Below are 72,089 nucleotides of genomic sequence, written 5' to 3' on the forward strand. Positions count from 1 at the left end.
AGAAACAGCCTTCTGGAAACGCTGTTCCATTCCAGTCTCTTTGTTAGAGTGATGGATTCATCGCCTTCAGACTTTCCCCTAATGTTTAGATCATTCACAGTTTCAAATGCTAACTGCCAGCATGAGATTATAGGAAAGTGATCACTATCACCTCGAGGAAGGATATTAAAAGATTTACAGACAGCCGTTAACGGTTCTGCTGTGAAGATGTCATCTATAGCTGAGATGCCCCTGAAGGCGCGAGGAAGTGTTTGTGGATAGCCCCTAGCTTTGGGGGCAGCTTGTAGTGACTACAAGTTAAAGGTTAATGATGAATTGCTCCGCCATCTTGCTTGGGAGTCAAGAGCGGCCAAGTGTGTGTAGACTAAGCCATCTGCCTGGGTGCCCAGGTTTTTTAGATTAAATTGTGTCTAAAGTCTTAGTGAAGTCATATATTATTAGCATCCTGTATCCCCTGTGTTCAGGTTTACATTGATGATTAGAATCGATCATAGATGTCCCGCTAGCATTAGATGCTGAATTGTAATGGCTTGCAATGAGAAGTTTGGAGTATCAAGAACCAATATTTTGATATTTAACCCAACAGAGACATAAATTGATAGCACCTCCCGCAGGCCTATCATGATTGTTAATTTTAGTAGCAGGTTTATGTGAACCATAATAGCCTTCAATGGGGAGGTGGCTTATTGGCCATGTCTCTTGCAGACAGATAATATCTCCTGTTTTAATTAAATTAAAGAGGGCAGTTGTTTATATGGGTGCTAGACTGGTACTAACAAGATGAAATCAATGCCAAGGCAGTGTTAACAAGTGTAAACTTGACAAAATAATCAAGTAAATCTGTCACAAAATATGCTGCATTACACAGCATGATTTGCCTTTTCTTGCTGCATAATTTCTTCAACCTAACTCATAATTTGTCCGTCCCCTGTCGCATAATTCCAGTGGCCCTAGTCAATATAGTGGCAATAGGAGGCAAGATGGCCGCCGGGTAGGAGCTCCTCCTTGGAGCTCCCGGGACAGGGGTTACCAAATCTGTAAAAATCCCTTTATTTACCCGCCCATCCGCCTCCAATCTACTCACATCGAAATTCCTTTAGCATTGGCATCTAGCCATTATAACGTGGCTCTCCTCCTGGGACGAACAGACGAACAACAAAGACCCAACGTTCCTCTCACCCTGCCCGCCTCACCAGGATCAAGCTTTCCGAGCCTGATGTGTGACGACTCCAACATCCACTCTGTCCTTCGGTCCGAGACGCTACCTGTGCCAGATCTGTGCCCCTCCACCGCCTGGCGGCGTGGTGCATGGCAGCATAGCTATGCTGCTCCCACTCTCGAGGATCTAACCTTCCTAGCCGGACGTATACACACCCACTGTGTCTTTCGGTCCGAGCCACTACCGGAGATAGGGGGCCGGACTTGTGCCCCTCCACCGTGGACAGCACGGTGCATGGAAGCATAGCTACGTTGCTCCCACTGCTCCTGTCGACGTCAATCAACAAACTTACCCATCACAAAGGTGACCCAGAACTGAAAGAGCAGCAGATGCTTGAATATCGGAATATTGTGGGCACCCAACAAGCATGGTGTTGGGCTGATTGTCGAGCTTGTTACACCATTTTTTGTCCCGTTAGCGCTGAACACTGTGCGCACTCTACTCTACGAGGGACATAATGGCCGATGTCTCGAAGCGCCCCTGACACGACGTGGTTCAAGTTGAAGCTGTGACCCACAAGTAAGACTATCTGCTTGCCTCCTCGAATCTTCGAGTGCTGGGCTTCCCCCAAAAAATGCCCTAGCCATCTTGCTGCCATCTTACGCTTTTAGCGTAAAGGCTGCAATAAATTTGTTTTGACACTACAACTACTGCCCTGTCCTTCTGAGACGACCTTAATTAGCGATATTACCAATGCGAGTAAGACTTTAGAGTCGCCCCGTCAGTCCTGCTAATGGTGACTGTTTCTTCCCCTGGCGGTTATCACTCGACATCACGCGCTCCCCTAAAGACATGCGGACCCTGGCTATGTTCATCATGCCCATCCTCTGCTTAGTTCGCACCCCCTTTCATCTGGATTATAGAACATTGTGTGGGATCCTCTGAATTTGTACATCAAGGACTCATCCCCAGCTGCCTGACCTCAAGGTGGTTGCCTCAGTCATTGACTCTGTGAACTCTCCATCGACAGTTGCGACCCAACCATTTTGACTGATGCCCGTGTTGAGCTACCTCTCGAGCTAAAGGGAAGATTGGCTATGGATTCGCTCCTTGGCCATCACCTACCCAGCCGGTCCTTGGGCAAACTCTCCTGCGTCTTTCCTGACCTTGTCCCCTCTTTCCCCTTCACTCTGCCACCTACCGCTCTACTCTTCTCTTATTCCCAGATATTGACCCCTGCCTTCCCCCGTCCTTGCTCATATTTCCCACCCTGTTTATCCACTGGACTTTCTTATGTGAACTTTCCCTCGTCAGTTGTGACCTAGCTATTTGACTGATTACCAACGGACCTACCTTGTTTAGCTAAAGGGGAGACGGGCTGTGGATTCCCTCCTCGGACGTCACCTACCCAGTCGGTCTTTGGGCAGACTTCCCTTCGTCTCTCCTGATCTCTTTTCCCTCATACCCACTTCACACTTCCCCCTTCCTCCCCTCCTTCCTAATTATTTCACCTTTCTTTCCTCTTTCAATGTGTTGCTTATTTTTGACGTAATGTCTAATTGTTATCATTTTCTGTAACATTTTGTAACCGAATGTAAAGTGCTCTGATACCTACAGGTCTAGCCAGCGCTTTATAAAACTCATTAAATAAAATAAAATAAATAAATACATTTGTAGTTGGTAGCAATTATGTCTCTCATAGTATTTAAACTGAAGAAACACTGAGGTTTGTAATGTATGTTCTCATGCGGCACATACTCCACAAAGAGTGGAGACAGCCTACCATGTGCATCAAAATAGGAAAGAAGGAAACACTATGTGGTAGTGCTCACTGTTGTACAGGTTCGGATAAATTCTGCAGATGGTCACAAGAGATGGCCACGTATGCCTAAGGAAATTGTGCAATGGGGTATGTACCACTTTCTCGTTTATTTTATTGGAAATAGAGCCTTAGACATTTCCCCCCATAATGTTACAGGAGCAAAATCCCAATCCAATATTGAGGAAGTGATAAAATGTAGCTAAATTTCCAGTTATGCCTCTTGTTCAGTTGAAACTTGAGACCACTTTATCTACTTTACACACCACATAAAAACATGGATATCATTGACCACCAACCCAACTCACTACCCCCGTTTAAACACTGCGATAGCAACACACCAAGCAACGATCCTTCCAAATGATCCAGATTGCACCTAAGAAGTTTTGCAAGACCTCCGGCAACTTACTAGGCTAAAAAATACACCAACCTATCATTAATTAAAACACACGAAGTGCAATCAATAACAGAACCACAAGTACACTGCTACAACTCCTGAACCAAAGTCAACCCTGGTGTCTGATGGAATCCTCAAAACCAGAGTCCTTTAGTGCTGTGAGGCCATACGAACGGCAGCATATCTGCTATACAAGTAAATTGGCATTGTTGTAAACCATAATATTGTTTTGAAAATAAAGCAGATTGGTTGTTGAAATAGACATAGAAGCGAAGGAACAGTAGTACTTTAGTATTTTCTGTATGAGCAACACAATTCAAAATCTCAGTTATAAATGCAAAGGTGAGCTAGGATCTTTCCAGTTTTATTCAGCAGCTTGATTCAACATGTTTGCTAAATTTTCAAAGATTTTCCCCCTTGCACGAGATTTTAAGAGCGGGAAACGCTGTTGGGGAGCGGTATAAGAATGACATAATTTCCCTCCACTATCAATTTATGACACACCTCATTCAAAGAACAGGGCCCACTCAGTGACAAGGCTTTTCGAATTACCATGCAGGTCCAAACACAGAAACCTTGGTGTAAGTTTCAATTCTCCTTTCATCTTTGCTTCAGATTTGTACGGCTCGAGGGGTTATCATAGGAGCGTTCTCCAGGTTTTAATACATCCTCCAGGGGCTAGGGCACAATGCCAGCGAAGGATCATTAATTTCTGTATTGAGTCATTATACACCAGAAAATGAAAGTGGTAAATGGATCACAGCAACAATCCATCACACATTATCAGATTAATAAGCAATAAAATACACAAGTGACATAATAAAACATAAATGAATTCAAACTCTACTCCACTGAAAAGTTAATTTAATGAAAAAAAGAAGCCAGACAAAATGCATAATCAGTTACATAAATTATTTAGGACAGATGTACAAAGGTATTTTGTGATTCCCAAACCCACAGGGTTTGCAATTGCAAAATACCTTTGTTCACTGTAAAACAAGCATTTACAATGCAATGGTCTCGGCATCATTAAAGGTAGAGCTATTGGCATTGCTCATGACATTTCTTTTTTTTTAAATCATAAATATATGGCATTGTCATTTACATTGCCAATAGCTTAATCGTTAAATAAATGGCATTGTCATTTACAATGCCAATAGCTACTCCACTACACAGAGCCACCCTCACATAGCCAGGGGGCAGGGGAGCAAGCACAGTGAGGGAGCAGGGAAGCAAGCACAGCGGGGGTGCAGGGAAGCAAGCACAGCGAGGGTGCAGGGAAGCAAGCACAGCGAGGGTGCAGGGAAGTAAGCACAGCGAAAGGAGCAAGCATATGAAAGAGGAAACATCTCGAACCTAAAAAAAAGAGCAGTGGCAAGGACGAGATGCAGACTCAGGGAGTAGAAAATATCTTCCGGAGAGGGTAGGCATATGGAGCAGAAAGCTTTCAGGAAAGAATGGTTCACACGATAACTGTTGTCAATACTCGGGCATACAAGGCAAGTGACTGGAAGGCTCAGAAAATAAGTGAAGGAGGGACGACAGCGGTAGCACTTACCTTGGTCCTTCCGTTGATCCTGAAGTTGCCGAGCTTCCTGTTACAGTACCGGGGGAAACATCACTTACAACGCATTTATTACAACGCACTACCATTACAACGCAACCATTACAACGCAAACCATTACAACGCATTGCGCTGGGGGGCGCTCTAGGATAGGGAATATATTTAATTTACTATCCAACACCTTCCCTACTATCCACGGGGACTGGAGTTGGAATAGTAAATTAAATAAATCACTATCCAGCGCTTAAAAGCACTATGCGTTGTAGTGGTATGCGATGTAAAAACCGCGTTGTAACAGCAGGCGTTGTAATAGCCTGCGTTGTAACGACACCAATCCCAGTACCGGATTAGATCGTCCATGCAACTCATCAAGCCCCCGATGCCCTTGCATTCGGGCTTACTGCCTTCCACCCAGGTGATCTGGTCTGCGACGAGTCGCTCTTCTGGCTCACTAACTGCCCGTCCGTAAAGCGACCAGTGCCTCACAGCGCGTGCACTTCCCGCGCAATGCCCTCGCCCGCCACCAGGCCCAGGAAGTTGTCGAGCACGCAGATGCCGTGCTTCTCATTGCATGGCAGCAGGTACTCTCGAGCCAGTCGCTGAGAAGGTGGCGGGACCACAGTGCTTCAACAGATAGACAGCAATGTGTCCTTTCTAAACTTTGCACAGGGAATTTGAAATATTTGCACTGAGAATGCAGCGCACTGCATTCCAAAACAGCACAAATACATGCATAACCTTTAGAAGATGCTTTCTTCATTTTGGATACAGGTTTGGGCCAAAAGTTTTTTATTGATCATTTGGCCACTATAGTAAAAAAAAGAGATAGCACACGCAAAGTGACTTTGTTCGCTCCTGTAGAGCAAGCAGGATATATTTGGCAGAGTACTGAACTGCCCCAGGAGCAGATGGAAGACTGGCCTGCAGTACTGTAGTTGAGCCGGATTCATTACTGCAGTTTTAGTTGTGTTGCGTCCTGTTCAGTGAACACTCATTCAGGACGTCTCAGCATCCTCATCTCTCAGTATCCCTCGAAGTGGACCCCTGAGACTTGAAGACTTGTTCAGAGGCAACAAAACACACAAGCTCTGGAACCCCCGCCTTCTGTCTCCATTTTCACCTTAAGAGCCATACAGCTGTTGTACCACCTCTGGCAGGATGGGCCGGCTCAGCCTCAGCTGCTTTTAAGGGAGAATCCTTTTGTTTTTAAAGTCTCATGGCCTATCGAGCCAAACGAAGGAAGAAGGCGACATGTTGCTGCTTGAAGCAGTCCTGCTGCACTCCTTCCTCAGGTGCCCCTGTCCCTTGGGGCCAAGCTCTGCTGCCACCGAGGGCTGTACAGGGGTGTAACACAAGCCCCTGTAGGGGGAGGGCACGTGTTCAGGGGCTCCCTCAACCCTCCTGCGCCCGCTGTGCCACCTCTTCTCTGTACCCTTCCTCTTGCTTCTTCTCCCACTCCAGCCCCAAATACCCAGCCCTCCCCGTGCCCTCTGCCACATACCGCGCCTGCTAGTTCCCTGCCCCTGGTCCGTCTACAATCATGTGCCTACTCCTGCTTCCATGCCAGCCCGGCTCCTCTATATGGTGGATATACTTCCTGCGCCAGCCTCACCTTCGATACCCATGTTTGGCGTGCTGGCCCCCCTCCTGCAAGCTCTGTCCCCCGTGTCCTGTTTCCGTACACAGTGCTCTCTCTCTCTCCCTGCACCGTATCCCCTTCAGCCTGCTCAGCAATGCCCCCAGTGTCACTCTGTAACCTTTCTGCCTTATGTATTGCTGCGTCGGGTCCATACACCCCTCTACGAATCCAGGGCTGGGCAGGCTACAGTGGCTCCTCTCAGCCGCCGGCGTGAGAAGCTGAGTCTGTCAGTGGTGCGGAGCCCCCGGGAGTCTGTCAGCGGCGCGAGAGCCCGGGCTCCTGACACCGCGAGAGCCCGGGCCGCGGACAACTGACGAGTCTCGCGAAAAAGAAACAGATGACTGAGGAGACTTGCTGCCAAGGCGGCGGGAGAGCCGGGGCCTCCGAGCTACCCAGCGAGTCTGTCTGAGTCCCGCTCTCCGGCACTACCCACCCCGGCTCTCCTTCCTTTCTCCCAGCCTGCGCAGTTCCCCTCCTCAGCCACCCTCCTTCCCTCAGCTCCACTCGTGCTGCCTTTCCCCCGTTAGCCGGTCTCTCTTTGCCGAGGCTCCGGGCGCCCTCCCTCCCACTGCCCCCTCGCCCACTCTACCTGTATTGAAGAACACCATGAGGGCTGACCCCGGCCGCAGTACAGCGCGGGCTCCCTCGCCTCATGAAGCGGCATCCTCCGGCGGAGCTAGCTGCCCTCCTCCGCCGCCCTGCACTCTCCTTCCTCCCGTTTTGAGCTCCAGGCGACGGAGAGGCAGAAACTCGGGCTTCCTCGTCCGGTCAACCTCGGCGAACCATCAAAAAATGGCGGCGTCGCCAAACACGGCCGTGGATCTCCCAAAAAACACCAGAGGACAGCGGGGAAAAGTCACCTTGACTCCAAAAATGTCACAACCAGCACCGGCCCCTCAGTCCTCCCCTCAAAGGTCTTTGGAAAGACTTTGTGGCCGCAAGTCAGAAAATTTCAGATTCGGGCGTGTTTTGGCATTCTGAGTGACGGGTGACGTCACAGTCGAAAGAACGCAAAAAAACACGCCCCCGAATCCGAAAGAGACAGGGCTTTATTGGAGTGACGCATGTCTCCTCCAATGGCTGGCCTCCATTTAGGAAGCTGGCCAATGGATGAGAGAGGAGGAGAGAGGCGGGTTCAAGCCCCCGTACTCCAAATCATTAAATCTCCTCCTGGAGACTGCGCAAGCGCAGCCTTCAGTCCTCGACCTAAAAAACAACATTTGTGGGAGTGGGGAATGAGTTTCCAGTTCACAAAATGGGTTTTACTGCTCTTAATGCGATGCCGATAGGACAGGGCATAAAAGAGGCATCTACTGAAATTCAACTCTTCAGTAATTGCTTTATTAGATGTTTTCACACTTTTCTCTGATAACCGAACAGCTAATGATGTTCCACAATACTGGTTAATGATGTTCCACACCACTTGATAATGATGTTCCACAATACCACCAGCACATAAGAGACACCAAACGGACCTTCATAAGAGACAAAGCCCAGACCAACGCAACCAACGCCAAGGAACTGTTCAACGTCATACAGCAGTTCGCAAAACCCCCCAGCGAAGCCACGGACATCATACCTTTGCAAGAACTCTGCAAAAAGCTTAGCTCCCACTTCTATCTGAAGATCAAGGTCCTCTACGACAACTTCAACGAACAACAAATGCCGGACACCCCCCCTCGCCGCCGTTAAGCCATCCATCATGACTTGGAATCCCACCACCATAGAACACATCACCGCAACCTTAAAGTAAACCCACTGAGGAGCCCCAACGGACCCCTGCTCACCGCACATATTCCATAGGGCTGCCACTTCCATCGCACCCAAACTAGGACATACCATCAACGCCTACTTCAGGTCTGGCATCTTCCCAGATGACTGGAAGCAGGCGGAGATTAAACCCCTCCTCAAGAAACCAACGGCCGACCAAGCGGACCTGAAAAACTACCGACCCATCTCTCTCCTAACCTTCGCTGCCAAAGTCACTGAGAGACTCATAAACGCCCAACTGACCGCCTTCATCGAAGAGAACTCAATCCTGGATGCCTCCTAGTCTGGATTCTGCAGCAACCACAGCACCGAGACCGCCCTCCTCGCCGCCACTGACGACATCCGCATGCTACTCGACCCGGGACACACCGCGGCCCTCATCTTTCTGGACCTCTCCGCAGCCTTCAACACAATTTCACATTACACACTCACAGCCAAACTTCACGACGTTGGGATACAAGAAACCGCCCTTGACAGGATACAATCCTTCCTCTCCGGCCAAACTCAGAGGATCAGACTCCCTCCCTTCCTCTCCGAACCCACTGATATAAACTGCGGAGTACCCCAAGGATCATCGCTCAGCCCCACGATCTTCAACAGCTACATGGCCCCCCTTGCCGCCATCGTCAGACAGCATGGGCTCAGCATTGTATCCTACGCCGACGACACCCATCTCATCCTCTCACTCACAAAGAAGCCCAAAGACACCAGTCTCTGTTCCCAGGAAGGAAGGAAGAATGTGGTAGCCCGGATGAAAGACAGCTGTTTGAAGTTCAACTCTGAGAAGACCGAGGTCCTCATCCTTGGACTCTGCACCTCCGCCTGGGACAACACCTGGTGGCCTGCCGCCCACAGGAGCCCACCCACCCCCACAGAACATGCACGAAACCTCAGCATCATCCTCGAATCCTCCCTTTCCGTGAACCGCCAGATCAGCGCCGTTGCCTCCACCAGTTTCAACTGCCTATGCATCCTCTGCAGGATTTTCAAATGGATCCCTGACTGCAGAAAAACTGTCACCCACTCTCTCATAACCAGCAGACTGGACTACGGCAACACCCTATACGCCGGTATCAACAGAACCGTTCTACACAAACTCCAAACCATCCAGAACGCTGCAGCCAGACTCATACTCGGGACAGCACGTCATGAACATATGACCCAACACCTACGAGACCTCCACTGGCTCCCCGTCTAGAAAAGGGTCACCTTCAAACTCCTCACCCACGCCTACAAATCACTCAACAACATCGCACCCAAATACCTCAACAAGAGACTATCCTTCCACACACCCAAGAGGAACTCGCCCTGGCAGAGATCCCCTGCATCCGCAGAAACAGAACAGGCCGGAGAGCCTTCTCCCACATCACAGCCAAGGCCTGGAACAAGCTCCCTATAAACATCAAACACTGCCTGACCCTGCCAGCCTCCCCCCGCCCCCCGCCCCCCACAGCGCCTCAAGACCCTCACTGGTTAGTAGCGCACTATATAAAACCCTGATTGATTGATAGTCAATGATGGTATTCACCTGTTACAACGCATTTTTTACAACGCACTACCACTACAACGCAGGCATTACAACGCATACCATTACAACGCATAGCGCTGGGGGGCGCTCTAGGATAAGAGGTAAGTTTAATTTACTATCCAACACCTTCCCTAGGGTCCACGGGGACTGGAGTTAGAATAGTAAATTATACTTACCACTATCCAGCACCCCAAAGCGCTATGCGTTGTAGTGGTATGCGTTGTGAATACCGCGTTGTAATGGTATGCGGAGTAAAAGTATGCGTTGTAACGTCATACATCCGTCAATGATCCATATGGCTTGATGGTTGCTGGCTCAAAGATTGTTGGATTAAGAAAGAGGATTACATTAGTACACATATAAGATAACGGTATCGAAACGTTCTCATCTGTTTGTCCCTCAGCAGACTTCTACAATCATGGCGTACTCACACGAGAGAATGAATGTGGGTCTAGGAAAGTCTCAGCAGTTCTGTATGTAAAATTAAAAGATATTCAGTGTAGCCTAATGTATTGTCTAACTAGTAGTCTTTTATGTTAGTTGGATATGTTAGCTGGATCCACGCCCTCTGAATCTAAAGGATGTGGATCCAGAAATCTGATAGGTAGTTAAGTGCAATAACTAGAAAGCGTATCCTGAGTAATTGAGGATCTCAGTTTTAGCCACAAACATTTCAAAACAGTACAGTTACCCAACATTTGCAGGAGCAAATATGACTATTCTCTGCAGAGATCTGCTCAAGCACACTCTCGTCAATAATGCACACCTGAACTGGTACTTTTAGATAGAGATGGCAAATTATATGGGCAATCTGAGTGAAGTTTCCAGTTTTATTGATGTCCTAGTAAAATCTATTAAATATATGTATTGGCTGCTTTCTCTGCAAGCTTCAGAACCTTGAATTGCAGGAAATCTGCTCACTTGCCTACTTGAAGTCTGAGCATGTTTATTAAGCAAAAATATGAAAGCATAACATCCCAAAAATAGAACAACAAAGGTTCCCTCTTGCTGCAGTGAGCGTCTAATTCTATTTTTCCTCCCAATACTTGAAGTTTTTATAGATTTTTAAACACAGGCATCAGCTGGACACGTGACAGGAAATGAGACAATGAGCTCATTACAGGTTTACAAGGTTCTCATGAGGAGGGGGCAAAAGATCTGACAAATAGATCTAAGAAATGTAAACTACGAGACACTAAGAGCCTAATTTGGAGTCTGGCGGTCCGAGGACCGACAGACTCTTGGGAGCAAAGGCGGTGGTGGTCCAGCCACCACCACACCGGCGGGCTGACTGCCCTATTAGGACTTTGGCGGTTGGACCGCCATTGCACTGCAGCAGCCGAAAGTGTACCACCCTGAGGCACCGCCAAGCATATTACGGCTTTCCTCAGCGCCAGTGCTATCACAGATGTTCAACCTCCATGAAAACGCTGGCGGTGAGGAATGAAAAGGCGGCCCTTCAGGGCCCCTGTCGCCCCTGTGCACGGGGTCAATGCCGGGGGGCACATTTTGTGCCCCCTGTATTTCTACAGCCTAAGTTCCTGCATAGGAAGAAATGCAGGACATGATGCACTTCTTCCTGTGCAGGAACATGCACTGGTGGTTGTGTGGCGGTGCTGTTTCAGGCTCACAATGAGCCTTTTAAACAGCACCACTGTGGGACCGCCACGCCTCCCCGCAGACTACAAAAACTTGTAATCTGGTGGGAGGGCGGCCTGCGGCAACTCTTGGCAGTACGGGGCACAGCGGTGGTGAGCCATCCGCACACCCACCGCCATTGGTCATAATCGGGCCCCTAAGTGGCCTACTTGTAAATCTTGACTTAGTGCTGTCAAGCATGAGAGTAAAGTCAAATATATCAGAAGGGGAGAAGAACTGCACAGCATTGGTGAACATGGGCATACAAGAGGGGGTGGACTTACACTATCAGCATAGAACTAAGGCAAGTGAATGTGGTTTCTCATCAATAGTGACACCACAAAACACCAATACTGTCAGGCGAAACCAGTCATGTGAGATTTGCTCCTTTACTATCTGCTTGCAAATGAATCCTACTGATCTGATCTGGATCAATTATATTTTGTACTGGAATAGCCAGGATGTTTGCTGGAATGTGTGTTTTGGTAGGCCAGGCGCAGGTCAATAGTATCAACTATTTCTGATATTTGACTCTTCTAGGGTGAATAGTCAGTGTTGTCCTCGCTCCTGCTTATAAGGAAGCTAGCCAATGAAGAGGCTGCTTAGTTGGCATGTTCGCGCCTAGAGTCAAGACTTCTGATTTGGCACTCTTGAGGGTCTGCTTGCTCTGCCTCGTCCAGGTCTGTACGTTCATAAATCCTGGACTCTGTGAAGGGACTTGTGGTATCTCCCACCTTTGTTTCCCCCCGGCGGCTGCGCATGTAATGGAGCTGCTTGCGGTGACATCACTTAGAATGTCACCGCGACCAGCGTTCCAAGGCGAGCACCGGGGAGGACTGTGTTAAGCTGACCCTGAGAGAGAAAGGCTGTGGCCGTTAGGTTGACTATAAACCTAATAAACTTCTCTTGGACTGTCAATCATCGTCTTGGTGGTTCTTTGACCTATTTCACACTGGCGACGAGGGTGACTCATACCTACGACCTCAACACGCTAGGCGCAGCTGGCTGGAGAATATATGTACTCGAACGCTCCTGAGGCGGACCGCGAAGCGGAGGAAACGTAAAAAAGAAGAAGCGGTAGCAGGTTCGTGTGCGACCCCGAGGCAGACTAAAGTGCAGAGGCAGCATCGGATGTATGTGAACCCTCCTGAGGCAGACCGCGGAGCGGAAGAAAAGTAAAAAGGGAAGAAAAACAAACAGGAGCTAAAGCAGGTTCGTGTGCGACCCCAGGGCAGAATGAAGTGCAGTGGCAGCATCGGAGAAAAGTAAGATGACGCTTGCCAGCGGAACAATAGCGCGCAGTATTTAGAGGGATAGAGTAAACGTGTGGAGCGACAGCAGTAGCTATTGCCTGACGAACCTCACTGGAAGCGCAAGTTTGAATCGTCTCTTGACTGCCTGTTCCCATGTATGACCTGGCGCACTGTGATAATACCTTCAAATTGGGACTGGTTGCGAGGTTGTGTCAGTCGGCAAAAGAAGAGTTATGAACAGAGACTTGAACCAGACGCCCCACCTACGTGCAGAGTAGCGCCATCATCAGGAAGAGGGAAGTGTGCTGACTGAGTCTGAGACGATTGCTGGCATATAACATTACACGGACGTGTGATAGTAGCGGCGTGAAGGTTGCCTGCCTAGCCTCGCATCTACAGCAACAGTTGTGCTGTCCTCTCTAGAAGCGGCCGTCCCGCCAGCACGAATTTCCGAGGGTCGTCATTGTAATCTAACTGAAACTGTGAAGCTACAAGCAGCGTTATTAACGCCCCACCCTTTGGCGTCCTGATCGGAATAAAGGAAAACTCTTGCGCTATCCTCTCCCTGAGATAATAATGACATGACGACCTTGTGATTCCGGTTTGTGGAAACCTTTGGACCGTCGTTGTAACAGTCTGCACGGAGGGGGTTGATGGTATCAGACACATTCTGTGAGGCAAAGTATTGACACTGCGGCTCTCCACTGCTTTTGGGCTCACCCTGGGTTACAAACAGTTCACTACTGCGCCTACCATATTGCATGTGTGACCTAATATGTGGAAATAGGGTGTAGCCTTCTACATATCTAGCATAATTAGTAGGTTTGAGAAGAGCACTGTAGACCTAATTGTACACACCCTGGTTAGGAGAATTGATGCACCGTACCCCTTTTCCTGTACTAAAAGTGGCTATCAAGTTACCCTGTGTTTGGCATTCTGGTTTGAGCAGCGCTCTGTGACACTGCACCTAGCACTGACCCCCTCCCTCCCCTGTAGGCTAGCAGTACTCTGTGGGTTGGGGTTCTTAGTTGTTTTGGCGCTCTGTACACTCTACCATGCAGAGTGTGACTCCTCCGCCCTTCTTCCTGACTAACCCAGGGGACCCTAGTATTCAATGGAAAAAGTGGAAGAAAGTATTCTTGTATTATGCCACTGTGTGCGGCCCAAACCTTGGACTTGAGAGGAAAGTAGCATTACTAGCGTACTACTTAGGGGCAGAGGGGGAAGAAGTTCTAGATCACCTTCCAGATTTAGGGACGCAAGAAGCGAGGGGCCTCAATGAGCTAGAAGTAAGTCTGAAGAAATTGGATTTACATTACCTTCCCAAGACGAGCACCATAATGGAGAGGTATCATTTTGGGAAGAGGGCACAGAAGGAGGGGGAATCTATTGAAGATTTTGTATCGGAGTTGAGGAAACTAGCTGCGACTTGTAAATTTGGAGGTGCAAGTGAAGAAAGGATCAGGGATCAGTTTGTACTAGCTTGCAGAATGGAACGTGTACGTGAGGAGCTATGGCTAAAAGATGATCCGCCCTTAAGGGAGGTTTTAATCATAGCAAAACAAGTTGAGCACATGTTGCAGTGTGTCAAGGAGATAAAGCAAGACACTGGGGAAAAAGGGAAAGATGATAAGCCCGTCGTGAGTGAGGTAGTGACAGAATGTGAGGCGGTGTCTGTGATCAAAGGGCAGAAAGTAACGGGTAGAGAGCAGAAGGAGAACAGAGTGAGTGGATCATTCAGGGGCACCTGCTACAGATGTGGCAAGCAGGGGCATCTAGCTAATGACAAAGAGTGTCCCGCCCTGAGGTTCATATGTAACAAGTGTGGAAAGAAAGGTCACTTCAAGCAATATTGTAAGAGTGGACAAGGATTCAACAGACAGAGTAGGGACAGGACGAACATAGTCTGCGATGAAATTGTAGTACAAGTCAACAAAAGTCAGGTCAAATGCAAAAATGACACCATGTGTGAAGAAATTGTAGTGCAGGTTGATGAGGGTCAAGTCAGCAGCCCCAAAGACGCCATAAAAGTGGGGGGCACTGAGTTAGAGGCGTTGTTCGATTCCTGCTCTAGAATAACTATCATTAATGCTAGAGAATTCGCCTGTGTGTCAAAGGGGAAGATAATTCTTAGGAGAATGGATGTGAGACCTGAAGGATATGCTGGACGACCCATCTCTATGAAAGGGTACTTCTGGGACAAAATAGAATACAGGAACAGGTCAACAGTGTCCGAGGTGTATGTGTCCGCAGTCGGGAATAACATTTTGGGGTGGCAAGCGCAGAAGGAGCTGGGGGTTTGTCTCAATCCCAATAGCAACCCCCAGATTTTGATACAGGAGATAATACAAAATAAGGAAGATGTTGTGTCTGGGTTCGAAGAAGTATTCAGAGAGGAGCTAGGATGTTTGAAGAACTACTGTCACAAGATAAAGTTGAAGCCAGTCGTGGCCAAGGTCAGGAAGCTTCCAATTGCCATCCAAGAAGAGATGAAATCTGAACTGGAGAAATTATGCAAGGCAGGAGTCATCGAACCAGTGGAAGCGACGGAATGGTTGGCACCCATTGTGGCTGCAAAGAAAAAGGATGGGTCGGTTCGGCTCTGCATCGACCTGAGAGCACTTAACAGAGAGGTCGTGGTCGATCGATTTCCCCTTCCAAACATCACCCAGATGATGAGCATGCTAGAGGGGGCAAAAGTGTTCTCCACCCTCGACCTCACTTCTGTGTACTTCCAGATCAAACTGCATGAAGAGTCGCAAGAACTCACAGCGTTTGTGACACCCATGGGCGCGTACAAGTTCAAAAGGATGCCTTTTGGATTAGTCTCGGCGGCTGCCGTGTTTCAGAGGCTCATGGGGAACATCTTGAAAGGCATTCCAGGCGTCGTGTGTTATCAGGACTATTTGCTGATATTTGCTAAAGACCATGATGAGCATGATGAGACGTTGAGACGCGTGTTGGGAAGGTTCAGGTCGCAAGGCCTAACGCTGAAAAAAGAGAAGTGCGTCTTTGGCTGCGCAGAATTAGACTTTTTGGGACACAAGATGACGGCCGAAGGAATATGCCCTAAAGCCGAGCTCCAGAAGACCATTGTAAGTTTGAGCCCTCCCGCAAGCAAGGATGAAATCAAGTCTTTTATGGGAATGCTAGAATTCTACGGGAAGTTCATACAGAACCTTGCAGGAAGGACATACGCCATCAGGCTGCTATTGAAGAAAGAGGCGGAGTTCAACTGGAGTAAGGAGTGTCGGATGGAGTTTGAAGATGTAAGGAGGGCACTGGCAGAAGCGCCCAGCTTGAAGTCCTACATACCCAACCGGGCGACCGTGGTCACCACCGATGCGAGCGCCAAAGGGCTGGGAGCGGTCCTCACTCAAATAGGCAAAGACGGTGAGGAAACGATTGCGTTCGCCTCCAGATCACTCCAGAAGTCTGAAAACAACTACTCGGTGATCGAAAAAGAGGCTCTGGCAGTCTCCTGGGCATTGGGAAAATTCTGAGATTTCCTATGGGGCACACAGTTTACGCTGCGTACTGACCACAAGCCGCTAGTGGAAGTCTTCAGCAAAAAGGGCCTGGATGCCATCTCCAGCAGGATCAGGCGGTGGGTGGTCGGTCTTCAAGAATACACCTTCTGCGTCGAGTACGTTCCGGGAGCACGTAATTTTGCAGCAGACTGTTTGTCAAGACTCGTAAATGAGGAGGAAGCGAAGGAGACGCTTGACAGGACGGATGATGAATCGGATGAACACCAGATGGAAAATGTCTGAGCCATCCAGAGGGCATTAGGAGAAGAGACATGGAAAAACGCTTTGAGGGAAGATGAAATCTTGGAGGAGGTGTGCAAAAGAATAAAGGGCAAGTGAAAGCACGAAGACAAAAGGGAAGAGACTCTGCGGCCGTATTGGGTTGTCAAGGACGAGCTGTCCATAGTCGATGAATGCCTGTTCAGGGGAACAAGACTAGTACCACCTGCGTCAGTGAGAGAAAGCCTAGTTGAGATAGCCCATGAAGGCCACATGGGTATCACCAAGACGAAGCAAAGGCTGAGAGAGAACTATTGGTGGCCAAGCATGGACCTTGCAATTGAAAGGAAAATTAGGGACTGCATTCCGTGCAGCAACAGTGACAAAATACTGAAGCATATGACGCCACCAATGGTATGCAGGCCGCCACCGTCAGGACCCTGGGAGGAATTGGCACTGGACATTGTGGGTCCATTGACAGGAGAAGTGCGCACGCCGTACATTCTGGTGCTCATGGACATGTATTCTAGGTGGCCGGAGGTGAGACTAGTGAGCGAAGTCACAACGAAGATTGTCATCGAGTTCATGCAAGAGTTATTTGTCAGGGAAGGGCTACCCAGCAGCCTACTCACGGACAACGGTGTGCAATTGTGTTCCAAAGAGATGGAAGACTTCCTGGAGGGAAGAGGTATCACTCACAAACGATGTGCTCTGTATCACCCCGAGACCAACGGCATGATCGAGCGTTTCAATAAAACCCTCAAGGAAAGCATCCAATTAGCGAAAGCCAGTGGAATAAGCTGGAAGGAAGAAATATGGAGACGGGTGGAAGCATACAGGTTCACCCCCACCAAACAACGGGAGTCACTCCCTTCGAGTTGCTCCGGGCAAGCGTACCCAACACCAAGCTATCCCCAGGGTGGATGGGGTGGCACAAAGGATGGTCGGATCACACAAAGGAAGCGAGAAGCCTGGAGAAACAAAAGGGGGCCATGATAAAAAGGAAAGAAAGGTATGACCGGCTCAAATCAACACAGGAGGCCGAGTTCAAAGTAGGAGACAATATCAAGATCAGGACACCTACTGGTAGAGCAAGTTGGTCAGGTTACAGTAGTCCAACCAAGATCACAAAACTGTTCAAGAATGCCATGAAGACTCAAGAGGGGAAAATCTGGAACCTGGGAAGAGTAGTGAGGTTTCACCCACCTGGGCATGACTCTGATAATGAAGGAGAGGGGAAATGTGATGGGGGAGGGAGCAATCGTGCAAACACTAGGAAGCCGTTGCCGGTCTCCCACCCAGTTGGTAGGTCTGGCAGGAGAGCGACCAGACCCCCCAGACATTTGGATCACTATGTTATGATGTGATTTTCTGTATGCTATTGTTCTTCTGTTAATTCTCATGTTTCATTCCGCAGGGGAGGGGGATGTGTGGTATCTCCCACCTTTGTTTCCCCCCGGCGGCTCCGCATGTAATGGAGCTGCTCGAGGTGACATCACTTAGAATGTCACCGGGACCAGCGTTCCAAGGCGAGCGCCGGGGAGGACTGTGTTAAGCTGACCCTGAGAGAGAAAGGCTGTGGCTGAGGTCGTTAGGTTGACTCTAAACCTAATAAACTTCTCTTGGACTGTCAATCATCGTCTTGGTGGTTCTTTGACCTATTTCACAGGACTCTTCACTCCCTCTTCTCCGTCGAGCCCTGAGACCTGAGCTGTGAGCTTTGTGCCCCAGGATAGTGGCTGCATGGAAACAAGGAGGGAAAGAGGAGAGGGCAGATCCCGGTCACACCTCATCTCAAACATGCAACATAAGTGTATGTGTGTTTGCACCCGGGGCTCACTTGACATTTGGAATACATTGTGTGTTAATTAAAGTATATCTGCAATAGACTATACGTTTGTGCTACAAATACATTTAACATCCTACCAACATTGAATAAATACGAGGATCCTTTGCCCTACAGAGCATAGTCTAACAACCCGCTTTGCCACATTCCATTAGCAATTCTTTAAAATCAAAAGTGCTTAGATATTAAAATAACCTTTTCTTAGGACTTACAAAGTCTGAAAGACCCATCAACAAAGCAGCTAACACATGATAAAGGAAACAAAAAACTATGAAATTAAATGTATCCTGGGAGCACAGCACGCACTCTCCTCCCATTGCCCACGCACTGGTACCTGGGCTGCGGATTAGAGCAATGCTTGCATCATCATCTTCACCTTTGCTTAAATGCATGATGGATGCTGCGGGGGTAGTAGCGCACAGCTATATAACCAGAGCCTTTAACGAATATCTCAAGCATTATGAAGAATATCATTCCTTTTATTAATCTGTTACTTGGTAAAGTAGTGAACATGTTGCTAACTTGCGGTGAATTAAAACTGGCATCAGTGGTAAACAGAAGAAGCATCATCTTGGGTCTCTGGTAATGCTCTGAAGTAGCGAACTGGTCAATTCGGAGTAATACACAATACATGATTCAACGTATCTTGATTGTAGACAATTCCTGACAACTCATTTCATACTGGGTTGGTGGTGAGAACGATTCATTGGATGCTGTAGGGTGAATGTCTGGATAAGTAACAATATGCTTTCACAGTTCATGCGTTTAAAATGGATGTATTCTTAGTGCCTATTGTCGTTGTATAACTTGTAGAAAAACAGCAAATCATGTTCTTCCTTTTCCTTTTGGAATTAATGAGTGTTTGGATGGGGATAAATTGAAGACAATGGGGAGAGAGCCCTGTTAGGGCAGATGCAGGGTATGAGAGGTGATACAGGATGGGAAAGTAGATAGACAACACGTGTGGTGAATGTGTGTATAAGGTGTCAGTGGTGATTAAGGGTCTGAAAGTGGCACCTAGAAACCATCCAAATGTTGGATGATATAAAATGATCAGTGGTATGTGAGTGCCCTTCAACTTTGTTCACCACCCGCCCAGTGACATGAATCCCACCACAAATGTGTTGACATATGTATTGTTGATGGTAAAATGGCATAAACTGGTGAAGCCTATGCCATGTCGATAGACCCTTATCTGTATGCCTACAACACTCATTTGTACTTCACAGTGCCCTCCGCCAGTGACACTCAAAAACATAAGATATTCCCTGCACATCCACTAAATATGGATATGTGGTTTGTGGTAAATAAATATTTACCGTCGGAATTTCTATGCAGTAAAGTTCAATAAAATAACTCAATCGGAAATAAGAGGCAGAATCCGTGGTATCTGAGTTTATAAGGGTTTTATTCCATAAAATGGAATGGTTCGAACCAGGTATCATGTTCCTTTCACCATTAAGGATCAGGAAGGGATAGACAATACTTTATTAACAGAATACAATATATATAGTCAATGCATATAATGGTGATGGATACAGAAGGCGTAACAGCTGAGAGAAACGAGATAAGAACACATGTGCGTAACAGAAAGGCGTGCACGAGGGCGTACACAGAGGTGTGTGCTAGAAATGTCACATGAAAGTGTCACAAGTGGGTGGATACATAGAGGAATCTTGCAGTGTCAGCAGGAATCTGTAGCAAGGATGCGCGCGCAGCAGCATGACGTGTGACTGACGTGAGGCTGGAGGGTGCAGGGGACTTGACATTTAGCACTAGAGGAAAGAGACAGAAGTCTGTCATGTCAGATCGACTCGTTCCTAGATCATATCTGATATCTTGTGTTTAGGGAACTATATTATCTAGAAGGAAAGGTCTCTTGGGCAGAGGCTATTCTATACTGACTATTAATGCGTGCATATGTGACTACGTGTCTGCGTGTAATGCGAGGGGCCATGGGCCTACCATGGTAACGGGAGCAATGAATTACTTGCATGGAGACAGAGAGGCCGGGCCCTTTGCTCTGCAGCCGGGGAAATGTTTATCTATTCTGCTAGACTGGAATGTGTTTTCGAGGAGCTGAACTCGGCTATACTGATAACTTGAAGGCAAAATACTGTCTTTGGCAGGCAAGCAGGCCGAGCCGGGCACCACTCGCCACGCAGAGAGTAGGACAGAGGTCAGGAATGTATCCCACGTTGCAGCTTTCAGGAGGCAGAGAGCAGAAAGGGCTCGATGGCAGAAATCAGGGCCTAGCTCTGCAGAGCTAGGAAAACGTGAAAGTGCACTATGAAAAGACGTTGGCAAGGCATACTTAGGAACTGAATTATCGATCCATTCATGGTGAATCTGAAAGAGGACACGATAACGTTGGACGCAAATGTATTTGCGTCTTCAAAGCAGGTCGGGGAGGGAAGTTACATGCACTTTAAGCTCGTACATGGAGACGGTGGGGTTCACGTTAGGGGACACAATTGACCATAAAAATTCATATTACCTCATTCCCTCCTTGTCCCCTACGGACCCTTCATGATATATCAATCTTCATTAGTCCATCTATTTGTTCATATAACATCATTTGCTCTTCCTTTTTCAGGCGGGATTTAGAACGTGGACTTGGATGAGGAAAACATGATGTGGCGCACCAGCCGCAAATCGCTGGCCCACATTGTATACATAGGCAACAACTGAATACTATGAGAAGGGCTATTCCGAGGAAGGATAGGACTTTCCAACCCCAGGCTGATAACACGCTCCAGAACCAACTGGACCAAGTCCAGGTGCCTGGATTCTGGTGTATCTGACTTGCAATCTTATGGAGACGCGTTATGGCTTTATATACTGACGGTGCGTTTTCTGGAATGAAAATACAGCAACTCGATCCGATGACTCTACAGGCTCCGCCCCTATCGGCCAGGATGACGTCAAGAACAAGACGATTTTGAAGGACAACAAGTCTCATAGCAGACTGTTCCTCTGTTAAGTTGCCCAGGGCGGAAGTAGTTTCATTTACCACTGCTTCAAGGGTTCTGGTCAAGTGACGTATTGATTTGCTATTGAAGATAGCTCCTAAATAGGGAAAGAAACCTTTATTGAAATCTGTATATTGTTCCCATGCCGTTTCAGTATAGTCGACAATCGGGAGTTCTCTCTTGTGTCTATTAGGTACTAGACGGGAGTTCTTATGATAATCAGGTGGAGCTAGAAAAACAGGTGGCAGAAGGAATGCAATGTAACATGTCCCATCCCAATCTAGTGGCAAACGTATATAGGCTGTATGACCACAAATGAAATAGGAATGGCGGGTAGCTTTGAATGTAGACTTGCCTTTATCACTGAATTCGATCACAGTAGTACATTTACTATGACCTAGGGGTACCGAACCATTCTTTCTGACACATAATTCGCCTTTTACTGGTAACACTGACATAGAGGGTAAGTCTGGTCCTGTATCGGACTGGACATTCAGAATCATGAGGTTAAGTGTATAATTACCTAATCCATATACTTCATTTTCTAGATCGGTCCCTGTCCTTTGTGGAAGACCCTCCTTGTTAGGATAACATGCTTTATGCAGAACTGTGTTCAGATTTCCCCATACCCAACTGCCTTGGTAGACTATGGAATCAGAGTCTAAAGAATTTATTAAACTAAACCAGGCACCACAGGAACCATTATGTGTGAACGGATACGGGAAGAGGGGCAAGACTCCCTTGTATTTCTGATAGGGAGGAAGTGGGCCACATATCCAACAATTGGTAGCATTGCTGGTCTGATGGGAATGATGTAACATACTGATAAAAGTATTGTTGCGCAGCGCAAGCCGGTAAGATAACTCGTGCGGGGGTAATTCACTGAAAGTATGCTCGACAGTGTTATTTGGAAAAAGATGTGCATGTATGGAAATAGGAAAATACATGTGTAGCAAGAAACTTGCAGCAATAATCGTAAGACTCAGAAAAAACATAATCAATAATGTCACGATGCAGTGACTACGAAGAGATTTACAATATTCTCGTTTCTTGAGCTGTTTCTGTCTATCTCTCTCTCTATTGGGGTCTAACTTGTACATGTCAGGAACCTGTCTAACCGCTTCACCTAGGGGAGGACTTAAACAATTAAACTGTCTGACTTGCTAGACCTCAACTTCATGCGGTACTCCTGCTGAGGAGTTTTCTCTACCAGTGGGAGTTTAGTATCAGTCTCTGGAATGGGGCCGGGCTGGGAGTCTGACTCTGGCGGCAGTCCATGATATTTTTTTATATGACTTGAGTGGAGCCAGCCCTTGCGGCCCTCCACCTTTACTGCTGTCCTTGTAGTTAATAAAACAAGCTTCGGCTCCTGCCAGCGGGGCTCCAGCGGACTCCTCCTGTCGAAGTTCCTAACAAAGACGTGGTCCCCCGGAACAATCTTGTGTGGCTTCACCTCGGTGTTGTCGGGAAAGGCTGCAGCCACCTGTGAACGACAAGATTGTAGTGCAGACATCAAGGAGGCAAGGTAATCTGTCAGCATATTACAGTCAACATCTGTGATCTTACGAGGCAGAGGCGTCCCCCACATATTCGGTGGCCTACCAAAGACCACCTCGTATGGGGATAGCCCTGTTCTGGAGTGTGCGACCATTCTCATGTAAAACAATGCAACTGGCAAGGCGACTATCCAGTCTACCCCTTTCTCGGCACAAATCTTAGCAAGACGTGTTTTCAGTGTCTGATTGTGGCGTTCCACGAGGCCTGCTGCCTCGGGATGTCGGACGCAGTGGAATTTCCACTGATATCCTAGCAGGAGCGATACCTGCTTCATTAGCTCGGACGAGAATGGTTGGCCATTATCTGAATACACGACACGAGGCAAACCATACCGTGGGAAGAATTCACGAACCAACTGTTTGGCAGTGGTCGGAGCAGTGTAATCTGGGACTGGATATGCTTCTGTCCAACGGGAAAGTGCACATACAACTACGAGGACATATTTGAATCCTCGACATCGTTCCATCTGGATATAATCCATCTGGAGGACTTCAAAAGGGTGATCGGGAGCATTGAATCTACCTTGCTCTACAGGAATGCTTTTACCTGGGTTGAACTGACAACAGATCATGCAAGTACGCACTTTCTGTTTTGCTGCTGCTCGTAAATGTTTATTGTACCAGAGATTCTGTAAACTGTCTAACATGGCTTTTTCTCCTAAGTGTGCTGGACTGTGTGCGGTGTTGATCATAACTTGAACCATAGAGTCGGGGAGAAACCATGTGGCTTTTCCCTTCGTCATCCATCCCTGGTCTGTCTTGATCCCTCCTAGTTCAGTCCATTTCTTTATTTCGTCTGGAGTAGCATGTGTCTGTATGTCAATTACATCTAGTGTGGGATCCTTAACTGTCATGCAATGTGTCGGTGTCGGAACTATTGTCTTTGTTACATCAGCTGCATGTGTATGAGTCAGAGCTGTGTGTTTCGCGGTTCGATCGGCCAGGTCGTTACCCTGGGAAATAGTATCTGTAACTTTAGTATGTGCCTTGCACTTCATGATAGCTATGGCTGATGGTAAATGTATTGCTTCCAATAATTCTTGGATGAGGGGACCATGTTGGATCTTGGCTCCGTGAGAGGTCAAGAAACCTCTCTCCTGCCAGAGTACACCGAAGTCGTGTACGACTCCAAATGCATAACGTGAATCTGTGTATATGTTAACATTCCTGTTCTTGGCTACTATACAGGCTCGGGTCAGAGCAATGAGCTCTGCAGCTTGAGCAGACAGTGTATCAATACGGTGTGTTTCTTTGACTTCAGTTTCAGTGGTCACTGCATATGCGGCCACTAATTCTCCTGTGCTTGTTCTCATACATGAACCATCCACGTAAAGTGTCAGGTCTGGGTTAGTCAGTGCAACATCTGTCAAGTCTCGTCGGGGCTTTGTTACTGCATTAATGATCTCTATACAGTCATGTGGAGCTGGATCTGTTATGTTCGAAGGTAACAATGTGGCAGGATTGAGTATATTACAGCGTCTGATTTCTATGTGTGGCTGGAACAATGTCAATTCATAACCTGTCAGTCGTGCTATAGTCAAGTGTTGAGTCTGTGTTCTGTTTAAAAGAACTTCCACAGAGTGTGGAACTTGTACTGTCAGGGGATGTCCTAACACTATGGAATCACTTTGTCGGATTGCTAAGGCTGTCGCTGCAACTGATTTTAAGCACGCAGGCAGGGCCTGGGCTACTGGGTCTAATGTACTCGAAAAATAAGCACAAGGCTTATGTGAACCTGCTTGGTCTTGTGTGAGGACAGATAATGCTGTGCCATCACGTTCTGTAACAAAAAGTGTAAAAGGTTTACTGTAACATGGTGTTGCTAAAACTGGTGCTTGACATAATACTTTCTTTAATTCATCAAAAGCCTGTGTGTGTTCCTGAGTCCAAGGGAGGACAGTCGAAGTCGCTGCCTCCTGTGTTGTCAACTGTATAAGTGGCTTGGCTAGAAATGCGTACTGGGGAATCCATTGCCTGCAGTAAGAGGTGAGGCCAATGAAGGCCCGCACTTCCTTTTGTGTCTTGGGTTGCGGTAAGTGTGCAATTAACTGAATGCGGTCAGGTGTTAGTTGTCTCCCCCTCTTGGACAGCAAGTGCCCAAGGTATACCACTTGCTGAACACAGAATTGTAACTTTGAAGGGGACACCTTGTGTCCCTTGTCAGCCAAGAAATGCAAAACCGTCAGTGATGCATGTTCACATTCAGGTTCGCTACGGGCGGTGATCAACAGATCATCGACGTAATGGAGTAGGGCTGTGTTAACTGGCATGTGAATACTGTCAAGTTGTCTTTTTAATGCTTGGCTGTAGATGCTGGGGCTTTCTGTGAATCCTTGAGGTGCGCGTGCAAATTTGAAGCTACGGCCATTTAAACAGAATCCGAAAAGGTATTGGCTCTCCGGATCAATGGGGACACTGAAAAAGGCGTTCTTGAGGTCAATTACAGTAAAGAACGTCGCCTCTGAATCAATAGCAGTCAGTAATGATGAGATGTCGGGGACCACAGGATACTGTGGTACAATACATTTATTTAATTCTCGCAAATCAATCACCAACCGATAAACTGGAGGTGCATTCGGGTCAGTACGTTTAAGAATCGGAATGATAGGGGAATTACATAGATTGGAGTCGGTTTCTACAACCACTCCCTGTGCAATGAGCTCTTCAATGATTTCCAGCAAAGCCACTACAGCATCGGGTGGTAACTTGTATTGTCGGATTCGGGGCAGTACAACTCCTGGCTTGAGTGTAACTCGGTATGGTGTAATGTGCATACAACCTACATCAGTTGGGCCTTGTGCCCACAAATGTTCTGGTACATTTTTCAATCTGACATCAAAATCTCGTAATACATAGTGACCCTTAAAGTCACGCAAAAACAGTCTCACTCCTTCCGGAGAACAACATATTACAGCTCCTAGAGCTTTCAGTGTCTTGATACCTAACAAGTTTTCTGGACATGACTTCGTGAGCAATAAGTCTGTAGTACGTGACAATGGACCAACTGCTAGGGGAACAGGTTTCGATACTTCATTAACAATGGGCTGTCCTGAAAATCCAAGGGAAACATTCTGTGAGCCTGAGAGGGGTGCCCCTGGAACCTCGTCGTGACTTATTGTTGTTCGACTTGCCCCTGTGTCAATCAAAAACTTTCTATCTTTTCCTAATACTTGACTATGTACATAAGGACCCTCTTGATCTACAGGAACTTCAATGAGAGGCAAGCCAACCTCCCTCTCTAGGCTGTTTCATGAGTATCGCTGATAATTGGGGTAATCAGATTGTGCATACTGGTACATCTGCTGTGAAACTTGCTGTGTCGCGGCAATGGGCTGTGCATGTGGTACCGCTACTGTCTGTCCTGTCTGTTGTGGAGCAGGCATTGGCTGTACGTTCTGTGGAATATGTTGCTGAACTTGGTGTTGGACCTGGTCCTGTCTAGGCTGACGTGGTCTCTCTTTAGTTTTTCCTGTTGCTATATTGTATTTCAGAACTGTACATTCATTCACATAGTGACCTGGTTGTTTACAGTAGTTGCATGTCCCTTTAACGGGAGCCGCCGTATTATTTGACTGTGTCATACCCTTTTTCTGACCGTCAGCTGGAACTGACTGAGCAACTAACATTTTCATTTTCGTACCTTTCATACGTCTCTGTTCGTGATCTTGTTCTTCCCTAATTCTATTCTGGTGGTACTGTAACATTTGTAACATTTGGGACGGCGTATTTGCTTGCCATGTACTTTCTACTTTCAAAACACGGTTCTTAACTTGAGGCAGGGAATTCTCGACTAATTTTGATACAAAGAGGTGTGGGTATGACTCGCTACTTGTTTTCAGGCCACTGTTAATAATAAAACATTTCTCGAATCTAGAATAAAAATCACTAGTGTCTTCATCGTGTTTCTGTTTACAGGCTGAGATTGCGTCCCAGTCTTCCTTTTTAGTTGTTAACAGTCTAGGCAAAACCTGTACTAATAAACCTGGTAATGCTTTAGCTTTATCCCCAAGGCCTAAACCTGCGGTACGACCATTTTCTTCGACTTCTAATGCAGCCCAATCAATCTTTGTGTCTCCCACCTCCCATTCTTTCTCCTTTAGTTTCTCGTAAATTCCAGCAGGCAACTGTACTTTTAACATTTTCATAATATCTGTATACGTGTAATCGCCCATGAGTAACATATCTTTAATCTCTCTGTGAAAACCTGCAGGGTCTTTATCATGACTGGGCACTATTTTCTTCATTTCCAATAATTCCATTTTAGTGATGGGTGTATATACGAATACACGTTCTAGTGTGTTATCGTCTTTTCTGACCGGATGTACTTCCCGTAAGGGATTCTGTCTGTCAAAGTAAAACATTTTTCTTTCTGAGGGTGGTGGAGCTGACATAAACTGTGGTTTCAGGAAAGCACTATACTTGTGTCTATGTTCTAGAATTTCTTTAATTAAATCAGTACCTAGGCCTCTCCATCTATTCGAGAGCAGTTCTACTAATATATCCGGTAAGGGACCTGGATCAGAATGTTGGCTTTTAAACAACGTAATGAGATGTTGAATCATGTATATACCAGCTAATTTTTGTTCATCAGGGGAAAGGTTCAAAAACGTCTGTGCTACTGTATCATCATTATATGTACTGGAATTGTTAGCCCATTGTACTGCGGACCGGGCTAGTTCTTGTTCATCCATGGAATTGAGTACATGGTACCCCATTCGATCTTGAAGTATTTTATCGGTAGCCTGAAACATATGTTCAGGAGAACTCGGATTTGATATAGCAGAGAGAAAAAGTCTTTTGCTTTCTGGACGTATTGTTTTCTTAAGGTATTTTCCCTTACCTACATATGCTATCATCTCTTTGTCTGACTGTTGCGAGGTTTCTGCTAGATCCTCTGTTTCATCCTCCTCTTGCGAGGAAGGTGGATAGTCTAATTCAAATTCTTCTTCAGGTGCTCGCTGGGCATGTATTTCTATTATTTCTTTACGGAACTTTCTAACCATAGTATGTATACTGTTCTCCTTATCATGTTTACCCTCCGACATATTCTGGCTCCATCTAATCAGTCTATTCATCTCACTTTGCGGAAAGCCTGCCTGATCTTGTTCTCTTATTAAACAATTAACCAAAAATCGCATTATTAAACCTTTAGTCTCAACTTTCTGACGTGACATGGCTTCAGCAACAGACTCCGGTCCTTCTCCCGTTCTAATAAAATAATACAATTTGTCTAGATGTTCTGGCATTTCTGGTAGTAGCATCAAATAATCTGTAACGCGTCTCAAACGTATGGACGCTAACAACATGGGTCCTGACGTACCAGGCACTGAGTCATATCTGCAGTCTGTAAGTTCTCTTCTAAGTAGTTCGGCCGAAAACGCCTTTCGGTGTCCGAGCCTTTGCTAAATCTCTCATTGTAACTCGGTGTATCTGTGGGGGTGTTTGATAACCTCCTGTAGCACCTCCTGAAGCGGAGACTTGAGCATAACCTGGCTGTAGGGTCGGTACCTGCTGTAGCTGGGTTGGGTCCTGGACCACGCCAGTCCCAAAAGGATTTAATGGATGCAGTTGTTGGATACCAGGGGGAACAACGGGAACGGGTGCGGGTAGCGGAACTGGAGGGATCTGCTGTTGCGGACCTGGGGGCGGATGATCATGGGGTAGGAGGCCGTCAGCAGGTGCAGGTGGTGCGGGTACATGGGCAGGTGCAGTAGTATATGTAGGAGCTACCTCGTCTAAATAGGAAGAAATAAAAATGTCTGCTGCAGTCTTGTGACGTAATTTAGTCGGAACCATTGGAGGAGGCAGATCTTTTGGTATTTCCGGAGTGGCCTTAGGTAAACCCTCGGTCAAAAGAGGATACATACCATTCACAAGGGTGTTTCGTTGTCGGTCTACTTGCTCTGCTTTAACTCGTGTTCCTTCTTCAACTAGTACGTTTTCTCGGGCTTTATCTGAATCTTCTCTATGTTTTTCTGCTTTTCGGAATTCTTTCTCTGTACGTCTATGCGATTCTTTACGCCACAATTCTATGGCGTCTTTCTGAGATTGTCTGGCCTTCTTTTTCCATAGCGCTTCTTCTACTCTCATGATGCAATCTGCATCCCATGTCCCTGTAACGGGCCATCTATATTTCTCGTCTAAGTTCTTAGTATAATCGACCCATAAATCTAGATATAATATGGCATCTAAGCCATGCTTATGGTACATGAAATTTCCGGGAGTGTCCCTAGGTGGGACAGGAATCGCTTCCTCTAGTATCCCTTTCCTAGTTCCTATCTGTCTTAATTTGGAAAACAATGGCATCTTGATATCTGGTACTTGACACTTACTCGAACCTGAACACACTTTTTACACAGAAACACGGTAATGTATATCAAACAGTCACTCACACCACGACATTAATCACATAGAAACATTTTGAACACATATTAACTATGCTTGAATTCTATAACGAAAACAAAAATCGAACCGTTGAAGACACGAATTACTTGATATACTGCTAAACAGTACAGATACACTGCTAAAACAGTGCAGACCGGGTCTGTGTACCCAAACCCGTCTTGACCGGATACATAGTAATGCACCCGTCTAGATGCATCCCCAGCAACGGTACTCACCGGGAAGCACGGAACAGAAGGCCTCGGAAAACTCGTCTGGACTGGAGAAAAGGCCTGGAAAAAAGACCCAACCACTAGCACCAAGGACGCCTTCAAAAACGCCTCCCGCACTCACCACCAACTAATCCGTAAGGCCAAGAAAGCAGCATTCAAGGATCGACTTGACAACAACGCCCACAACAGCAAGGAACTTTTCAACATCGTCAAGGAATTTTCAAATCCCTCGGCCAACTCCAACGACATCACCCCCTCTCAAGCCCTCTGCGACTCCCTAGCCTCATTCTTCCACAACAAGATTGCAGACATCCACAACAGCTTCGACAACCAACCCGGAGACCAACCCACTCAACCATTTGCTGAACATTCTCCCCCCGTGAACACCCTCAACGACTGGAACCCAATCTCCACTGAGGACACAATCCGCCTGATGAATTCCATCCACTCAGGATCCCCCACAGACCCATGTCCTCACCACATCTTCAACAAAGCAGACTCCGTCATAGCACCGCACCTCCGAGACGTCATCAACTGCTCCTTCAACTCCGCCACCTTTCCGGAAGACTGGAAACACGCCAAACTCACCGCCCTTCTGAAAAAACCCACAGCGGACCCCACCAAACTCAAAAATTACCGCCCCATTTCGCTCCTTCCATTCCCGGCCAAAGTCATCGAGAAAGCTGTCAACAACCAGCTCGCCGCTTTCCTCAAAGCCAACAAATCTCTCGACTCCTCACAATCTGGCTTCCGAGCAAAACACAGCACTGAGACCGCCCTCATCGCCGCAGCAGACGACATTCGAACTCTACTGGACAATGGAGACACAGTCGCCCTCATCCTCCTCGACCTCTCTGCAGCATTCGACACAGTCTGCCACAGCACCCTTTTACAACGCCTCAATAACATCGGAATACAAGGAAAAGCACTTGAATGGATCACCTCGTTCCTCACCGGAAGAACCCAGAGAGTCCGCCTTCCACCATTCAAGTCCGAGGCCACTGAAGTCATCTGTGGAGTACCACAAGGATCCTCACTCAGCCCCACCCTCTTCAACGTATACATGAGCCCCCTCGCGGCCATCGCCCGCCAACACAACCTCAACATCATCTCTTACGCGGATGACACTCAACTAATCCTTTCTCTCACCAATGACCCCAGCACCGCCAAAACTAACCTACACGAAGGAATGAAAGAAGTTGCCGAATGGATGAAACAAAGCCGTCTGAAACTGAACTCAGACAAAACAGAAGTCCTCATCTTAGGTACATCCCCCTCTGCATGGGACGACTCTTGGTGGCCGGAAGCCCTTGGAAAAGCACCCATCCCGACAGACCACGCACGGAACCTAGGCGTCATCCTGGATTCTTCACTCTCAATGAACAGACAAGTCAGCGCCGTCTCCTCATCCTGCTTCAACGTTCTTCGCATGCTCAAAAAAACATTTCGCTGGATCCCCACCGAAACCAGAAAAACAGTCACCCATGCTCTGGTCACGAGCCGACTGGACTACGGAAACACCCTCTACGCAGGTACTACCGTTAAACTCCAGAAGAAACTCCAACGAATCCAAAACGCCTCAGCCAGGATCATATTAGACATCCCGCGCAACGAACATATCTCTGGTCACCTCAAAGACCTCCACTGGCTACCCGTCAATAAGAGAATCACTTTCCGACTGCTAACCCACGCACACAAATCACTCTACGACATCGGACCAGAATGCCTCAACTCACGACTGTCCTTCTACACCCCCCCCCCGCCAACTACGTTCTTCCAGCCAAGCCCTCGCCACTGTACCTCGCATCAATAAGACCACCATGGGAGGCAGATCCTTCTCATACCTGGCTGCCAAAACATGGAACTCACTCCCCGCTGACCTTCGCCTTACCCAGAACCACCTAGCATTCAGAAAGCAACTTAAAACGTGGATATTCGACAAGTAATCCTCCTCCCCTTCCTAAGCGCCTTGAGACCCTCTGGGTATGTAGTGCGCTATATAAATTATCTGACTTGACTAGACTTGACCGGACTGGACTCGACTCGTGACGTCACAGGCATGTCGGAACTGGTGGGTCTCTAGACACCTCGGATCTTGCTCTCTCGGCTGGGCTCTGGTCGGGATCCTCCGCACTCCTCACCGCCTCGTCTGGGTGTCGATCGCAGTCTCAGTCACCTCCGTTGGCCTGAGGGAGATACAGGAAATCCTGCGGGTACGCGTAATTGTCCATCACGGCTGTGTCAGGGGGCTAGGCCTGCAACGCACCGCCGGCGTGTAAGGTGGGGGAGGGGCCAATATTCGGACGCCAAATTAATGTGGTAAATAAATATTTACCGTCGGAATTTCTATGCAGTAAAGTTCAATAAAATAACTCAATCGGAAATAAGAGGCAGAATCCGTGGTATCTGAGTTTATAAGGGTTTTATTCCATAAAATGGAATGGTTCGAACCAGGTATCATGTTCCTTTCACCATTAAGGATCAGGAAGGGATAGACAATACTTTATTAACAGAATACAATATATATAGTCAATGCATATAATGATGATGGATACAGAAGGCGTAACAGCTGAGAGAAACGAGATAAGAACACATGTGCGTAACAGAAAGGCGTGCACGAGGGCATACACAGAGGTGTGTGCTAGAAACGTCACATGAAAGTGTCACAAGTGGGTGGATACATAGAGGAATCTTGCAGTGTCAGCAGGAATCTGTAGCAAGGATGCGCGCGCAGCAGCATGACGTGTGACTGACGTGAGGCTGGAGGGTGCAGGGGACTTGACATTTAGCACTAGAGGAAAGAGACAGAAGTCTGGCATGTCAGATCGACTCGTTCCTAGATCATATCTGATATCTTGTGTTTAGGGAACTATATTATCTAGAAGGAAAGGTCTCTTGGGCAGAGGCTATTCTATACTGACTATTAATGCGTGCATATGTGACTACGTGTCTGCGTGTAATGCGAGGGGCCATGGGCCTACCATGGTAACGGGAGCAATGAATTACTTGCATGGAGACAGAGAGGCCGGGCCCTTTGCTCTGCAGCCGGGGAAATGTTTATCTATTCTGCTAGACTGGAATGTGTTTTCGAGGAGCTGAACTCGGCTATACTGATAACTTGAAGGCAAAATACTGTCTTTGGCAGGCAAGCAGGCCGAGCCGGGCACCGCTCGCCACGCAGGGAGTAGGACAGAGGTCAGGAATGTATCCCACGTTGCAGCTTTCAGGAGGCAGAGAGCAGAAAGGGCTCGATGGCAGAAATCAGGGCCTAGCTCTGCAGAGCTAGGAAAACGTGAAAGTGCACTATGAAAAGACGTTGGCAAGGCATACTTAGGAACTGAATTATCGATCCATTCATGGTGAATCTGAAAGAGGACACGTTAACGTTGGACGCAAATGTATTTGCGTCTTCAAAGCAGGTCGGGGAGGGAAGTTACATGCACTTTAAGCTCGTACATGGAGACGGTGGGGTTCACGTTAGGGGACACAATTGACCATAAAAATTCATATTACCTCAGGTTGTGTACCTCAAACTTAATCAGACACAGAGTGTTGCCCTCGTCGACATAGACACACCCCATAAGTGTGGGACTACAGGTTCAATACATGAGTTTAGATAGCATCTCCTCCTTCATTCTCCTTCACATCAACTGAACACTGCCATCTGTGACAAAGTGTGGATAGAGTACGTAGGGCATGGTTTCATGTTAGCTCACTGTGCAAAATCAAGACGTTCGTCACTTCAGGAAACTTCTGTTTCATGGCCAGGCAGAGGCTATGTCTTGCTAATTGTACTTCCAGAGTTACACAAGGGACTAATTTAAGAAACAATTGTCCCAACGTGATGGATAAGGCTCAGGAATCCTCACCAAGTACTGCGGCAATAGAACAACAACAGAGATCCTTTCTGTCCTTCTAGCTCTGCAATGTTTACCTGCACAGTTTGGCACTGCTCTTAGAGCAATATTAGTTGTACCTTTAAATTGCATTCTACTGTAATTGCATTTATATATTGCCCCAAACGAGGTCCTGGGGCGCACCAGCGAGGAGAATGAAATTTCAGAACCCACGTATACTGGTTAGTCAAGTGGTTATTGTTCATGATTTGGATTAATCTTGTTCTCACAAGGAAATCGGTCCGTGTATTTAGTCCAACTGTGTGGAAGATTAAATTATTATAAATTAGGTGAGACAATTAGTGGGAAGTGTGCAAGTTAACGTGAATGGTTGTTGTAATGCACATTGATGACATCCAGTTGGAAAATAGGCTAATGAACCAGCCTAGTATTGCTGCCTGTTTGGATGAAAGAGAGCTTCCTGTGTTTGCATAGAGCTACAACTGGAATCTTCGTTCTTGGCAGAAGAGAATGTAACTTTCCACCCTTACAAAGGCCTTTCAGGGGAGGAGCCAAGATGGCCGACAGGACGGACGTGTAGGCTCCCGGCTCCGCGAGCCTCCTACTCCCGCACCGATATCCTGCCACTGATCCTGAATTATTGATGCGGCGCCACGATCGCAGGCACGCGCTGGTCACAACCGCGTTCCTCCGAGGCTTCTATCAGCCGTATGGACGGAGATACTGTCGTGTGAGCCACTTGCCAGCACATCCCCGGGACCCAGCTCTGATGGCCGCCGAGGGATGCCGATGAACCGGGCAGACGGATACTGGAGGCGCCGCTGCTTGCAGCAGGGTTACTGCCGGCGGGGAGAGACGGTGAGGTCATTTCTGCACCCTTGGCTCCCCGGACCTGGTGCGGTGGGCACGGGCGGGACGAGACCTCTACCCCCCCTCGTACTGTAGTGCGGTGTACCTGGAGGGCTGACTCGGCTCAGGCGACCGGGACCGCCTGCGTCTGGAGCAGCCTCTGAACCAGCGGCGAGGGGTCGTTTACAGATTGCTCTTTCGCCCTGCAAGCCGCTCCCCTGCCGGAGCCCCTGCCTGATGAGTCCCGATTTTTGATCGCCTCTCTCTCCCATTGTCACCGGATTGCCGAAGCAAAGATGGCGGTCTCTGAGGAAGGAGAGAGGGCTGCTTCTTTGTCGCCTGGACATACTGTCTCGTCCGCCCTAACTCACTCCTTTGAACCGGGGATACGGACCCACAAGCTGTCTTGTGTGGGATTACAGCGGGCCCCCACCTATACGGATATCCTGGTAGCCATCACGGATCTCAGAACTACGTGTCGGCAAGTTACTAAAGATTTGTGCCGCAAAATGGACGAGGCGATTCTAGCGCCGAGACACCGGTGGCGCTCTGGCTCAATGCTGCCTGCCATTGTTTCTGGGCTGGACACTATGTTGCAGCAGGCACCTACTTTGTCGCCGGTGATTACTGACAACAGTGCTGTTGGCTTGCCCATCGACGTGGATGTTGCTACAATGTCTCTCTCCACTCCGCACTTCGAGGCTCGGCCTCCACCATCATTGCTCCTGCATGGAAACCGGGGACGCTCATCTTCCTCTCTTTTTCACCTTTCCCGTCGAGAGCGGCCATTTTGCTCCATTGTTCTGTTGGACGGATGTCCGCTGGAATGGCCATGCCTGGAGAAGTTTCGTCGATCGGGCCAGGGTTGATGGGCCCTTCATCTCGGCTAGTTTGATCGGCTGGCGGTGACCTGGACTGTCTATCATTTGGATATGGTGACTGATTTGCAATTGCAGCCTCTTTCCCAATTGAACCTGTGTCTATCCTGTATAGCTGTGCTCTTTGATGATGGGAGGGGGGTTCTGTCTGGGTCCGGGGCCTAAAGGGTGAATATTAATGTCTAGCCTCAACGTGTGCCCGCTACTATGTCGTGTTTGGGGTGATTAATGACACAATGCTTGTCCGTGTGGGCTGCACAGGGATTGAAACTCCTCCTGTAAATGTTATGTGCGCACATCGTGTATTATTTTCTACCATCGCGCGCTCTGGCCAGGGCTGAAGGTCTCTGTTTTGTATATCGGGACTGACGAACTAATGGGACTCGGATTGGAACTTATTCTGCTACGCTTCGGATTGTGCGCACCGCAATGACCCACCCCGTCTCTATCGTAATTAAGACTGCTATTGTTTTATTATCTTACGAAGTGGGGAGAGACTGCACAGCGGGTATGTCCGGGAAGACTAATGTTAGGCCCTCCATTGTCTCTCTAGTATATGCTGCCATGTTGTTTCTGGTCTTCAGGGGGGGCGAGCTATCTCCGGGAACTCCGTTCGGGGACGTACCCGGGACTAGGCCAGGGCTAAATCGCTCTTACTTGTTATTGGTGTATGAGATGGTTGAGCTGGGACTACCACTGTCTGAGTATGATACTGCCTTTTGTTTGCTTTACTCCTAGATTTTGATTTGATTTCCCCACCTGCAGTTTCGCTTGCCACTACTGTTTTGCATCTGATATTCTCGGGGAGGGGATGCTTATAGGGCCGGGGGGGACCGGAGATATATCGAATTTGGCTCCTCCCTCTTCTTCCGGGAGTTGGGGAGTGGGATGTTCTTTCTCACTCTCTCTATTCTCTTTCCCATTTGGGGGTTCTCTTGGGGCGACAGGCATGCCTATTGGGGGGGGGTGGGCCGTGGCCTTCCGCTGGTATGCAGGGTGGGGGGATGGGTTGTGTTTTTTGTTCTCTCTTTGTTTCTATGGCCCTCTTTCTCTTTTTCTTTTCTTCTTCTTCTTCTTCTTCCACGTTTCGTTTCCTCTTTGGGGTCGGGGTTCAGTGTTCTTCGATTGATTATAGCTATCCTGGTCATTTAGTAGCCTCTACTCTCCTTGTAGTGTTATAATTCGTACTCGACAAAATCATAAAATTAAACCTTTCTTTATCCTCATACTATCGCTCGCTACTCCACAGTATACTCTTTGTTTATAGTGGGCTTTAACAGCGTTCTGTCCGAATGGCTTCCTTTTTATCCTTCTCTGGTATGTCATAGCGGCCGGCCCTGCGGGGTTGTAGGCAGACGCTGTGTATTGTGCATTTCATTAATAAAGGTTTAAAAAAAAAAAAAAAAAAAAAAAAAAAACAAAGGCCTTTCAGTCTTGGTGTGTTGCCATGAAATAAACTGAAAAAATGGAACCTGCAAATGATATCCAAATCAGAAATATAAGGCATTCCCCAATCTTTCTACTTCATCTTACTAATCACCTGGTGCAGTTAACAGAAGCCTTCGGGAAGGAACACTTAGACCACTGCAACATAGTTTACCAGGGACCCGCGGCAGTGAGTTTTAAAACAGGCTCCCATTACTAACTGGAATCTGCGAACATGCAAACGTATCAACGCAGCTCTGGAGCAACAAGGGCTCCAGTAAATGCCTGGATCAAGTTCAGTATCCTCTGTGCTCTCCACAAGGACCTTGGGAGGGGTGCGGGGGGGGGGGTCAAAGGACAAGTAACATGCAACACTCTATCCTTTTAACAGTACATCACATCATCCAATAAACATTCAGTGGCGCTACTGGACACCGGGTGTCCAATTTTCTAGACTTAGGAATGCTCTCAATCCAAGCCTGAGGTCTACCTATAGTGCAACCCACAAGAGCCAAAGAGAAAGTGCTTAATGTTTTAATTAAGTGATGGGAAATGGGCCCTGAATGGAAGACCGGAGGTAGGCAGAGTAGAGGGAGGCATGAGGCAAGCACCTTCAGGGCATTACACGACACCACGGCAACTCCTGTATTCGACAGGGTACACAGACAAAATATCGAGTTTTAAATTTCGATATACAATTATATCGAAGTTTAAATATCGAAGGGACATAATATAGAAGGTAAGTAATATCGACACTCTTAATATAGATATTAGTAATATCGAAGTTTTAAATATCGATGTCAGTAATATCTAAGTAAATAATTTCGATGTTACTAATATCGATTTTTAAATAAATTTTGTGTATATTATATTGTATTTATTATGTTTTATTATTTATTTTTAATGTCATTTAATTAAATATTGTCTTTTAGTACAGTAGCGGGTTGTGGGTTTATAGGGGAATAGGGTGGTAAGTAATTTAGTTATGTTAAATTAATTATTAATTAGTAGGAATTATTAATTAATTATTTGAGAATAATTTTTAATTAATTTTAATTAATTGAATAATTGATAAATATCTTCTGTAGCGGGTTATGGGTTTATAGGGGAATAGGGCGGGAAGTAATTTAATTATGTTAAATTAATTATTACTTAGTAGGAATTATTAATTAATTAATTGAGAATTATTTGTAATTAATTTTTATTAATTGATTAATTGATAAATATGTTCTGTAGTGGGTTATGGGTTTATAGGGGAATAGGGTGGGAAGTAATTTTATTATGTAGAATTAATTATTAATTAGTAGGAAGCATACATTAATTTTTATTAATTGGTAAATAATTTTAATTAATTGGTAATTAATTTTAAATAATTCATTAATTGATAAATGTGTTCTGTTGCGGGTTGTGTGTTTATAGGGGAATATGGTGGGAACTAATTTGAATGTAATTAAGTAATAATGAATTAAAAATCATTGTTAAGTTAATTTTATAATTGTTAATTGTTTATTAATTGGTAATTAAATATTATAAAATGGTATATTTTCATGAATATTTTAGGTTACATGTATTTTGCTAATTATGTATTTAATAATTATGTATATGTATTGTAAATGTTTTATATTTATTTAAGAGATCATATTTGTATTATAAAAAAATTAAAAAAAATTATAAGTATGTTATATTAACCCCTACGCTATCCAACACTTTCGTTACTGTTGCACTCTCTGGAGTGGGAATAGTCATTTTTACCCCTACGCTATCCAACACTTTCCCTACTGTTGCACTCTCTGGAGTTAGAATAGTAATTGTTACCCCTACGCTATCCAACACTTTCCCTACTGTTGCACTCTCTGGAGTTGGAATAGTAATTGTTACCCCTACGCGATCCAACACTTTCCCTACTGTTGCACTCTCTGGAGTTGGAATAGTAATTGTTACCCCTACGCTATCCAACACTTTCCCTACTGTTGCACTCTCTGGAGTGGGAATAGTAATTTTTACCCCTACGCTATCCAACACTTTCCCTACTGTTGCAGTCTCTGGAGTTGGAATAGTAATTGTTACCACTACGCTATCCAACATTTTCCCTACTGTTGCACTCTCTGGAGTTGGAATAGTAATTGTTACGCCTACGCTATCCAACACTTTCCCTACTGTTGCACTCTCTGGAGTTGGAATAGTAATTGTTACCCCTACGCTATCCAACACTTTCCCTACTGTTGCACTCTCTGGAGTTGGAATAGTAATTTGTAATCCTACGCTATCCAACACTTTCCCTACTGTTGCACTCTCTGGAGTTGGAATAGTAATTGTTACCCCTACGCTATCCAACACTTTCCCTACTGTTGCACTCTCTGGAGTGGGAATAGTAATTTTTACCCCTACGCTATCCAACACTTTCCCTACTGTTGCACTCTCTGGAGTTGGAATAGTAATTGTTACCCCTACGCTATCCAACACTTTCCCTACTGTTGCACTCTCTGGAGTTGGAATAGTAATTGTTACCCCTACGCTATCCAACACTTTCCCTACTGTTGCACTCTCTGGAGTTGGAATAGTAATTTTTAACCCTACGCTATCCAACACTTTCCCTACTGTTGCACTCTGTGGAGTGGGAAAAGTAATTGTTACCGCTACGCTATCCAACACTTTCCCTACTGTCGCACTCTCTGGAGTGGGAATAGTAATTTTTACTCATACGCTATCTAAAATTTATTTAGCTTTTTAATTAGTATTATGTTGTTATTAATTGTTATTTATGTGATTATTTTATATAAATAAATGTATTAGTATTTTATTATATTTTTATTTGTTTATAAGTTATGAAAATAATTAATTTAGAGTTATTGTTAATGAAAAATATATTATGTATTATATATTTATTAATATTAATTTGTATTACATTATGTATTAATTTTAAATATTATAGTACATTTTTAAATATGTTTATTACATTTATAAGTATTATTTTGTTAATATTAGATTTTTATTTTATAAAAAAAAAGATATTTTACAAAAAACGATATTTTTGTCATTCTATATATTTTTTTCGATATATTTGTACTTACCTTGTTAGGGATAGGAATCCTATATTTTTGACTTCGATATTTCTGTTCCGATATTTTTGTATATCGATATTTGTGTTATCGATATTTTGTCAGACATTCGTTTGACAGAATCCTGGCACTGGCTGCACGATTACAAGGGTAAACAACCTTTACAATGCAACTTTTACCACGCAGTGCCTTTACGACGCAACTTTTACAACGCAAACCATTACAACGCATTGCGCTGGGGAGCGCTCTAGGATAGGGAATAAGTTTAATTTACTATCCAACACCTTCCCTACTATCCACGGGGACTGGAGTTGGAAAAGCAAATTAAACTATTCACTATCCAGCGCCCCAAAGCACTATGCGTTGTAAAGGCATGCGTTGTAAAAACCGCGCTGTAAAGGCATGCGTGGTAAAAGCATGCGTTGTAACGTCATACATCCGATTACAAGTAATTGATGAATAAATATACCTCAAGGGGCAATCTGGTACTGTGATCCTGTGTTGCGGATTGTTGGGGGTTTTATGTTCTAGAATGTAATCCGAGGAATTGGTCAGTTGCAGGAACACTTTCTCCCGCTTTGGTATCAACTCATTAACGCTCATTCCTACCTCATAATTGTGGAGCATCAATCTACTGGTGTCAAGGAATTTGCACCTGCTGTGACTGGAAGGGGGGCTGCTAAAAGATCCTGCACCAGATTGCATCATACCCCTTCATATTTGGGCGAAGGATCTGTGTTGCAGTGATGAGGAGATCCGTTGCTGTTTGGGTGCACGGGGTCTGTTGCCATTTAGGAGCAACGCCGTGTTGCTGGTCAGTGTGCCTGGTCATCCACAGTGCCGGAGGAGTGAGGAGATTTTGGAGTGTGTTCAGTGGTTTGTGCAACTGCCATTTGTTAAACGCATGCCATCTGGAAATGCAAGTTCTTCTCACACATCGGCAGCCTTGTGCTCTGGGGTCAGTGGTAGCTACAACTATAAAAATATGGTGCCCGCTACAGCGCCAAACTTACCATATACTGTTCCCACGGGTGCATATCTCTCTTCCCGATCAGTGTCAACGAGTAGGAAAATGAATGACTTCCTTCCTGCTCAGTGGACACCAATACAACCAACCCTTGACCTGCTCTCACGTACCATGTCTCGAGCTATGGTTAAATTCATATTAAGTACTCTAAACATACCTTGGATACCCTATCTGGTGATTAGCTGTGCTTTATAAACCCTGCTTGATTGATAGATTGATAGGTTGATTTTGGTGCTAGAGCCCAAGTGCAGACAGCTCTCACTATTAGAACATTAAACCCGCTGAGGGGGGATGCAGAGGCGTTTCCAACCTCTGTGAAGACCCGCCGCCTTTTCCTAATTGGGGTGGGGAGATGTTGTGTTGGGATAGGGGCACAAGGAGGGCCCAGGGTCTGCATCCAAGACACTGGACACTGCTTCCACAATTGGGTGACAAGAAACAAGGAGAACAAATCCCACAGAAGAGCTGGAGCAAGCAGTGAATACATTAGTAGTAATGCAGATCTCAGTGTCACTGGTACTGGTGCAGCAACAAGACCGCACCTGGGACTTGTTGGGTGAGAGGCAGCAGGGGGCATAAGGAAAGGGGCACAATACCTTTCACTGGTAAGCACCTTTGGAATTCACAAAAAATGGGGCTACATGTTCCTGCAAGTAAACTAAAAAATTAAGACACGTCAGGGGCTGCTTCTGCTTTCCTGAAGATATTTTTTGCGAGAACGCCTGATGTTTCTGAGCGCATCTGGAGTCTCATAAGTGAAGCTTTCATCTTTGCCAAAACGAAGGTAAATTGCTGCCAAACATAAAGTTTGTAGTAACCCTCTCAGCCACTAGACCATTTTATTTTCTTACCGCAGCCTTCACTTTTATATGCCTATAAAACAGTGGCCTGGTTACAGGTTCGCTTCCTTGATGTGACCTCCATTAAACCCTCAGGACGCATGTTTATCCCCGAGACAGGCTGATGCAAAGAACAGACTAATTAGGGCCTTTTAATGCTGGTCGTGTCCTGGACTCTACATGGAAGCTGCTGTGGACTGACCAACAGTAGAAAGTGTTTTAAGAACCACTCGAGTTCTGGAAACCACACTCGGTAAATACCATTACACGTGTATTGAACGCCTCTTGTTCGGAGTTTTCAACTTCCAAATGAGGAATCAGGATTTTGTATTTAACACATCGAATTCTGCATTGTTCAATTTTTTTTTGATGGGCTTTCTCCCCTGATAAATTTTGGCAGGTTATACCTGCTGGAATCTACCAAAGGGAAACTGTGAAGGTGTAATCCTTTTCGCATAACATGCAATTCCGATTCATGTGTAACTTACACATGGATCAGAATTTAAGCCTGAACATCTAATGTAAGGAAGAAGTAACCTGAGGGAGGGAAGAGCATGGGGAAGAATAGTGAATAAAGTATTGCCGGAGAATTGAAAAGAAAAATGAGTGGGATATGCAAGCCACAAAAATCATCATGCCTGCTAATTGACCCACAGGGACTTGAGATGACCTTTGAGAAGAATGGTTGAGTGGTGCTCAATGAGGTTAGGTGAGAACGGAATAGAGTAGAGTTTGGCGAATCAGTGTCATGGTTCTTTACTCACTGACTCTCAACACAAGGGTGATTGATGTTTTGTGATAGAATGCCATTGTGACAGTTTTTTCACCTAACTTTGGTTTCAGAGACCTTGTCACTACCACTGTCACAGCCAGAAAAGACCGACACAACGACAGACCTTAGATATTGTGCTAGAAGGCGAGGAGGCTGGTTCGAATGCATGTGGTTGGGGGCCTGAAGAAGAAGTAAGAAGGCACACATCATGCCTCCAGATAACAACCCTCAATTTGGAGTGACCAGACATGAATTTATGGATTGAGAAAACGAGGTCTAAAAAGTAGCACAGAGCCAGTGGATGGGGCGATGGGATCTGAGCCACTGTAAGAGCTCACCGTATCATGACTCCATGTCAAATCACTGGCTGGGTGTCAATGCCGTTTAGGATTCTCTGTGTCAAAATATATACAGTAGACATTCGCTGGTGACTTAATATTGTAGTGAATATTATGCTAACAAGTATATGCACCTTGCTCTGCAACAATAATTAGTCAGAGTTGCCCAAATATACATATTCCTTGTGAGGTTTTGCAAAGCTGAAAAACTTAGGGGCTGATTATGATGATGGTGGGACCGCCACCGACAGCCCGTCAGTGGTGGTTCCACCGCCATCGGAACCATGATATCCGCCCGCCATAGTACCTTGGCCGTCACATAGGTGAGGGTCGGAAAGACTGACTGCCACGCATCCGACAGACTCCTTGATCCCGCCGGTGCATCAGAGGGTAATCATATCCCTACAACGGTGGCGGTGCTTACCAAGCACTGCCATAGACATTACGATGTCCCTCTCCGCCTGCCTTTTCATGGCGGTTAACCCTCTTAAAAAAGGCAGGCAGAAAGGGATTATGTGGGCCCGTAGTGGGCCCGCCTTAACCCCTGGCCCTAAGCTGTGGGTTTGGGGGGCACCTCTGGTGCCCCCCTACATATCCCTGCACCATGTGTGCCACGTAGTGCAGGGATATGTAAAGTGTCCCGTTTTTGCATTGCGGGGGGTGCTGCAGCCAGCTGCCAGCAGCACCCACTGCAATGAAAAGATAGGCATTGCGACTGCCGTGGTGGCGGTCACATTGTAATGCCTATTGTGGGACCGCCAACAGACTTTCGGTGGTCCCATTTCTGATAGGTTGGCAGGTGAACGTAAGTCCGCCCGACATCCTAATCAGCCCCTCAGTACCTGGATACCCTCACAGGTGACTGTGTTCTACAAATTGGCTTAACATAACTTCGCTATTTGAAAGCCATTACAACCATTGCAACAAATATCTATTTATCAGATAATTTTCCTAACAAGAGCTAAATTTTCAGAATTGCCTTCTTGATATTTCCCTCTAACAACCTTCTTTAAATTTTCACTTTTGCTAAAACTTCACAAATATTGTGGAGCATAAGCATTGCAACGTCACACAAACTTATAGCCTTCGCTTCCCACTGGACAGGACCCCCGGAGAAAATCTACATTTTACTTAGAAATATTGACATCCAGGCTAGATAGAACTGCTCAGGCTCCTGGGATGGACCGTGGAGAAGGAATCATGGGGCATAGACAGAGCCCTATGAACACCTATCAGACCTGTGTCAGGGTTTCTTGTGTTCAGTTGAAAAGAGTCTCTGGCTTTGGGATGAACAGAATAACAGTGTTTATCCACGGGGGATGGAGTGGCAGAAGAAGAATTGCAAGCTCTACAGTAACTAACTAGATCAGCTGAACCTCATCACAGTGGAACTGGATGGGGAATGAAAGAAATGACTGTCCTTAAACATTCTACAATGTAAATATGAACCCTCCCTCATATGATCCTGAAGGCAAAGGCTGGCAAAGTAGGAACCCTTAATTCATGAGGACGGGTCCAACTAGAGCAGGACAGAATCATGAAAAGCGGAAGGCTGATGCTCCTCTGATCAAGGAGCTTGTCCGCTATGGCGAAGAAGCGTCACTCCCCACCCTTCCAGCAGCGAAAAATCAAATTAAAAAAACGATAATAAACTGTGGTTTATTATAGTTTTACTTTGTGTACCTGTGTCTTGGGGGTGGGGCCAGGGGAATAACCGGCACCCACAGGGAGTGGTAGGCACTTTTATCAGTGTGCATGACTGTTGGGCTGGCCAAACTGTCATGCACACTTTGCATGTTCTCCACCTAGGCTGCATTACAGCTTGGGTGGAGAACATTCCCAGGCCCTTAGTCCATGGCTGAGTGCTGCAAAATGGCACTCAGACCAATCACACTGCTGTAGAACCAAGAAAAGCCCACCTCACGGAGGAGTGAAGCCCACCTCACGGAGGAGTGGGGGCTTGGTGGTGCGGGAATCACCCGAGTCTACTCTTACCCTCCTTATATAATAAAGTGGATCCGGAAACCTTCGTCTGCAGAGAGAACCACCTTTATTACAATAGCCCGGGCAATGGAACAGAGTCCCAAGCTAGTCAGAGACAAATCCCAGGAGGCTGCTGCTTTACTCCACAGCGAACAAGCCTTATATACATTTTTATTCCACTCTTTTGGCATTCAGTCAATTGTTCAATCAAGGCGGTGTTTGTAGTTGATGACCTGATCGAGGCGGTGTTTGTAGTTGATGACCTGATCAAGGCGGTGTTTGATGACCTGATCAAGGCAGTGTTTGTAGTTGATGACCTGATCAAGACGGTGTTTGTAGTTGATGACCTGATCAAGGCTCGGCATTCAGACCATTGTTCAATCAGCTTGATCAAGGCTCGTCAGTCAGACCATTGTTCAATCAGCTTGATTAAGGCTCGGTCAGTCAGACCATTGTTCAGATGACCTGATCACAGCGTCAAGGATGTTTACCAACCAGGGAGAAGAAGATGAAAAAACAAGCTTGTTTACACAGGGTGTAGGTGTCTCATGGCTCTCTGTTGATGAATTGGTTAACTGCAAAGAACAGGGGGCTTGGGTATGTGATATTTTTTTTGCGTCAGCAGAAATGGAGGCTGTAGGCAGGGTTTTGTCACGAGATGGCAAGAAATGGAGGAATGTAAGGAAATAAATAGGACCTAGTAAAAACGTATTTTCTTCACTGCTGAAGTGCAGCTTTGTGATTGGCTCAGGGAGCCTCGGTGCTTACATATCACAACGCTGCATTGCAGCATTGTGATTGGCAATGATGAGCCTGGGAGCTTCCTGCTTCCTGACAGAGCAGAGGGACGACGACGAAGGACAGTGAGAGACTCAGCGATAAGGTAAGTTTTTAAAAATGTTACTAGCCCATGCCCCTCCAGCTCCCACCCCCCGCCACGATCAATGCCAGCCGCTACTGACAATAGCAACGAAGATCAGGGGAAAATGTGCAAGCATTTACAGGGAACAGCATGCTGAGAGGGTCCCCTGCCCCTGTCTAACCTCTTGAGCCCCATCTGTCTTGGACTGCTATCATGTTCTCACAGCTACCCTCCACAAGAGGAGGGCCAATAGTCTGAAGAAATCTGAGAGGTCTGACCTTGGAGGTTTGGGGCCTTGATGAACTAAAAACTGCATGCAATCAAAACAGAGGCTCACTAAGAGACAGAATCATGGTTCCAGTGGCACCAGATACGTTTCCTGGTGAAGCCTTGTGACTCTGAAGGGCCACAGATTCGTAATTGGTGAAAGATGTTCATTGCCTGAAGTTCTCTTGGCCACCCACTCTATAAATATAAGGTGCTACAGCCTTGACCCTACAATGCTACAGGCTATTCATTTTGTCCATCCATGGAATGCTGCCTAATACACAATCAGTTTCCTCCAAGGTGTTCCAGATAAACAAACCTGAGTACAGAACACTAAGAGGGTTTTTCAAATGTGCGGCATCTGACAAAAAGCTGTGAATATCCCACCTGCCAACATTGTGGTTTTCCAGTTCATTTAGGGTTAGGTGAATTGCCAGGTCTGCAGCAGCAGAACCTCAAACGGCTCCATTGTTAGAATCCTTTGCCTGATGGCCAATACAGAGCTCTTGACCAATGTGCATGTCAAGAGATCCACCCAATTTTTCCTGATTGAGCCCACTTTTCAATGGTCAATAACAGCTGAGACTTGTTTATCAATAACAAATTCCCGATTTGGTAGTTTGTTATTGCAAAGCAAAAAGGAGTACCAACTTTTCAAAAGTCTCTGTCCTCAGTGCAACTGGTGCATCAGTGGCTGCACTGAATACTTTAAAGATCCCAGCAAGATATCTGGGGATCGCCAGACATGGTGAGCGTCCCGCCTCCAGGGGAGATGGAGACCATAGCCTTCCCTATCCTTGAGGTCTTGTAGGCGGCCCGCTAATATCAATGATCCCCTAAAAAGGCAAGATTTGCTGAAGCTGGACTATTCCAGATTCAGAATGTCTCTCACCCTGAAAAAGATCATACTGTGTCATTGCACCAAGGATTTGGAATGCTGTCCAATGGCCCACAACAATTTCCACCGCCTCTAAAACGCACCTTCTAAAAGATTTTATGTAATCCGCACCCACCACTCTTACCTGGTCTCCCCAGACCTGCACTCCAATGATGTCATTACCTCAATGATGACTTTATTTTATGTTTAACGATCTGCGTATAGTTCTTTTATTGTTCTAGTGTTACATACTAGAAATTGCAATTCCACCTTGTGTGCAGGACCTTCACAAACTATATCCAGAACCAAAATTATTCAGTGCATGAAGGTTTATACAACTGCTGCAATGCATCTGTGTTTAAGCACAGTTTTGGGGCCTACACTGACCAAGGCGACTAGAATTATTGACTGGGTATTGAAAATTGTGCGGCAATTGAAAGACAAATAATGTTGTATAATGAAATGCAAATTGTGTAATACATTCTCTGGCATTTGTAACTATATATTGTGATATTTTAAAACACATTGAATCAAAAGAGATCCTAGAGCTAGGGAAAATAGGTGTGCTTGCAACGAAAAAAATCTATATCCATTAAAAATTGTATTCACTCCATTATGCTAATCTTCCCAATGTGGGCATCTATACGGCTCTGGGATCCCACCCAGCTCTCCAGTTGAATGTATTTGAATCTGGAAAGCCCAGGGCCAACTAGATCATATAACTCATCCCAGGCTATTAATGATCCCTCTTTAAGTAATTGGCCCCATCTTATGATACCCGCTTGTTCTATTATGGTAGACAGGCTAGCTCTCAAACATAGTGGTAGATCCGGTGAGTCCCAGATTGGAGAGTAGTTGGAATAGTATGACAAACCAAGTTTTTTCCTGATGTTGAGCCAGATTTTGGCACATGATTGTACAATTTTAAGTTTGATGTTTTTAAAGAATTTCTGACTTCCAAATTTAAACATGAAACCATCTACTGCTAGATTCGCCCCCATTAACATAGCCCTGTACATTGATTCAGTAGGGAGATTAGATGGCATTTTTAGAAGCATTCTAGAGTGTGACATCTGGAAGGCCCATGCATAATACAATAAATCCGGCAGTGCAAGGCCCCCCTTCTCTCTTCTTCTTCTCAACTTTTTCCATGCTATTCTTGTGGATTTGTAATTCCAGATGAAGGAATTGATTTCTCGTTGACATTTTTCGATCATTTTGAGTTCAAAGGCAATAGGGATAGCATTAAAAATAAAGGTGAATTTTGGAAGAATACACATTTTGACTAGATTTACCCTGCCCATTATAGAAAGTGGCAGGTGTGTCCAAGATTTTAAAAGTCTTTTGATCTCACTATATATTCTATCCAAATTAGTTTGTCCAATGCTGCCCACTTCTTGGGTAATTCTAATTCCTAGGTAGCGCATTGAGGTTGAGATATTTACCCCAAGCTGTATATTTGGTAAATTCCATGCCGTTATCTCGCTTTTACTCGAGTTGATGTCATAACCCGAAATATGACAAAATTCTTTAGCCAGTTGAATAACGACTGGAAATGCCTTAACTGGGTCAGATGTAAAGACCAGGATATCGTCTGCATAGAATGCTACCCGCCTTTCCCATTCTCCAAAGCTAAAAGATGGAATATTATCCTCCTCCTGCAGAAGCTGAGCAAACGGTTTGATATATAGGTTAAATTAGCATAATGGAGCAACGGTTGGTGGAACGATCAACGGGAGGGAGAGAAGTAGCTGCATGGTATTGGCAGTTGTTGGAGGAAAATGAGGGGGAGTTTCATCTTCCAGATGAGTTATGGGGGGAAGAGACTGGTCTTCAATGTGAGGAGATGTGGCTAAACTCCTTCGGGCTACTTTATAAAATCGTGAAGCCTTCATGGTGAAGACGAAATACCTCTTCTCAGCTCATCGTGCATACATAACACCATTGAAACTTTCTAAATTTCTACCAGACAAAAAGTGTAACAAGTGCAACTTTGTAGGAGCCTGTGATGTTTACATGTTCCTGGATTGTCCTGACATTGCAAGATTTTTGGAAGAAGTAAAGAATACTTTAAATTCTATCCTAAATACATCCTTGTCAATAACTCCCCCACTTGTCATCTTTGGGCTGGAAGATAACATCACAGGCAAGGCAAAATATTTTCTCTTCTATGCAATTTTATTGGCAAGAAGGCAAATTTGCATACACTGGGTAGAGAAGACACCCCCATTACACTCTCAGTGGCTTTCATCTTTATATGAAACATCCAAAGTTGACCTTAAAAGAACATCTAGTAAACGTAACTTGGCTTTCTGGGACCTCTTAATCAATTGGAGATAATTCCGTTTTTTTTTTGTTTTTTGTTTTTCCCGGGTCCTATGATTATGCCATGAACACTCCTTGGACCGGGGCCAGTTTAGTTACGATAAAGGTCCTGCAGGTTGGAATATACCTAGATGGAGTCAAAAGAAAGCCCCTATGCTTTTGGGATATCTCTGCCACCAATATAACAAATCATGCCTTTAAGTCGTGCAAGGTGGTTTGTATCGCCCTTTTTGAAGGTAAGGCAAATGAGGACAAAAAAAGAAAAAGAAAAAGGGAAGGAAAAAAAGATAAAAAAAAAAATGGTATTCACTCAATAATAATGCAAACACAAAAGCATAATTTGTATTAACATTGTCGTTTCTACACCCCAGGTAGATTGCTCTATGGAAAGCATATACAGGTTTGAACTCAGCAGAAAATAAGCCAACCTGCTCACACTTTTTTTAATGAAAGGAGTGCTTATTTATTCTGCACAGACCATTTGTGTTTTACAATTTGACTTAGGTTAGTGTTTACCTTGTGGCCATGATATAGGGCCTCTGAAAGCCCTCATCATTAAAAAACAGCTGTGCTGAACACGATTACAATATCATACTTATTTATTATGTACCAGAGTCTTTAAAATGCATGACATCAAACTTTAAAAAGACATGGCAAATATTTTTTATCCTCCTTAACACATAAAGAATGATCGAAATTGGTGATGGAAACAAGAATGTGAAGAAATAGTGACAGGAAACCTTTTTCATGACATAGAAGGAATAATTATTTCCATCCTCTTCGAATTCTTTTTGAAATATGTAGGAATTATGTTTTCTGCCAGAAGATCGAAGGCTGTGAATAGTATACCAACTGGGGGTATTAATACTATATGGCAAAAATGCAGATCTATTGTCTAAGTGGCCTGCACTCCACTGCATTCTGTGTGCAGCTTTCCGTAGGGGTGTGTGGAAAACTCTATTCTGCAGGCGTAGTTTGCAGAGTTTTGTCCGAAACGTGCTACAGGAGTATCGCCGAGTTCTGGCAAAACTCCCTTAAGTTCTGCATGCAGTTGTTTTTTATTACGTGTGGCTCGTCAACGTTAAGTTTGTGAGTGCTTGTGAGAAATGTCATTCAATTTGGGCATTTTTAGGTACTACAATGCCTCCCGGCGAAATTTTATCAACACAAATCGCCCCGGCAGATCACGACCATTTGCGTTGAGAAAACTGCTGCTCGAGTAGAAAATCGACTTGAGGTGCAGAAAGAAGCGGTGCCCTATGGCAGGTCGCGTGGTACCGTTCAAGCTGATTTCATGGCGCAGGACAAGCTCCTAGTGCTAAAAATCTGCCAGGGCAACACAACGTGCCGGATTCCACCCGCTCATGGAACTCCGTGGAATCTCGACAATTTTTTCTGTAACACTGCAGAATACCGCAGAGTGAAACTCCATGAGCTCTGCCCTCCCCTACTTTCTATTAACTTTAGATCAGTTTGAAGTAAAAACAAAACTATTATTTGCGTAGGAATCTGAAATTTATGCTGTAGATGCTGTGGCGTTTTATATGTCAGTCTCAAAAATAAATAAGGCAGAGACGTTGCTTAATTTGGGTGAATTGTCGTAGCTGTTTTGCGGTTGGTGATGTTCAACAGCTATAGTCCAGGATGGCTCCTGGTTCTGTGGTTTACGCTTCAATAAAGATTGACAATGTGATGTAATTTCTGATTTTAAAATCTAATCCTTTCCACCCTTTTACCACTGTACTTTCATTGATAACTAACCTTTCTTCCAAGAAGTATTTGTGTTTTTATTCTACAAGTGTATTTTTATTATACAGGAATGTGGAGCCTATCATAACATTTCATAAACTCAAATGAGTTTTAAGATGACAATTATAAAAGTTTTGATTGCATGCAAAACACTAGAATAATTTGTAGTAATTCGTTTAATAAAATGTTAAACATTTAATGTCAGCGCAAAAAATCCTCAAGGTGCACCTTTTCCGTTTTGCATAGGGGCAGATTGTTCCTCCAGTGCAAGAATTGTCAAAGGGCAGCCAAAATGACTACTACTACTTTGGAGCTCACGTTTTATTAGTATTGGGTTCATTTTAAAAGACATTTTATGTAATCTGATAACTGCATGTGCCCATTTGTGGTAGTTCCATTAGCAATGCTTGATTTGTAAAAACATAAGTGCCAGGGCTCTCATTAGGAGCTTTCACCACAAATTGCCCCTGTAATGCTGCCAATGATAGCAACTAACCATCAAAGTCCTACAAGTGTGACAATTTAGACTATTCCAGGCCCCCAAAGCTATAAGAATGGCTTGGGCGGCTGGTACTAATATTTTTTATGCATATTTAATTAATAATTAACTGTTGTTGTGGTCATTTCTATCTTAGCCAGACAGCGCCAACTTGTGGAAGACTGTCAGAAGTGCCGGTATTGACAATTAGGTGCTGGTGCCGAGCACCGGAAATCACTGGCTCAAATTAGGCACTGGCCGTAGCGTAGCTAAGTACAGTGGTCTTAAAGTAGCACTGGTCCTTCTGAGTAGGGTAGAGCTGGATTAAAGCAGACAGTCAAAGGCATAATAATAATATTGGACCAGTTGCGCTATTCCCATTTGCCAACCAATGATGTGAAATTTGAACAGCGACAGCTTTGCAAATGGTACTACTGTTTAAGAGGCAACATGTGTACTAATATATCATATCGCACATTTTCCATTTGCAGGGCGGCCGCAAAACATCCCTGCCTAATGAATACTGAAGTAAAATAATAAGTATAATAACGAATAATGAAGGCAGGTCGCAATCTGCAACCCCTAGTGACTGGCTGCTAATACCAGGACGGCAGACCCTGGCTGTGCATTTGCTTGAGTAAAAACAAATACTTTTCACTTTTTTTTATCAGCTTGTGTTTATTAAGGGAGACACAGGCAGCTTAAAAAAATCCACGTTGGGAAGACAATTTCCACCATGATTCCTAAAGGGGAACAGGTCTGAAAGGCTCACCTTCCAACTGAGATTCAGTAACCATCCCTACTCAGGCGGTGGTTACTGATCAATGTTTTGTTTTCAGATTTATAGAGCACAAACTCGACCAGACGGTATTAGAGCGCTTTACGTAAGCACCAGTTACATTACACAAGAACACCTTCATTTTTTGATAGGCAGGGGGAGATTAAGTGATTTGCCCAGAATCACAGAATGCTGCGCCGACGCTTGAACCTGGTTCCCCAGCTCCAAAGTCCCCAGCTCCACAGTCGCTAGCTCTGGCCGTTAGGCCACATTCCGATGCAGTCACAAACCGTTAATACATCACATTCCAAATCTGAAATAGGAGGAGGATTCTCCTTTCATGCTTCTTCCTAATTGCGATTCAGATATGATTGCAAAAGTCCTCTTCTAAGTCCTTACCGTTTTGTGAGTCGTGAAAAGAAATTCTGTGCTTTGTAAAAGGCCCTTCTGTGGTTGCAAGGCCTGTGACAAGATCTGCAGCCGTAAAAGAACGTTGTACATCTGGCCGGTAGTGTATCCAATTTCTTAATCTAGGAAAGGATAAAATTATCAATGTGTTTTTTAAAAAGTTGCTTTGTGTACATCTGAGGCAGTTTAATCCGTGGGCAGACTCGGGCGCCTGCTCTGAAATGCACGTGTGTGCGCGAGCGAGGCCTTCGGGCGCCCTGCAGCCCATGGGCAGGGTTTCGGGCCCCAGACATGCATGGTTTGCGGCTGGCTCGGTGGAGACGATCATATCTCCCGGTTCCTTTGTTGCCTTCTGAAGGCTAGGGGTGACCCATCCCTTTACAGAGTCAACAGCACGCCTGATCCCTTTTCCTAGAAAGCATGCTGAAGATCTGAAGGAATGTGCGCACTTTAGTACATATTTGTACAAGTCTTTTGCATTACTAACCAGTAGGAAAAAAGAAAAAATACACTTTCTTTTAGTCTTCGAAGTTTTCTTTCCTATTTGCTCCATAATTAGATAATCCAGTGGTATTAAAGAATGCATTGGCAAACAAATAATAAGATGCCATTGGCTCATCCTCTACCACTAGACAATGGATGGAATAATATAAATTCCTGCAATTAAGGGCAAAACCAGGTATGTTAATAAATGCTACATCACGTGGTGAAGGGACCAAGATCAAGGGCGCACCCTTGCATTTAGAACACTGATGCACTTCACCTGTGTGAGAAGTACTTTAGGATATTGCACCTACTTGAAAATAAATCGCATATTTGTTTCAGCAGATTTATATATCATGAACTCGACCCGAAGGTATCAGAGCGCTTTACATGAGCACCAGTTACGTTACACAAGGACACATTGGCTCCAAAGTTGGCAGTTCTGACTGTTAGTCCACATCCTCTTTAGGTGTTTACACAGAGACAGCAACTGCAAATATACATTTCACTCCCAACCAATTTATGTCCCCTGATTAGCCATTGAAGTACCGCCAGTGGCAGAGTGGCTGTTGCTTGTGGGCTTGTCACACGTAAAGCGTTGAATCTGCCATTTCAACTGTAGTGGTGGTTTTGGCGAGATTAAAGCAGACAAGGTTTACACCTACCCATCCGCCGCTCCCACCAAGCCATGGATTAATGGACCCTACTCCATGTGGCAGATGTAGCAAAAAGAGGCCACATTAAAAACTGTGCCCTATGGTTGAAGATTCCAGTTGGTCAGTTATGGACGCTCAGACTGAAACATTGAAAGGTTGGACAATTCAGTATTTCCCTCAACTATTAATTTTGAGTTCTGATATAATTTGCTCTTAGTGAGTTAACCAAGGGAAATAATTCAAGTTCCTCTAAAAATTATTTGACTAGCAAATTGTTAGGCAGCTCTATGTAAAACGCTATCTTCCAAGGACCCCTAAACACTTCAGATGAACTGCAATCAAGTTTAGTCTTGAGCTTGAAACTGGCTATTGAGGTCAGTTTGTGTTCATATTCACATGGATGCAGGAAGTGTTTAGCTTCAACATCAATTCTTGACATAGTTGGATACTTTGCTCTTCACAAAGGTGGGAAAACTTTCCTGATACTGGTATATGGCGGCAGGTGCACAGCTGGTTTGTTATGATTTCCTGAATGTTTGAAAGTTATAGGTGCTCCAACGTCCCAGGACGTCAATAATTCAAAAATACACGTGTATCTACTGAGCCACTAGACCCATCCGTATGGGCACACTGTTTCCCCTCGGCGCAAAATGAGGGTTTCAACACAATTTTCGTATTCCAATTTTTTTAGTGCTTTATTTCACACAGTTTACCGATTATCATTTATTGCATGATCATCTCTTCATTTCCATGAATTTTGTACATGTGGCATTGTTAAAATCAGATCCAATGCATTTCGGGCATTTATCTCAGCCCTTCATCAGGGAATAACACTAGAACAATAACAGAAAAATAAAAACAACATAAGCAAAATATGTAGGGGATATGGGTGTTTCTGTGTCCTGTCTGTGGTATATTAAGTGCTTAAAGTGACCCTTCCTCTTGTAGTTTAACAAAAACGGAAGTGACATGGGCTCTATGTGCCGTAAAAGTGAAATCAAAAGTGAAAACATGAGATGTTTTTAAGGCATCACCTCTTGAACCTTACTCCCAGTGAACATAAAACATATCGCTATTTGCGCTTCACTTACATGCCGATTCTACCACATCATAACCTGTTTTACGGTGCGTGAGCTAAAAGAAAAATATAAACGACCAAACGTTACCATCACAATCTTTAAAAGCTCGAGTTAAACCGCTGTTTTATAATCAACAATAATCATGTCTCCGAACGAACCTTATTTGTAGCGTCGGTAAACCATCTTTACAACCTCGGCATAGATCTGCCTGTCAGGGCGCCAACAACGCTTGTCCACTATTTCCTGAAACCCGCCATTTGTTTCAGAAAGTTCCGATCACGTGATTCGATAGAGATAAAAGAAAGACTATGCACCCAATTGTAATAGAACGTTACCGTGACAGTCTTCACTAAAACTTTATCCATCTGGTACAAAAACTTTCCTGTGGCATATCAAGCAATTTGTGTTTGTTTTGGCATGTCTACAATTAAGTGAAACTAAGGTGTACCAAGAAAAAAATGTGGTAAATCAAATGTAAAAGCTGTGGGTTGGACTAGAACCTCTACTGTTCGGAAAAAACGATTCCTGTTTGCCTTAACCCGTGAAGCTACAAGATAAGTGTAGTGGAGTGTGTAACGGAAATGTTATCTGAACATTCAAACAGTTATGGATAACATGACATACAGTAAAGAAATTACATATATCTCACATTCTACAATGTTGGCCAAGGAACATTCATAATCCTCATCGGTAACATGATAACTCAATTCGGTCATTGAGACCATGGGGTTTCTGTGATGATAATTTCTGTATCCAGTAGTTCTCCCTCTGTAGGAGATACTTAGTGTTATCCCTCCCTTCCACTTTATTGGCAGTCTCCAATATTGTGAATTTGAGCTGGGATATATTGTGTTTCTCTTCCATGAAGTGAACAGCGATTGCAGATTTCATATTTTTCATACGTATATTTGACTTGTGCTCTGTAAGTCTGATTTTAATGCGTCTCTCAGTTTTGCCAATATAGAGTTTTCCGCAGGGACATTTTAATGCATATATTACATTTGCTGTGTCGCAAGTGGCATTTACTCTTAGTTTTATTTCATGTCCTTTCATTGGGTGGTTAATTTTATTCCCTTTGATTATATTGTTGCAGTTGCCGCAGTTAAGGCAGGCTCTAGTACCTTTAAATATTTCAGTCTTGGGTGGTTTATGTTTCAGTATTTCTCCTATATTACGAGCTCTTGAATAAGCAAACAGTGGAAGATTTTCAAATAATTTGTTAAAATCTGGTTCCAGGTTCAATATCGCCCAATGTTTAGTGATGATTTTCCTAAACTTTACACTTGATGTAGAAAATTTAGAAACTACTACCATTCTGGTTTGTTTCTTTTTAGTCATGGTTTTCAATAATTCACTTCTTTCAATAGAATTAACTCTTTTCCTGGATTCATCAATAATATGTTCAGGATAACCTCTTTTTCTGAACCTTGTGGCCATCTCTTCAATTCTTAATTCCATTTGATCTTTTTCTGAAGTTATTCTTTTCACTCTTGCCATCTGCGAGAAAGGAAGATGTTTTTGCAAATTGAGTTCATGAAAACTAGAAAAGTGTAGCATGTTATTCCTGTCAGTACTTTTTATGAATAGATCAGTTTCAAAACCTTTGTCTGTGATTGATACTTTGACGTCTAAAAAAGTAACTGATGTTTCTGAAATGTCCCATGTCAATTGTATGCGATCATCTATATTGTTGAAACTTGTGAGGGCCGATTGTAACTTCTCTTTGGAGTTTTCCAGATGATAAATATGTCATCTATATACCTTATTAGCAGTTTCAAATTGTCTTGCCATACTGGTTTCGCAAAAATATTGGTTTCTTCACAGTGTTGCATAAAGATGTTGGCGTATACCGGTGCCGCCGAATTGCCCATAGCAGTTCCTACCAGCTGTTAATACCAAGTGTCTTTGTATCGGAAATAACTCTGATATAGTGTAAACAACATAAGTTCCATTAATAACATCTGAAAAGGAAGCTCAAGGTCTGTGTTAAGTAGCGCTTTTTCCACTGCTTCTATGCCTAGAGAGTGGGGTATTGATGTATATAATGAACGAACATCTGCTGTGCATAAAATTAGATTTTCTTCCGGGTCAATGGTTATTGCATCCAATTTAAGTAAAAAGTCGGTGGTATCCTTCACAAAGGTTCTCCTATTCCTAACTGTTGGCTGAAGATATTTGTCCAATAGCTGACCAATTGGTTCGTGTAGACTACCACACGTTCAAACAATAGGTTGTAGGGGCGGATCCCTGAGATTTTTATGGATTTTTGGTATCATGTGTAGTACCGGGCTTTTGGGATTGGATTTGATTAAAAAATTCTTAGTCTTGTCATTAATCGTTCCCATCTCATGAGCTTTCTCAATGATAAATCTCAAAAGTTTCATATGCTCCATGGTAGGATTACCTTCCAGTTTCATATCTGTGTTGACATCCATGATATGTTCCATAACCTTCTCTTCATACATAGTGTTGTTCATAATAACTAGTGCTCCACCCCTATCAGCTTTTGTACAAATGATCTCTGTTTGAGAGGCCAGTTTTCTTAAAGTATCTAGATCCTTTTGGGTGATATTCTTTTTACCCCGAGTGTTATGTTTGATTTGCAATAAATCCTGCTTCACCAGTTTCTCAAATAAATCTAGTGTTTTATGGCTGACTGGTGCCTGAAAAGAGCTAGGTGATCTTAATCCTCGTAGTTGATCTGTCTCATCCGTGTCTTGCTTCAAAAGTACATTTTTTTTTAAAAAAATGTTTAGGTCTTAGCAGTAGGAGGAGGCTTTTGGATGAGTAAAAAGGAGTTTTGGAGGGGAGGAGTCAGAGGGAAGAGTTTAGAAAGGTTTTTTTAGGGGATCTGTATAGTAAAAAGAGGTGTCAGATGATGCAAGGAGGGGTAGAGTAGGAGAGAGTTAAGAAAGGGTTATTTTGGCGATCATAGTAGAGGTATGGGGTTTGGGATAAATGAGAGAGTGGATGTAGAGAATGTATTGATAGATGTATAGGATGAGAGATAGGGTAGTGCATTGGAAGGAGTCGTAGAAAGAAGTTTGAGATGAGTCAGAAGATTGGGCTAGAAGATATATTGAGCGAAGTATAGGCTGAGAAATAGGGGAGTGCATTGGAAATGCTAAAGTAGAAGAAAGTGACAAATATATAGATCCGTAAGTACATTGAAAGTATATAGATACATAAAGGAGGTGAGTATATGTAGATTAAAGATATTGATAGAGGCACAGGATGAGAAATAGGATAGTGCATTGGATATGCTTTTTTCAGGAGAAAAGTAACAGACACACAGATCCAAGTACATGGAAGGTACATAGATGCACAATGGAAGTATGTACATGTAGACCAAAGATGAATTTTATTTATTTATTATTTTTTCTCTTAACATAATATTATTTTACATGTTTATACAAAGTAATACACAAAGATAGGTACATATATATAATGAAAACAATTGCTTATATATTGTGGTGCATGCTGGTACATTACTCTGTGGATAGTGTGTGCATGGTGTACATTTGGTGTGAGTGTGTTGCTCTGTTTGTGGATGTGGATGGTGTGGGCTGGGTATTGCTAAATGAGAAAAAGGGCATGATTTATGGCCCTAGTCCCGACCAGTCTCAAACAGGATCAAACAGGCAACTGCCCTTGTCCTCTCCGCCCTTAACAGGCTCAAACAGGCAACTGCCCTTGTCCTCTCCGCTCTTAACAGGCTCAAACAGGCAACTGCCCTTGTCCTCTCCGCCCTTAGCCTCGACGCCCGGACTGAGACGCCCTAAGCCTGGCCTCTTATAGCCCTAGTAATCAGGTGGCCCCTTCAGCCTATTGGAACCCTAGCCCTAACACTATCCAATCACAACACTAGCCCTAAAATCTAGAACCAATAGAAGACCAGGACCGTGCAGCCAACGTCAGCCCTAGTCCAAGCACCCAATAAGTTAAAAAACCCTGATCTCTATGTCCAATAAAGGCCCTAGCCCTACCAGTAGTCCCAACCCAAGTCCAAGCAACCAATGGCACAGGTAGCCCTAGTCCCTACTTCCAATAGAAAGCCTAACCCTACTCTTAGTCCCAAAACTAGTCGAGCAACCAATCACACCAGAAGCCCCAGTCGCTACTTCCAATTAAAGGTCTAACCCTAGCCCTGGTCCCACCCTACTCCCAACAACGAATAACATAGGAAGCCCTAGTCCCTACTTCCAATAGAAATCCTAACCCTAGCCCTAGTCCCAACCCTAAAATGATTGAATCACAGTCCCAGAAACCAATAAGAACCCTCAAATATCCAACCAATGAGGACATCAACCCTAATCCAATAGAAACACCAGACACAACCACCAATCAGTGTACACATGAACCAACCACTAGCAGACCATATAATGTGTGTCCCAGATACCTCAGACAAGGTTTGCTGGCCAGGGAGTTGGAAGCTGCTTTTCCTGTTCAAAATCGCCTAGGAGACAGACAGGCTCAATCCACACTTTGGACTACTGCAGGTAAAGGCCTCACTAACTTGAAATCTAACAATCATGTTTGAATAACACTTTACTCCCTCTGATGGACAAAATACTACGTGCACAGGCCCTAGAAAACACAGTTTAGACAGCTCACAGAAGCCCCCTCTGATGTAGAATATCCCTGTTGCTGGGAGGAATGTGGGGGGGGGTGGGAGGGGGGCAGGGGGGCTGGTTTCACTGGCTTGTGAACACAAAATGGTGCCTGGGGTGCACTGTTTTAACATACAGGTCTTAGCACAGAGCAAAGGAGGCATTTGGAGGGAAAACAGATTTGTCACCAAGGAATGAGAGGGATAAACTACAGAGGTTGAACTTCAAATCCCATAATTCAACACGTTAAATGGGAGCTATCACGGGCAGGGAAAAACCACATGTTTAGAACACAAAACAGGTGATAAAATAGGCAATCAAAGGCAGGTCAAAACTACAATTTTAAACTGTAACAACCACAGGCAAAGACAGTAATCACAGAAAGGGGAAATCGTTTTTTAAACAACTTTTGGTTTTGAAAAGAGACAGCGCTAGTCTGTCTCCTTACCACTTCCTGGACTCTGCTCACTGCGGTCTGGGGCACAGGTAGGCTGCAACTCACAAGATGGAGGAGAATGATTTGGGGTGTACCCAGCAAGGCCTTAAGGGGCCTGGTCCGGTGTGAGAGGAAGGCTCAGACTTGCCTGGTAGCTGAATAGCCAATGGTCTGCTGGCCTGGGGGTGGGGGCTGGGGAGCTGCTTTTCCTATTCAGAATCTCTTAGGAGACAGACAGGCTCAATCCACACTTTGGACTACTGCAGGTAAAGGCCTCACTAACTTGAAATCTAACGATACTGTTTGAGTAACATTTTACTCCCTCTGCTGGCCAAATAACGAAGTGCATAGGCCCTAGTAAACACAGTTTAAACAGCTCACAGAAGCCTCCTCTGATATAGAATATCCCTGTGGCTGGGGGGGGGGGGGGGAGGGAGGCAGGCAAGTAGGCCGGTTTCACTGGCTTGTGAACACAAAATGGTGGCTGGGGGTGCACTGTTTTAACATACAGGTCTTAGCACAGAGCAAAGAAGAAATTTGGAGGGAAAAATATTTGTCACCAAGGGATGAGAGGGATAAACTACAGAGGTTGGACTTCAAATCCCACAATTCAACACGTTAAATGGGAGCTATCATGGGCAGGGAAAAACCACAAGTTTAAACACAAAACAGGTGATAAAATAGGCAATCACAGGCAGGTCAAAACTACAATTTTAAACTGTAACAACCACAGGCAAAGACAGTAATCACAGAAAGGAAAAATCTTTTGGTTTTGAGAAGAGACAGCACTAATCTGTCTCCTTACCACTTCCTGGACTCTGCTCACTGCAGTCTGGGGCACAGGTAGGCTGCAACTCACAAGATGGAGGAGAATGATTTGGGGTGCCCCCAGCAAGGCCTTAAGGGGCCTGGGCCGGTGTGAGAGGAGGGCTCAGACTTGCCTGGTAGCTGAATAGCCAATGGTCTTCTGGCCTGGGGTGGGGGCTGGGGAGCTGCTTTTCCTGTTCTGAATCTCCTAGGAGACAGACAGCCTCAATCCACACTTTGGACTACTGCAGGTAAAGGCCTCACTAACTTGAAATCTAACAATACTGTTTGAATAACACTTTACTCCCTCTGCTGGCCAAAAAACGAAGTGCACAGGCCCTAGTAAACACAGGGCCTCCCTTGTGTTCCTTATCCCATATGAGAGCACCTTCAAATATTTTCAAGGCTCAGATTGCGTACAGACACTTAGAGATGGAGCGGACCCTTGGTTTGGCTCTTCCTGTTAATTTATTGGTTCACCTGCCATGAGTGACATCACTTCTTGTGACATCACTTCCAAAGAGGTGTGACAACCTGCTTTTTTTCATAGAAAAAGAAACAAGATATAACAGACCCTCATTCACATGCCTTCACTTTGCTTTGGACAGTGCTTAATTTGTAAAACAAACGACAGCTGTTGCCCAAACCTCTGCTCGGAAAGGCTTGCCCCTTTATCTCACTCATGCATGTTCTTGCTTTCTCCCTCTGCAATGATTGTTCTGTCTTTCTCTTTCAACTTCTTTCCCAGCCAATGCCAATGTCTAATGGGGGAAAATAAGTGCTAGCCCCCAAAACCCCCACACCCCCAGCTACAATTAAGCACTGGATTTGGGTACATTGTATCCCAACATGCAGCCACAGTCTGCATCTCTGCTCGTTCCCCCACTCACATTCAGGGGCATAGCTTGCTCAGTAAGTTTGGAAGGTGCGAGCTTTAGATTTTCCAACAGTCACACCGCCATATAATGTTAACATATATAATATGGAAGCAGGGCGCATGAGAGGGGTTGTATGTATGTGAGCTTGTAAAGCGCACTGCTACCCGTAGGTTTCCTGGCGCTGTATAACGTTGGGGAACCCGTCCTGGCTTTCCCTGTGAGATGGTCCCTATTGGGCACCCCCGGCATTGATGGGGCCATTTGTGGATATTAAGCAAACTATTGCCCAGAGTTGCTGAGTGGAACCCATGGTTAGAGTGACACCGAGGCAAGATTTATCGAGCCCGCTGACATTGGCCCAAACACCCTGCTGCGTCCGGAATTGAACCCTGGTCCCGGGCCGTCCTCTGCTTCTGGGTCTGCCGCCTCTAACCAGTGAGCCACACTACTCCACTCAAGGGTTCAAGGTGCAGTGGAAAGGGAGAGGAATGCAGATTGGTAGAGGTACTAAGAGAGGGAAATCACAGTATTTTGTAAACTTACCAACATTTTTGAAGACTTTCAAAACACAGAAAGTGGGAGAGAGTGCATGCTTTTTTTGCCTGTGTGTATGTAAATATTTCCGGTGAAATCCAACAGACACCATGACATACCCAACTGAAAGCACCTGTGCCCAACTATTTACCAGAAAATAAATTTCTTAGGAGGGTGTAACGCCCTGCCCCCTGCCCCCTCAAGGCCCAGCTGCTTCTTGACGCCAGAGGACACATCAGGCTCTCCTTAGAGTTCTGAGGTTTTGGCAAAAGATGCAGGATGTTAGGGACCCGGCATGCAGCAGAGAAAGAACCCTGACTCCAACTTTGCTGCTCCCCTGCTCCTTGTCCGCCATGACCAGGCCAGCGCGAGGCGGCCGCGGGGCCCTGCCAGGTGCGACAGGCGCGCGCATCTTCGCTCCACGCTCTGGTCGGCGACCCCGGCGTGAGGGGGCAGAGGGCATCAATGGCGGGCAGCAGCTGCCGGCTGCGGTGCATGGGGCCCGTTTGCTGTCGCCATGGTGTGGAATGTCTCTGTGTGCTGCGGGCATATTTGCAGAGCAGCACACTTACAAACGTGTTGTAAAATTGGACGCCTGGCGCGGGAGGCCCCGGCCTGCTCGGTTTACCCACCCGGCCTGCTTTTCAATGCTTGAGTAAACCTCCACTTTTTGTTATCCTGTTCCCCGCTCCTGGGGGAGAATGGAAAGGTGATTTGTGGGTTTGTGTGTGGGAGGGGGGAGTTAATGAGGAGGAGGAGGAGGGTACGACCAGATGAACCACTTCCCTGACTGGTGGCTCTGTGAGAAGTGGCGGGAGAGAGTCATTGGACGGCTTTTTGGATACCTTGCTGGAGATAATTTATGAGTTTTATTAGTTAGATAATGCTTTCTGCCCGCGCGATCACACTCTGCCTGCTGTGCGGGTTTGATCACTCTGGGGGCTGTTTCTTCCCCCTCTTTCCTCCCGCTGCGCACCTGTGCCGGATACAATGCCAACATTTTTCTAGAGGAAGGGGCATCCCGAGGGCAGGGGAGGGGGCACGCAGCTGGGACCTGTTGTTTTCTTTTTTTTTTAGAAGTGTAACCTGATTACATTGCTGTTTATTCTAGACTTAATCTCTTTAGCTCTGCCACTAGCAACAGTATCCCTTGACAAATGCAAAAATACGAATTTTATCGCTGAAATCGTTGCATTGATGCATTGCATTTCTGGTTTACATTTTGGTAGCAAAGCGTGTTCCCAGTGCTATCACGGTTTTTTCCTTTCCTTTTTAAAAAAAATGTTGTCTGCATTTTGTGCAATGCATGTCGTTCCTTCCTTCGTGCCAAGAACTGAAGTCCATTTGCTACGTATTCATTTTTTTATGTGCCTTAGCTTGTGGATCCCAGAGAACTTTCCTACTGGCCTCTCTGGGATAGATAGATAGATAGATAGATAGATAGATAGATAGATAGATAGATAGATAGATAGATAGATAGATAGATAGATAGATAGATAGATAGATAGATAGATAGTTTTGAAAATTAAAAACCATCACAATATAAAAACCATAGTCAGAATAGAATACATTGCGTGAGCATTCAATAAATAAAACAGCACGAAACTCTGTTGGAAACTGAATTCCCTAAAGTGCAAGATACAATAGTAAGTAAAAATAAAAAGATTTACCAAGAGTAAAAACCGAGTCAAAAAATTATCAGAGATGTGGACTGTCCCAAGAATCTCTACTAAGTCAATTACGTTACTAGGTGCGCCACCAACAGCTTTTATGCAATCTTATTAAATCAGTGGCGTGTCTCCTGCAAATGTTTTTTTTTTAATGGGAAAACAAATGCCCTGCAAGGAATGTTACATTTTAATAAAGGTCCGCTTAGCAAATTCAGCGTATAAAACAGGACATACTCCCTGGCCCTTTAACCATGTTAAAAAAAGATATATATATATATATATATATATATATGGTCACAGCAATAATGGAAATGCCAGCCTCTGAAGGATCATATTTGTAGCTTGAACCCGCAAGGGCTCAGTTGCTGGTGCTGTGTGGTGCATCCAGACTGTTTAGAATTACAGGCTGTCCACTTTTTCTGGGATAGGACTAAGCCTAAAGACACTGCTGAAGCGCTGCTGGTCTGCCCTTTGGTGACTTGTCAGTGTTCAAGCCCAAGTAGACCAGAGACCTTATCCATTGCTATGAATCCTTCTGTACCCATCACCGGAGTCCAGTGGTGGGCTATTGGAGAAACAACTGCAACAACTGATATTTGTGAACATCAACTGAGCCCTTCAAATTGCCAGAGTTGGAGGTGAGCTGCCAGAGAGATTGAGTGCTACAAAGTGCACCTGAGAGATGCTGACTCTTCATTCCAGTACAAAAGGGGGTGGTGATGGACGGAGCATCTGAATCAATCCAACACTCGCACCCAGTCAAAAGATCTGGGTTTAATCCATCACCGTTCTTTAGCCCACTCTGCCACCCCAGTTCAGACATGGCTATATGCAAATCAGTCTGACCCTGTGCCTCATGGGAACAGTCCAGCCCGAACTGCCAAGCCATGTCTTCCCTGGACCGGACACAAGCTTCCGAGGACCGGTTTCTGGCATTCCAGCCGTCTTCAGCCCGGCTTGCTTGAATCCAGTGGCAAAGTGAGCAAGGGACTCACGTCTGAGCATACCCTGCCACACTTATGGCGGCCAAAAGCGGTACAAAAGGGGGTGGTGATGGACGGAGCATCTGAATCAATCAAACACTCACACCCAGTCAAAAGATCTGGGTTTAATCCATCACTGTTCAAGCCCCAGAGCCAGCCCAAGTAGACCAGAGACCTTATCCATTGCTATGAATCCTTCTGTGCCCATCACCGGAGTCCAGTGGTGGGCTATTGGAGAAACAACCTTGCAACAACTGATATTTGTGAACATCAACTGAGCCCTTCAAATTACCAGAGTTGTAGGTGAGCTGCCAGAGAAATTGAGTGCTACAAAGTGCACCTGAGAGATGCTGACTCTTCATTCCAACCACACCCATCACTGCAATAATCTTTATAATTTACCTTCCTCCTCGACTCTGACAGTGGTGTGCTGGGGCCGGCTTTAGCGCTGGTGGCACTCAATGCAAAAATCATTTTTGGCGCCCGCACCCTATGACCGGGTGTGACTGCCTCCTCGGATTCTCCCTCTACCACTGGGCAAAAGTACCCCTCATCTCTCCAATCATAAGTTATTGCTAAACACAGCGCTCCCCCCAAGGTTAGCGCCCCCTCCACAGATCAGCGCCCAGTGTGGATGCACCGGGCGCACTGCCCTAAAGCCGACCCTGGTGGTGCGTTCCTGCACCCAGTTGGCTAATTCTATGTTTCACTCCCATTGGCTGAACTTCAGGCTGCGTCACTGGAAATGTGTTGCCTGCCACAGAGCTGTCTTCCTTGACTACTGAAACACATAATTGATTGAGGATGGAGGACTAGGCAACCATACCCAATGCATGTGCATTCAATCTCTTGTATGGATTGATTCATGCATGTCAATTCTAATGTTACAGCTGGGTAATTCCTCATTTAGTAAGGAGTGATGAGATGAGGACAAAAAGGTGCTGTCCAATCACTAATTTATGACCCTCCCTTCTTTGTTTCCTACTTTTCTGCATCGCAGTATTTGCATTCATCATAATGTAGTTTTGTCCCGAGACATTTGCACTTGGGTAGTCAGCACATGAGCTGGAGGGGAAGGTGATGATATTTTGGGGTCTGGCAACATAATGGTAATTTAGATTAGACCAGATGGATGCTACCTCCAGAATGGTTAATCAACTCACATTGCAAGGAATGTGAAACGAAAGAGTAGGTCTCTGGGTAAAGAAGAAGATTTCTGATAATTGAACAGGGGTGTTGTACGACCTTATGTTTTGATCAGCAGCTCTAAAAATAGCCATATAACCCTTAAACATTGCATGGCTACCCACCTGTCAAAAAGGACACGCGAAAACATTACTCAAATTAATGGTGCTCACTTTGTTGACTGCAAAAAGATGACTGTCTCAGTCTGTGCCACCTTATTGTGAACTTTACCCTCAGGGATCATGGACATTTCCAGAACAGGTGTATCAACAAAGAGGAACTGGTCCATAAGGTATAAGGTTAGGCATCCAAAATTCGACACCAGTGGGTTTTTAGGTCTGGGTTGACTGGAGCAGTCTGCTGACCTTTTGTTACTAATGCACGATGGTATTCACGATGGTATTCATTTATTACTACATCACAGTGCTTTTAAATTCAATGAACAATGTTAACTTAGAGGTGGTAAGATGGTATAACTAAGAAGATGTTAGGGGCTGGTATCACTGTGACCCTTTTCTGTCGAGGGGTCCCCATACATTCTGAAGGCAACACTGGAAAAAAAAAGATTTCCTTTCCAAGATGAAGGCTCACTAGGAACGACAGGGGACACCGCCACGTACAGCCCCAACTGGGAATAGGAGTCCACAGTGAGATAAAAGACCACACAGACTCCTGAACCCGCCAGAGCAATAATGTAGGAGGGAGAAGAGACCACCCACAAGACTGGGACAAGCCTCTTACGACTCACATTTACCAGTAATAACCACAACGGGTGGGAGCACCTCCAAGCCCACTTGCCGTGGGGATTTGGCTGATAAGCCCCCTGATTCCACAACCCAAGGCCCGGTCCTCTGGTCGTGCCCTAAAAGCCTAGTACTCTCTGCCTGGTGGTGTGGGATTAGTGGCATGCATAGGTAGGATAGAGGGTTTGAGGAACACATCCAAAATAGAAAGACACCCAATGCTTCAAACAACCAAACCTACAGGGGGAACGCTAGGGTTGCTTTTTTATTCACCAAGCTAGATTTCCCTTAAATGTGCTCCTCACCATGTGACTTTCAGTACAAAATGAACTCGCCTCTTTCCTTGCCCCATAGCTAGTAGCACAAACGTTAGCTGGTGCTTTTCTGTCATAGTTTCTTTTCAAGAAGATTTTCTTTGGATATCTTATAGAGGACCGCTACTTTTCAAGAAAAAGTCCACAGTATGTAGATCCCCAGGTTTCTAACTATTTCTATTTTATTCCTTTTTTTTATTTCTATGTACATTTGAGGCACCCACTCTGCAGTTTTGGGGTTGATGCATGACTTCTGCGATTTGCTGGCATGCTAGCCTGCAGTGCCACATTCTTAAATGGTGCAAATGCACTTAATTAGTCTTTAAAGCCCTGCACACGTAAAAATTATGTAATGTCTCCCAAATGGAGGGCAGCATTCAGGAAGCCCCATTATTTCTAATTTTGAATAATCTTCCCCAGTTTTCACTCTGTATTTATCTCTGAAAGAAGTTGTTTGGATGGCAGCACACTAGTGAGTTCTTTCAGGTATCTTCCGCCAAATATGTGGTTGTCTGCACCATAAATCTCAAAGGGCAGTTGAGCTTATTGCTTATTTGCTGCGTGGATGCCCACTATTTGTTTACCTTTGCTGCATGATGGGAGATGACTGGCTCATTGAGCAGATCCACTGCCTGGATACAGGAGACACACTACAGAAGATGGTTTCCATCTCTGGAACCAGGCCACCCTAAACCTATCAAAATTTCAATCAACTGGGGCACAAGCCATCATGTGGCAGCTCCATAAAAGGCGAATTTTCTTTTTAGAGTGTCCTGACAACTGCTGCTTCTTTGCCTGCGCTGTTTTTTTAAATTAAAATATGAAAAAAACAGTGCAAGAAAAGCTTACCTGTATATTTTGCTCCTAAAGATTATTCTATGATTTTCTTTGGTTGGTTGGTGTCATATTTAAAGATAACGGAAATTTTCTCCCTCAGAAACTTGATATCAGTAGCAAAGCAAATGCTTTGACAGCTGCATTTAGGACTACCCAAAAATCAATTAGCGACTTAACTTAGTGCACCTTCCTAAAGGTGATATCAGATAAATTGCTACCCTCTCTAACATACGGCAGTGAGGCCTTAAATGGAAAAGACGCAGTGATTATCAACAATGCTATTTCAAAACCCTTTAAAACCCCTTTTCAACTGCGTAATAATGGATCACAGGCACAAGTTAGGCTGGAATTTGATCTAAATAATTAGCTGTATGCACGAAAAGGACAAGCAATTAAAGTCTGGAACAGAATAACAAACTACCAGGACAATCTAATGTCCCAGTTACTTTGGAAAGAAATTAGTGGAAATAGTAAATCAACTGCCTGGAAATATCTGGATGCAGCACTGGAAGAATTTGAGGTTAGGTCGAGTTGGGATACTATCATAACTCAGGAATCATTTAAGAAAACTATTAATAAAATAACAGATCACTTATCGTTGATAAGAGACAAAGACACTTTTGTAAAAAGAAAACATGCATAGCCCATAATAAATGGATTCTCAAAAAAGATGGTACAGCAATACTTGGATACGCCATGGTCGCTGAAAAACAAACACATTTTTAACGAAAGAGGGGTAAGAACATGTAGATAGGCATTGATACTATGTTTTTCTTCGGTCGATAAACTCAGGAATTCTGCTTTGGTAAAATTTTTAACGAAAGTATGGAAATAATTAGATGAGCATAAAATAGGAAACTAATAATTATTCTATTGTGTAAATATTCATTGTAATGAATTTTATTGTAAACATTTCATTCAAAAGATGTATAGAATTTTAAAGATTCGTTGTTTTATAAATTGTATGTAAAGGATTATTGTATGAATTTGTTTTATTGTGAGATTTTAATTAATCAAACAATAAAGGATACTTACTTAGTTGGTTTATTAGCAGTTTGCTGAACAAAGTTTTGGAACGTCCTAATTGAGCAACAAGAAAAACCAATTCTCTGATTCTTATAGTGAAAAATAAAAACCGATGGACAGACTGCTTATAATATTCTGCCACTAATAATTACTAGGACTACATTCCAGTCCATCTCTGTTTGTTCACTATGTCACTACTGACAGGGACGAATGTTATGTGTATCAGCCTGGTCCTGCTTCATTACAATCAGTCCAGCACGAACTACCAAGCCAAGTCCCCACTTAAGAGAACCAAAGCCAACCCTGTACGGGTATTGGCCTTGTAGGGCCTCATCAGTGAGATTCAACCTGAGTTCAATGGCACAATGAGACCTGGATTACGCCTGAGAATGACTGTCAAACTGTGAACATCACTCTTAAAAAACAAAAAGTTGATGGTCGGAACATTTGAATTAATCCCATCCCCTGGTATTTAATTGAATGTATGATGTTACAACGCATACATTTACAATGCATGCACTTACAACGCAGTTTTTACATCGCAACATCCACTACATCGCATTCCATTACATCGCATATTAAAAAACGACCTTTACAACACATTCTGTGACATCGCATGCTACCTTTACAACACATACCATTACAATGCATACCATTACATTGCATTTAAGATAAGTATTGGATAGTGTAGGTGTTAAAATTACTATTCTAACTCCAGGGTGTGCACCAGTAGGGTAAGTGTCGGATAGTGTAGGGGTACTATGCGTTGTAATGGTATGCGTTGTAATGGTGTGCGTTGCAATGCCTGCATTGTAGTGACATGCGATGTAGTGTCATGCGTTGTAATGGTATGCATTGTAATGCCTGCGTTGTGGTGATATGCATTGTAAGGGATGTTGCGATGTAATGACTTTGTTGTAAGTGTAGTGCGATGTAATGACTGCGTTGTAAAGGTTGTTTCCTATTTAATCAGGGACACATTCCAACAAAATCAACTTTTGCCCACTATGTGACTGTAGATTGAGATTAGCCATATTCAACTCAGTGTTGGTAATGCTCCAATAGGACCAGTCCATGACTGGTCCGAGGGAACAGAATCGGAGAATAGGAGTTGGCCTAATGGCTAGGGCGCTCGACCTCGGACCTGGGGATCTGGGTTCGAGTCTCGGTAACGACGCCAAAACCTCCTGTGATTCTGGGCAAATCACTTAATCTCCCCATGCCTAAAATGAATGTGTGTTCTCATGTAACGTAACTGGTGATATATAAAGCGCTCTGATACCTGATTCAGTTCGGGTCTAGTGCGCGCTATATAAAACTCTGCACAAAAAAAAAACCCAGACCAGTTTCATCCCTTTGTGCCTGATCTGTGAGGTCCAGCTTGAGTCGAGTGAGCATGGGACCAGTAAATTTGTTAAAAGTTGGGGGTCTATGGAGACATTCAGGTAGCAGCTTACCATACTGATTATACATTTATATATGGAGAGCACTTCTGGAGTATTAATCGATATTCAATATTCTCAAGAAAAATAGATCTTATTTTCATTATTCTGCATTGTTCATGGATTAAGTGGTTAGTAAGCATGGGATTGTCCAGAAAGGACATTTTCTCCTGAATATTAATGTCAGTGATTGGAGACTGTGTGAAATTACAATATTTTGAGTTTTAATGGATTCTTAAGGGTTGAAGCTGATTGGTTTCCAAGATAGTCCAGTGTTTTCCATATAGGACGTGTTGATTGAGAAACTGAAGGTGACTCTGATCATGAAAAAGATCCTATGGAACCTTGGTCTCATTCATATGTGTGGTAGGAAATGCAAAATAATTGTCAGATTATTCCACATCTCTGAGGAAGATTCTGAAGAAAGCGATTGGGCCGGAGGAAAATTGGAGGAGGAGATCTGGAATTAAAACGGTCATTTAAAAATGGTGTTACATTTAATAGATAACTATCAGTGCAAATTAATAAACTATATTTAAGATTATAAAAATAAATGATTATTTTCCATTCTGGAAACTTGTTGGAAAGTAAGCATTTGACAGCTGCATTTTGAGCCCTCATTATAAAAGGTCTCTGTATTTTGATGGGGTGGGTAATGCCAATTCCCACAGTAATTCATTACTTCTCTGGGGAACCTCAGGGATTCCACCTACAAGCCCCATTATCTCCATTTCCTGGAGTTATAGGTACCCATGTCCTGATAATTAGGGGGGGTAGAGGAGTTCAGAAAGAGACTTAAATGGGAGCAATATACTAATAAAGACGGCCTTAGTTTGCCATTAAGATATGCAAGAGATACATTGCTTCCCCGTGTGGCAGATCTTGATCCATCAAATTCCCTCCACATTCTGCAAATCAGATTTGGGGGTTATTAATCTTTGGTTGATATTGTAGAGGGCCCTAGACTCTGGGATAGATTGATTATTGTCAAATGTGGCTCTATAATCTTACCCCAGATTGTGAGCAGCTGTTTTTGATCCGCTTTTCTTCTGCGCTCCCATCAGATTGAAATCTTACAATCAATTGCGTGTCTTCCTCTTAGGTTTGGAACTTAATGCCAAATGACTCAATCAAGCAGGCAAAAGGTACCACATAATGAGACTGAAGAGCGTAGGCATAAAAAAAGAGCGCTGGGGGACCCATGTGAGATGGATTTAAAGAAAGATCTATAATTAGACAGGGCAACTGTTTGAGTCTGTTCTTACAGAAAAAAAGAAAACTTTGGTAGATAACACAGCCATTGCCAGCCTATGGAGCAAGACGGAGTGGGAAATGGTGCCAAAGGCCACTGAAGGTATCATAAAATAGGGGCTGCTACTCCACCAACATCCATGATACCTCTAATGACCTCCGCGGCTTAAGCCAGTACAGTGTCAGTGGCGAGACCCTTTTGAAGGCCTGATTTTGCCATGAGTAGAAGCTGAAGGGACTCTAAGTACCGGGTTAGCTGTTTACTAAACACGGTTTCCGTCATCTTGGTAAATAGGGAGGAGAGAGATGGGGCGGAAATTCTCCATGACATCAGGATTGAGCAAGGGTTTCTTTGGGTTTGTTGAGACTACACTATACTATACTATAGAATTTGTAAAGCGCATGTCGACCTGAAGGCATCCCAGTCTGTAGCAGAGTTCCATTGTTAGGTGGATATTAAAGTCACCCAGTAGGATCCACTAGTTCGTGTTTGACACACAAGAATGCTGATTCAATAAAGGAGGAAATGAAATCAGATGGTGGGCCTAGAGGTCTTTAAAATAGTGTTGTCCCCAAACTATGGCACCACTGCCTGACCGTCTTTTGAATCAGGAGGGCAGAGCTAACCTGAGGTTTACCTGTTGGCAAAAATGCTAAAGTGAATTTTATGGAAAGTGGGTTTTGATTTTCGATCTTTTTTAGTTTATTTCCAGTCTTTTTGCCTGTAGTTTGAAAAATGCTCAAGCTGGCATGGCTCTTGAGCTGGTGATAAAGTAAGATGTACTGAGGAGGACAGCACTGTAAAATTCTACACAGTGTTTTGCTTTTCGTGTGCCTAGAAGCCTGATGTCTCAAGGACAGGCTATATCAAAAGTAATTT

This window comes from Lissotriton vulgaris, chromosome 1_2 (assembly GCF_964263255.1).
Source record: "Lissotriton vulgaris chromosome 1_2, aLisVul1.2, whole genome shotgun sequence".
Taxonomy (NCBI): Eukaryota; Metazoa; Chordata; class Amphibia; order Caudata; family Salamandridae; genus Lissotriton; species Lissotriton vulgaris.